This window comes from Larimichthys crocea, chromosome XXIV (assembly GCF_000972845.2).
Source record: "Larimichthys crocea isolate SSNF chromosome XXIV, L_crocea_2.0, whole genome shotgun sequence".
In the NCBI taxonomy this organism is placed as follows: domain Eukaryota; kingdom Metazoa; phylum Chordata; class Actinopteri; family Sciaenidae; genus Larimichthys; species Larimichthys crocea.
In genome coordinates this window covers 16057609-16127702 of record NC_040034.1, presented here as the reverse complement: position 1 = coordinate 16127702, position 70094 = coordinate 16057609, and the positions used below count along the sequence as shown (strand labels likewise).

General features: G+C 37.7%; 7 protein-coding genes across 8 annotated transcripts in view; 4 read left to right on the top strand and 3 right to left on the bottom strand.

The window, feature by feature from the left end:
• Positions 1–8307, top strand: part of LOC109140224 (mesothelin-like protein) — a 17955-nt gene extending 9648 nt beyond the window's left edge. For both annotated transcript variants that reach the window (XM_027274602.1, XM_027274603.1), the window contains 19 exons: positions 487–613; positions 1198–1410; positions 1575–1745; positions 2446–2595; positions 2891–2940; positions 3044–3176; positions 3359–3441; positions 3554–3680; positions 3834–4024; positions 4677–4767; positions 4907–5027; positions 5124–5305; positions 5411–5566; positions 5679–5812; positions 5913–6040; positions 6128–6222; positions 6914–7103; positions 7629–7682; positions 7819–8307. In XM_027274602.1, coding sequence (XP_027130403.1) covers positions 487–613; positions 1198–1410; positions 1575–1745; positions 2446–2595; positions 2891–2940; positions 3044–3176; positions 3359–3441; positions 3554–3680; positions 3834–4024; positions 4677–4767; positions 4907–5027; positions 5124–5305; positions 5411–5566; positions 5679–5812; positions 5913–6040; positions 6128–6222; positions 6914–7103; positions 7629–7682; positions 7819–7922 — 2500 coding nt within the window. In that variant the 3' untranslated portion in view covers positions 7923–8307. The remainder of the gene's footprint in view (positions 1–486; positions 614–1197; positions 1411–1574; positions 1746–2445; positions 2596–2890; positions 2941–3043; positions 3177–3358; positions 3442–3553; positions 3681–3833; positions 4025–4676; positions 4768–4906; positions 5028–5123; positions 5306–5410; positions 5567–5678; positions 5813–5912; positions 6041–6127; positions 6223–6913; positions 7104–7628; positions 7683–7818) is intronic.
• Positions 8308–8765: 458 nt separating this feature from the next.
• On the bottom strand, positions 8766–21505 carry LOC104939929 (calpain-1 catalytic subunit). The gene is made up of 22 exons (XM_010756471.3): positions 21313–21505; positions 20256–20510; positions 19827–19896; positions 19550–19668; positions 19311–19444; positions 19039–19213; positions 18321–18395; positions 18057–18142; positions 16930–17004; positions 16401–16561; positions 15733–15899; positions 15386–15397; positions 15075–15283; positions 14801–14843; positions 14594–14662; positions 13609–13666; positions 13419–13480; positions 13142–13210; positions 12946–13024; positions 11095–11211; positions 10307–10359; positions 8766–9784 (listed from the first exon to the last, which is right to left on the bottom strand). The coding sequence occupies exons 2-22, from the start codon at positions 20490–20492 to the stop codon at positions 9758–9760; spliced, it is 2097 nt and encodes a 698-aa protein (XP_010754773.3). The 5' UTR covers positions 20493–20510; positions 21313–21505; the 3' UTR covers positions 8766–9757.
• A 1007-nt stretch (positions 21506–22512) lies between these two features.
• LOC104939931 (calpain-1 catalytic subunit) lies at positions 22513–36231 on the bottom strand. The gene is made up of 22 exons (XM_027275281.1): positions 36198–36231; positions 34556–34810; positions 33863–33932; positions 33658–33776; positions 32646–32779; positions 32364–32538; positions 31416–31490; positions 31144–31229; positions 30615–30689; positions 29915–30075; positions 28660–28817; positions 27389–27400; positions 27066–27274; positions 26894–26951; positions 26698–26763; positions 25919–25976; positions 25733–25794; positions 25491–25559; positions 25289–25367; positions 24875–24988; positions 24656–24708; positions 22513–23201 (listed from the first exon to the last, which is right to left on the bottom strand). Exons 2-22 carry the CDS (start codon positions 34790–34792, stop codon positions 23175–23177), a joined length of 2097 nt encoding a protein of 698 aa, XP_027131082.1. The 5' UTR covers positions 34793–34810; positions 36198–36231; the 3' UTR covers positions 22513–23174.
• A 2544-nt stretch (positions 36232–38775) lies between these two features.
• On the bottom strand, positions 38776–39855 carry LOC113744604 (calpain-1 catalytic subunit-like). Its single transcript, XM_027275074.1, has 3 exons — positions 39605–39855; positions 38919–38984; positions 38776–38811 (listed from the first exon to the last, which is right to left on the bottom strand). The coding sequence occupies exons 1-3, from the start codon at positions 39839–39841 to the stop codon at positions 38776–38778; spliced, it is 339 nt and encodes a 112-aa protein (XP_027130875.1). The 5' UTR covers positions 39842–39855.
• A 3151-nt stretch (positions 39856–43006) lies between these two features.
• Positions 43007–45885, top strand: cd93 (CD93 molecule). Its single transcript, XM_010747929.3, has one exon. It carries the CDS (start codon positions 43143–43145, stop codon positions 44841–44843), a length of 1701 nt encoding a protein of 566 aa, XP_010746231.2. The 5' UTR covers positions 43007–43142; the 3' UTR covers positions 44844–45885.
• A 74-nt stretch (positions 45886–45959) lies between these two features.
• LOC104932649 (endosialin) lies at positions 45960–47623 on the top strand. Its single transcript, XM_027275269.1, has one exon. The coding sequence runs from the start codon at positions 46116–46118 to the stop codon at positions 47238–47240; it is 1125 nt and encodes a 374-aa protein (XP_027131070.1). The 5' UTR covers positions 45960–46115; the 3' UTR covers positions 47241–47623.
• Positions 47624–50779: 3156 nt separating this feature from the next.
• gnmt (glycine N-methyltransferase) lies at positions 50780–58557 on the top strand. The gene is made up of 6 exons (XM_010747928.3): positions 50780–51106; positions 53504–53631; positions 53796–53909; positions 54070–54212; positions 55644–55765; positions 56399–58557. Exons 1-6 carry the CDS (start codon positions 50898–50900, stop codon positions 56568–56570), a joined length of 888 nt encoding a protein of 295 aa, XP_010746230.1. The 5' UTR covers positions 50780–50897; the 3' UTR covers positions 56571–58557.
• Positions 58558–70094: the final 11537 nt, after the last annotated feature.

The following is a 70094-nucleotide window of genomic DNA, read 5'->3' as shown; positions in this document are numbered from 1 at the left end:
CATAGACATATAGACATAGATGCCTCACTGAGCAGGTTGGTCCGTTGCTGCGTCGTTAGCGTGTCCGGCCTATTGGATGTGGCAGATCTGCCTGTAAACTAATACAAGCAGGGCCGGTTTTAGCTATGGGCAATGTGGGCGACCGGGCAGTGCGCAGTCTCCGTAAGGGCTTTAAGTTAATGCCTCTTATACACCCGTTCACACAAACACACTAATATATCTGGGAAACAAAGCTCTACTTTGCCACATCCAAAATGGCGGCCGCCACCGGAAGTAAACAAAACGCTTTAATTGCGTTAATTTTTTTTAACGCGTTAATTCTTTAAAATTAATCGACAAAATTAACGCGTTAATTTTGACAGCACTAATATATATATATATATATAATTTAGTTAGTAAATGTTCATCATGCTGTTCATAAAGATTTCTGTTGAAGAGACCATTTCTGCTGGTATTTTAGTGTTATATGAATTTGTTCTCATCTAGGCTTCCAGGCTCTTTCCTTTGCTCTTCTGAGGTCCCAAGTGTGGCATATTCTTCTGTGAATGAAAATGATACCATCCTCATCTTGAATGAGCTAAAGAAATTCTGCAATGGAACAGCAGACCCTGAGGTACGAGCTCCAGATGCTGTTACAGAGAAACATTTTTATCGCTTTTTTATGGATGAAAACACAAAAACAAAAATGCACTCTTCACTGAATTTGGCCTTTTAACTGTGGGTTTTTAAATTGTTAAAAAGATCATTTTTGTTGCATATTCTTAATCCTTTCAGTCATGGCATTAAAGTTACTGTTATTTGCTGTAGACTGTTTCATTGAATTTTGTGACAGGCTTGGTTTAAGTTTTGGGGCTCTGTGAAGTGTTCAGTTTTGAATTACATGGTCTGCCGAGGCAGCTTTACAGTGTCTTAGTGGAGACTGTAAGTAAGTAAGTAAGAATTAGACGTGATTTTTCCCATCTTTCAACCAGTTTATTGTAGAATCTGATCCATTCTGTCATGACCCTAAATGGAAATAAATTTAGTTAAAGATAGGTGAAATGAGGTAAAGATTTATAACAACTAGTAAGGTTTTGTGGTTGTACAAAAAAAATGAAAAACAAAAAAACAATATAAAAAAAACTATTGTGCACCTGAATCTCTTCTAAAATGTCCATAGTTGATTTTTTTTATAAGAAGGTCTATTTTATTCTATAGGTATCTGCTGCTCTGGCATCCAACATCAAGACAATTACACCAGAGACGTTTGTGACCCTGGGCAGTGCCAGCGCTGGTCTGACCAGCAGCCAGATCACTTCAGCTCGCCCATCTGTGCTGGTTTCTTCTTTGTCCATACTAGGTTCAGTCAGCACCTGGAGCCCAGAGCAGGCCAACACCATCATCCAAATCATTATTGCCTCAGGCTTCCAGGTAAAGGCTTTACTGTCCACTTAACATGGCTGATAATCATCTAATGATAAACATTTCGCTTCCCAACAGTGTTCCATATTTGATTGAGTATGGTTTTATTTAATATAAATATCATTGAAGTACACTGTATAAGACTTTTTGATGAATGCAAATGTGCTAAACAGATCAACAGCGCATCCTCCCTGGAATCCGTGGGCACACTTGTTGCTGGAGTTCCTTCAGAGACAATAAAACAAATGCCGACTTCTGCGCTTCTCAACGCCTCCCAGAGCAGCACCTTTGTTTCCAACATGCTGCAAGCCCCAACCGTCGTCCAACAAACCTTTGTCAATAAGGTACAAAATTAACTTGCGATTCTACCACAACATTACAGCCACAATGCTCAAGTCAACATCTTTAGGGACATTGTGAGGTGTTATTAAAAAACATCTGTCTTGGGGTATTATGGATAAACAACAACAAACAAAACAACATGATATTAGCATTTAAACCTGTGTCACCAGGGGACATTGCTGATCCAAGATTAAAATGAAAAGACATACTAGCATACCTTGTGTACTGTATTATTATGCGGAGTACATACAGGTAAACAGGGGTGTAATCTTCACTTCTTAAAATCCTGTTTATGCTGATGCCACCAAGCTCTACAAATGCCTTTCAGGGTGAACTCCACTATTCTCTGTAAATGTGTAATTTTAATATTGTACTAAAAAAAGACACAATTAAACATCAGTTAAAGCTAGGAAAAAGTATATTAGGGATACTTAAATTGTATTTCAGCAGTTAAACTTTGCAGATTTGAATTAATTTATGTTTTGTTTGTTTTTTAGAGTTAAAGATACTTTAAAGAATACATCATTTAGTCTCTATTTATTTATTTACAGTTTTTCAGTTGGCACTACATTGCGACGACTTATATTACATACATTGTTAGAATTTCACAGAATAGAATACACATTTTCTATGTATTCACTTACACAGATATGTTAAGATGACTTCTTATCTTGATTTAAACTCTCTTTCATTCCTTGATAGATTATTTCTGTGAGCTCAAGTCCAGCTGCAGTGGTTCTGAATGTCCCTGATGCTATTGCAACTGAGATCCCACCATCCCGACTGGTATTCACTGAGACTGACACTGTGGACTTCACTGTGATTAATAAAAAGAAATTCACAGGAGATCAGGTTAGTATGTGGCTAAACACATAGAATAGTTATTTGAGAATTTTTGAAGTCAAGTCACAGACAGTGCCAGAAATGACATTCAGTGTTAGTATATTTATTGTACCTTTATGTTAAAGTCTAATCCAGGGTCAATATGATGTCAATATTATTCAAAACACACACAGCCAACAGGAACTGTTCTCAAGGTTGTCTGTTTTTACCTAAGGTTCTCAGTCTGGCCTGTTTTGAAATATCAACACTTATCAGTCACACCAAAATTTAGTTGTAGCTTATATTGCTTTGTCTGTTCTTCTAGGCCACCATGTTTTTTGAGAAACTGACTGACACAGACTTTGACATCGAGCAGTAAGTGAAAAAGGCCCAAAACTATTTTTTTATTATTCTTTAACTTTATAAGTTTTTTGACAGCCTATTAAATTTCTTTGTGGTTTTTCCTTATCCCCCACAGGCTTTCTCCTTCTGTGCTGCAAGGCTTCACTTGCACATCAGTCCGGAAAATGTCAAAAAAGAGGATCAGGAGTTGCATTCGTGCCAGCAGGCCAAGGAGACGCAGGACCAAGGTGGTGCTGAAGGAAACACAGGTATATTTAAATTAAATCTACCTAAAACTAAACTTAATTAGATTAATATTTATGTGAAGCTGATAAGTAGGATAAGTTGAATAAATAATACCAGAGTCATAAATGTAATAACTGAATGACGATGATGTGTCAAGGACTCCTTACTTATACATTTAGTGTCTTTGCACTATAATTTTCTCCAGCTGACTTGCATGTACAACCTGCTCAATGGAAACCTCACCCAGAACTTCACAGATTATCCCTCAGACATGCTTCTCTACTTCAAGTGAGTCTGTCTCTGAGCATTTATTGTACTGACCCCTTATATGCCACTGGCATAAAAAAAACATTTAGTTGCCTTATTTATTTTCTTTTTTTCTTTTTAATGTCTATTACAGCAAAAAAGATGTCAAAAGAGCCAATTGCAGATCCTACTTTACCGCAGTGGGTGCTGCAGACTTCTCTGTGGCCTCCAGCATTTTGAAAAAGGACTCACTTTTACTTAGTGAAGCCAGATCCTGCTTGGTAAGTGCTATTGAAATTAGTTTGTTGAATCATCACTATATAGCATTAGTGAGAAATATGTAGATGCACATATAGCATTTTATATAGGTGTATCTAAAAGTTTCATTACGTGGTGCAGTTTTAAACTAAATACTGTGTTTTGCGTTTGTTTAGGGAATAAGTGGTGTGAATCTGAGCAGAAACAATTTGGATGTGCTGGGGAACATGGCCTGCACTCTGGACAGCTCTTACATCCAGAGCTCTGATCCTGTCATTTTGGAAAAACTCAAAGCCTGCAAGGGCTTCTCTGACAGCCAGGTGGCTGCCATGGAGACGCTGCTGCTGTCTGGGAAAACAAAATACGGGTATGGAAATATGATCAAATTAAGAGACAATCGGGCTGCAACTTAAAGGATAACACTGGTGTTATATATACAGTATATTCTTCTTATTGTCATGAAAAGACTAAAACCAGCAATGAACTGATCCTGCTAACACGTACTATCAATGTATTTAAAATCTGATCTTAATTCCTAAATCTCAATTTTCTGTTACACTGTTTGCAACTTTATTACCACAAACACACCCTAGGCACAACATCTTGCTGCAGTAAACACTACATTTGATACCCACAACTAAATGCTAAAAATAGTAACCCCTGCAAATGCATTTTTCTACTGTTCAAACAACATTTGTTTGCTAAACTACAGCGCACAGCCCTTTTCAGAAATTAAATATATTATTTCAGAACTGAAACTATATATATGTGACCCATTTTTAAGAATTACTTCCTCAGCAGGAATAAAGAAGACGAGCACCACAGATAGATCTAGGGTGCTGAGAGGCAGACAGACGCAGTGTTTTGTTTGTTTTTTCATAGGATTATTAGGAACAAGAAAAAAATAACACCAGCCTTATCCTTTAACTGCATCAGATACAACACTGTATTATTGACAAATCATTACTACTGTTATCTAGAGCCAAAGAGACTGAATGAATATATTATTCTGCTTTCAGGACTTCCACCACCTGGAACACGCAAACACTGGAAGACCTTGGGATCCTACCTTTATATTTCACAAGAAACATCTGGGGGAAGTTCAAAACTGTATGTGTTTTACTTTTCCAATTTTAAAAGTCCAATAATATTCATTTAATGTCATGATTTTAAAGTACCTTGTAAGAGACACATCATATCTATTTCCCACGTTGTGTTGAAAAGCCATTTCTACTATGTTTGTTTGCAGTCAACAAAGAGAAAGTTCCTTAAGAGCTTCATGTCCCAAATGAGGAAAAGAAAGACGAACAAGAAAAAGCTCAAGAGGCTCTTTAAACAACTCGGTGCTTCCAAGACAAAACGAGGAGCAGGTAAAAAAGAAAGAGGCAGAGAGTCATAGGAATGATATAAAGTGATCAACGTGTGTGTTTAACTTGAATTATTATTTTATTTTCATTATTTTCAAGGATGCACTGTGGGTAATATCACCCAGGTGACAGTTAGTGACGCTTCCTTCCCCTTCGGCTACGACCAGACACAATTTGATCTCTGCCTGGATACACCTGTACTGAAGGACAATCTCTATTCCATCTGTGAGAAAGTAGATGACGATGACTTTCAGAAAATCATTCTTAAGAAACTCAACCAGGTAATTTTAGCATTATTAGGAAAATATGGTGGTATCATTTTGTTTTACATTAAATAACTTATATTTGAATACACTTATGTTACTCTACATTCTGTGTTCTACCAGGCGTATCCATCGGGTGTTTCTGATGAGAACGTTCAGCTACTCGGTTCAGTGTCTCGTGTGGCGTCTCTTGATGACATCTCAAGGTGGAACATCACCAAAATTGACACCCTGGCAGCACTCATGAAATCTGAAGATGGATCATGGGAGGCAGAAAAGGTAAAAAACAGAAGAATAACAAAACATCAGATTTTGAATCTTAAAATATGTTATACATATTATTATGAAAGATACTTTGCTGAGTTAAAGAGTTTTCTTACTTGTTGTTCAGAGCAAAGTAATCATCACCAAGTATCTGAATACTTCTGGGAACTCCCTGGGCAGCACTGAGCTGAACATTATTGACTCCGACCTGTGCTCATTAGACACAAGTACACTGAAGAACATCACCCCAGACAGCATGAGGTGGGTGGTAGCATGTAGCTCAAGTATGCCTAATCATGACCACTGTGAGAGATGATGTGGACTTGACACTGTATGTTACTTTTGTCTTGCACCTTGTCAGCAATGCCAAACCTCTGAATGTGGCGTCATGTTCATCTGAGAAGAAGAAAATCTTGTATGAGATCAGTAACACTTCCTTCAGCTCACAAAGTTCCACTGCCTATTACAATTTAATGAAGACCTACCTCGGTAAGCACACATATTGCCTATCCGGATGTTTCTCTTTGTTTCATAAAACTCCTCTCTAATTTCCTGGTTTCCTTTATATTCTGATAGGTGGAGCTCCTCGGTCAGACGTACTAACTCTGTCAACCCAAAACATCAACATGGACATAGACACTTTCCAGAGTCTGGATCCTAACGTGATCGCTGTAAGGATACTTGATACTAATACTTGATAACACAAACGGATTTTTATCAACTGTTTAGTTGTTATATAAGTTGAATATACTGCAGCTTAATGAGGCAGATGTTGTAATGGTTTCAAGAGTGTTGAACGGATAAAAAAACAAAGGATTAGTAGATAATACTAGATAAGTTTGACATTTAAGGAAATACGTATCATTGCTTTCTTGCCAATGTAGAAGAGAAGATCTATACTTAATATACCTTCAACATAAGGCTACACAGCCAAGCCTAAGATAGCCACCACTAAAGTTCACTAATTAACATGTTTTATATCTTTTATTTCATCTGTACAAAACTCTTTAGGCTAAACAGCTTTTGGCTGTAACCTTAATATTGAACAGACTTGTGGTATCGATCTTCTGTCTATTTATCTATTCTGTAGTGCTTGTGATAAGCAGAAACCTATCACTGGCAGGTAATTAATTTGAGATGGTTAGTGACAAATATGAAGAATATGTGGTCAGTTTATATTTGTCACAAAGTTTGGCTTCTGTCTTCAAAATGAACACAGGCTGCAAGAGAAATCCCAAAATACAGTATGTGATCTTATGTAATTTGTCATGATGTCTGGTTAGCTGTAAGTGTTTAAGTCTGTACCAGAAGCGTCTCTAGGAAAAGAATCAGTATGCTCACTGTTTCATTTGAAATGTTCAGGATTTGACAGTTACTGATGTACGAGGCCTCCTGGGTGACCAGCTACAAGATCTGAAGCTGTTTGAGAATGATACCATAATTCAAGACTGGACAAACAGGCAGGTTCAGTCAGACCTGGACACCCTCGGTCTGGGCCTTGTCACCAACAGAACCGACTCAACAACTGTGCCACCTACCTCACCAATGCAGGGTAAGAATACATTCAGTTGGTATTTATAGCAAAACTGTTAGATGGAGGAAAAAGCTCTACAACTGTCTGCTTTATATCAAACTTTCTGTTTTAAAAAACAATTTGTGAACACCTGCAAAATCCCCTAAAGTTTGGCCAAAATACTTACTTACAGTACACTTATCAATACTAGAAACCAAGTAAAAAGGACTAAACAAATAGCATGATAATAAATTGTAGCTCACAAGAACCTATTAGCTCCCACTCTGAACAAAAAGTGTCTCCTTTGTTCTGTTATTCTGTTCTGTCTTTGCTCGCGGAGTGTTAAGGTCCTCGGGTTGCACCATGTGCTTTTTCCACAAGAGGGCACAAGTGTGCCACAATCTTTGTCTGAATATTTTGCCAAATATCATGGCAATGTCATGACCATACACCTTATACGTCAATTCATTGTTAATTTTAGTATATTTGCATCCAGTTAATGCTTTACAGCAGATGAAGTAACTGCTGGGTGTTGACTGATTTTACTATGAATGTCATCCACAGGAAACACCAGCAGCTTAAATACGACCGCGATCACTACAGTGATGATAACACAGGGTGAGCAACTACAACTAATTTACAATAAAAAATCTGATGTTTTTTCTTTAAGTTTTTAAACCATGTGAATAATGACAAGAACTGTTGGAAAATAATACGTCAGTCTAAATGTATGTTTTTTTGCTTTGATTTCTAGTTAACGCCACAAGTGGATGCATAGGGCTTGCAAAACACCCATCAGTCATATTCCTGACTGTCCTGCTGACAACTGTGCTGCAAATATTACTACAACCAGCCTAAAGACATTTACAACTTTAGCAACCTAATCAATAATCAGCAATTATTCCCTTCTTAGAAATTTGATTTATTCATATTGCTATTTATTCACAGCTTAAAAATGCATAATTGCAACAGAATCTTAATATCTGCTTGACTGTAGAGAACTATATGTCATTTAACAATCACAAGAACCAAAATAATTTTTTTAACTTTTTAAGTGGTGATCTGGGATTTTATCTGGAATTTCTACATATAGGTATTTTGAAATTAAGTACTGATAATAATAACATTTATGTTCATCATTTTTTGAAGCAAAAGGCTACAACATAAATGCCTCAAATTCATTGTATTATCTATGTATGATCAATTATGTTATAATTTAAACTGTATTGCTATTCCTTAAATTAATAAACGCATACTAATACATATCTGATGCTTGTGTTTCTTTCCCTTGGAGCAGATTAAATCTACTTCAGTCAAATCGAACACCACACTCTTGAATAGTGTGCATTGAAAAACGCTGTCTTGTTTGTTAAATTTGGAATTGTACCAAATAGGTGTGAGAGTGTCTGACTAATAATAATAATAATATTAATAATAATAATAATAATAATAATAATAATAATAATAATAATAATAATAATAATAATATGAAGCACAAACAACTGATCAAAAGAGAATTCTTTAACACTTAAATTTGTATTATTGACTATTATGTAGAAAATGGACAACACATTTCCAAAGCCATGATTTGTGTGTAGCTGTTTAATAAGCCCATTTCACAAGATAAATGTACACCTTCCAGCATATCTGCAAAGCATTTCTATAGGATAAAAGAAAAAAATCATATACAGTACACCAAAAGAGTTTGGATAATGCTTTTATTTGTATTATTCCCACCAAAAAAGAAAATGTAGTAACCCATTTAAAAAGTAACAGTATCCCATCAGAGAGATGCTTAACGTGACTGAGAATCCAGCCATGCTAGCAGCTGTGTGAGGTCACTCTTACACAGTGGTGCTCTGGTGTTAACATTTGTCAGCATGCTAAGAAAGTACTAGACAAAGTGTAATTTTGACAATGACTTGATTATGGCACTATACGAAAAGTTTAAAGAACAAAGTGATTACAATTTATCCACACGGGGTCATGAATGTGTGCACCACTCATGCTAACGTGGTTAAAAAACACTGTTCCCATCTAACAATAAATGCAATAACCCACATAAAATAAATGGAGAACATAAGAGAGCTTAACACTGAGGCTTAAAAATGTATAGTACTTTGGCTTTGTATTATAGGATGGGTGGCATTTTCACATTACTGCATTTCACATTATATTACCTAGGAAACAAATCATTAATGTTTTGTGTTCATGACCTAATTCAGTTTTCAATACCGTGCTCTCAATCTACTAATTCAGTTCTAACTAAAAAAAAGATCCAGCAGTGATAAACATGCCATTTTTAACAAATATAACATGTTTGACCTGAGTTACTGTAGAATGACAAAGCAGTCATGAGAAACAGTCCTAAAGTGTGTGTTTTTTAAACTATTTTTTTATCAGTGATACATTTAAGCCATTGTTCTAACAAGAGAGGAGTTAATTAGCTATAGCTAACACCATTAACACCAATCTTAAAATGAATAAACCAACACCTGTATAATTGATATTGCTTGGACTGCTCCAAAGAAAAAAAATGAAGTGAGGACACAGTTTTTGTAACATCTCTAACTAAAAGTCAAAAGTAAAAGCCCTGTAGTTTTATACCACATAACGCTCATTTGCAGAAATCGTTTTCTTTTTCACATCATCTGCTGATGTAAGTCCAAATGCAGTCCGTCTTCTCTTTCAGATTAGGTGTACATAGAAATGTACATCCACTGCAAATTAGAGAAGGGTAGATTGTTAATTCAATTCAATTCAATTTTATTTATGTAGTTTCCATAATCATAACACAAGTTATCTCATGAGACTTTCCATACAGAGCAGGTCTAGACTTTAATAATAATATTACCGACAGAGACCCAACAATTCCACCATGGGCAAGCACTTGGCAATGGTGGTGAGGAAAAACTTCCTTTTAACAGGCAGAAACCTCGAGCAGAACCAATCCCATTAGTGGACAGATCCACTAATTAATTAAATTTAGGTCCTTTAGGTTAACAGCATGATCATTTCATCAGAGAAAACTGTAAATGTTATATGAACATGCCACACCTTCTACAACAACTGACACACTTGGGAAAAAGAAACTAAATACTAAATAGAAAATAGAAAGCGACGTTTTTGCATCACTGTACAATTGCCAATCAGTTATTTCCTTTCATCTGTTTCAACAGGTGGGCAGGTTATGAATGAATACACATTTGAACATTTTAACACCTCTGATAAAGTTTTATTACCTCTTGTTCACGTAGTGTCATGATCGTTCCATCAGACAACTGTCTGAAGATTTCTGTTGGGAAAGACAAATACTTAGTCCAAAAACTGTGAAAGCACAACATGGGTCTGCCACATGTAATGACTCTCACCCCACTCAAGACCTCATACATGGAACAATGGTATGCTGCCAATTACTGCCAGTTACTGTAGGACACCCAATGGTACACTGGCATAATGAAACCTTTCTTTGATTTCCATTGCTAACCCAGAATTTAAATTTGACCATGTAATTTAATAATGGACACAAGATGAAAAATCAGGATGGTAATGGAGATTACAATTCATCCTGAGGGAAGTGTGTGCATCAAAATTTTGCTGAAAACCACAAATTTATTTATTTTTTGCTACATCTGCTTCTCCCTAACTACTGACTCACAATTATCATGGCAACACCTGCTGCTGTGTTCCCTTCTCCTCACACCTTTACACCCAGAGCCTGACAGTCTTGCATATTAATTTCTCTGTTGTTCTTTTCCTGCCCACTAGCAGTCGCCGTTTCCTGCTCAATGCCTGACACAGTCACCTCACTACCATGCTGCATCTCATTACCTGCCTAAATACAGAAGGAAACACTGTTTTACTTATAGAGTTCCCACAAGTCTGTGTTTGGGTTCAAGTTAGACAGAAAACAGACAAAACTCAAAGCACAAGAACAAAAATTCTAGAAAAGTATTTATTATAAAGTATAGCATTAATTTCACCTTAAGCATTATTTGTCTACTGTTATCAGCTGTCTAGATTTACTTACTGTTCATGTATTCGAAGCGAAGCATTAGATTGATGAAGTTCTCCAGTGTTATGACTCCAGAGGAAGAACCATAGCGCAGGGCCATCAGATTCAGCATTTCATCACTGATCGTTTTTCCTGACCAACACATAGGGTCAAAAGTTTAGATGTTATTTATTTTAGGAATGCAACTAACTATTGTTTTCATTATCAACTTATCTGCAGATTATTTTTTATTTCTTTCAGAACTGTCATGATTTACTGTGACGACAATAGCACAGTCCCATTGTTAATGTTGCCCCACTGCTTTTCCTACTATAACATGTCATGTCTGCTGTGATAAAAAGGTTTACTGTGCTCCTCCTATTCGCATTTGGATAAATTAAAGCACAAAGTGCCTGGAATCTGTTCAGGAAATTAAGCATTCATCATCACTGTGTCAATAATCCAGTGGTTCTCAAACTTTATTTGACATGCCCCCATTTAGAAGCCGAAACAATTCACGCCCCCTCAAAACATTTGTATCAATCATGTGATCAAAATCCTCTGCCACAAACCTAGGTGTTACCTACTCTCACTTAAGGAACTTTGCAAAAATATATCCTGTTATTTAGTTTCATTAGATGAAAATGGTTGTGCCTTCCTGATTAGATGACTGTAATTCTAATTGTAACATCTATTATACATTTTTTTAAAGAAAGTAGCTTTCTGAATACATCTGCATAGTCATATTGGTACACAATCAGTGCACAGTCCACATAAAAAAAGGTGTATTTTCATTCTAGCTGAAAAAAAACTCCTAAAATATCAGTCTGGCTCTAGTTTAATACGGCCCCCTACTGTAGGTACACTATTGTCTTAAACATTACTTAACCATTCCTGGAACATGTTTAATCTTGTGTACTGCAACAAAAGTTTTTTTTTTCATACACAAAAAAGTGATTCATCAGGTGACCTTTTCCTTAAGAAGGACACTAAATGCACAACTTTTACTTATTACATTTTTGTTTTGGTACTTTAGAATACCAAGTAATACTTCCACAGCTGAGGTACACATTGTATATCTGGCATTTTGATCATAGTATTGCTTTTTCATGGTCTGGTTGTATCCTTTCCTCTATTGTTTCCTGTTTCATCTCTCTGAGTGTTAGTGCCCTGTTTTTCTATCTGTTTGTGTTTGTGTCTGTCTGGGCATAGCTTCCAATCAGCCACCTCTGTGCTGCAACCTGCATACTTGTATCTTATCCATGAATCAGGACGCTGCAGTATATCTGCACTAAAGTCTCTTCTACGGTATGTTGTTTTACTTGTCTTTACTATTTACTCGTCAGCAAACCTCCAGCTAAGTTTAGTCTGCCTGCCAGCCTCTGTCTCTAGATATACTCACTTGCCTTCAACCCACCATTTATTTGAATGAACACTTTTCAACCTTTGTTTTGGGCTCTGTTTTTGGGTCCTGGTCTGACAAACCCGAATGTCAACATCAAAAATGTTGTAAACAAACAATTACAAAGAAGGTTTGGCAAGGTTTTGCATTTCCTGTTCTGTCTACACCAGTCGTTAGCTTTAAAAGGGGTAAATCCCAGGATGGTTCAGTTATGTCTGGACCACAAAGAAGTGGAGCAGACTGTAGATCACTCACCAGAAAGGAAAATGAGGGAGTTGAATACTGTTATAAAACTATGAATTTGTGGGATTTGTGTTTGTGCATGCAATGTAAATAAGTATATGGATTTAGGTCATTTACCTCATGCAAGTTTGTGCAAGTCCTCATCTTTATCTTGCACACTAGGTATTCTGTGTCTGCATACATGTTTTTCTGAAAACTAATAAAAAAGTAGTAATAATAAAAATAATTGGTTGATGGTCTACCTGAGGCCATGATTGCATTTCTGAGCTCCATCAGTGACAGTGTTCCTGTTTGTGAAATGTCGGTGAGGAAGAAAATGTCCTGGTTGGAGAGAAAAAAACAGGAAAATCTTTGTGATCTAAAGCAGGGTGAACTCTAAACCCTTTACCACCAGTTGATTTACTGTGAAATTTGTAACCTTTTCTTTGTTCCTTTTACCTTGTATATGACGATCTTCTTCCAGAGACGAACAAATTCCTCACTATTTAGTTTGCCAGTGATTGACGTCTAACCCAACATTAAGGTATTAAAGCAGCTTATGTTGCAGCATGTCTCTGAACTGTTCATTCATTTGTGAAAAAACATCTAAAAGGGCAAGCAGGTTTTGGCATGTACTCTACTTATGTGGTTCAAAGATAGAGATTTCCCTCTAAATGCAAATTCAGCAGCAACATATATAGTTCACTGGTTCACATGACATGACATGGGAGGATACATCCATCAGAGCAACCATGCTGCGACAGGCATCAATGGTGAAGCCTCCAGATTTCAAGTTTCCTAAATTAAAACAGAACAGAACATTTGGCCTAAACCCAGCAACATAACAGTGCTACACAAGATTAATATATTATATATGTATTCTTTGGATCATATCCTCAAGCCTGTTGGAGTTCTTTGGTCCAAACCTTTTAGGATGTTATCATTTAGAAGACTCTGGAGCTGCTCAGCATCTACCTCTTCATACTGGGAAAGAAATTAAAGCAAGGAAGGTATGTTTAGCTCATTATCATAATCATGGTTACACAGTGGCCAATAATAGCATCCTATACCTTATGGGTTTCACATATGTCACCAAGTGTAGTTAAAAGACTATAAAACATGTTTCTAATATGATTCTATAAAATAATATTTAAAATTATGTTACAATGGAGCAGTAACAGTGAAGAAGAAAAGACATAAAACAGCAGCAAAAAGAGCAATACAATTCAATACTCGAAATACAACATAGACATGAATGTTTATTAAAAAGACATGTAAAGTCCAGTCATTTTATACGCTGGATTGGGATTCTGGAATCTGTACAGCATGTACTTTGCTTAGCATAGCTCAAAAACTGGTTTGCCTGGTTCTGTCCTGCATCTCTAACACTCACTAGCACGTTATGTCTTGTTCTGTGCCAGATTTCTTGGTTCAGACAAGTATCTACCTTGATTGTATGCTGGTGGAGGCTACAACAAGGTGTATCTGTATGTTTTCCAAAATGTTGAAGTATTGCTTTAATGTCAGACTCAGATATTTTTGTCTGTTAAGATAACTGTGTCAATTCGGACTATTATAGAGCTATAAATTCTTGCCATGACTTTGTATAGAGACATGTTGGTCTCAGTCCAGTCATAGTTTACAATGTTCACAACTTGTGTGATGTCCCAACATCTAGAAACAAGAAGGTAAACAAAGGTGGCTTAACTATGTTCATGGGGGAACACTATGAGCTTCCACTGAGCAACATTGTGGAACACAAAAAAAAAAAGTTGATGTTCCACTATGCTAGTTTAAGTGATCACTCGCCTGATGTCCACTTTTCTTCCAGATGCACTACATTAATTAGGTTATGTGTATTATAAAGTTAATAATGTGTAGTCTGAATCCAGTATAAGACACACAAATTACCTTGTCGGAGAATTGACGGAAGAAGGTTCTCTTGTTCTCATCATCCCCTCCTTCTCCACTTGGTGTGTGCTGCAAAAGATTGATTACTTTTTTCTCCAGATGAATTGATACATTGGGCAATATGCATGTGTCATGCTATCAATGCAACCAAAAGAGCAAATATGTACTACAATAACAAAATTAACAGTATTTTAAAGTCTTGCACACCTGTTCCCCTTCCCTATGTTCGTGACCACCACCAGAATTCTCACTGCAGAAAGACAAGAGACATGAGAACATTACTTGTGTACAGTAACATACATGATTACTTTTGTCAGTAATGAGCAGCATAAGGGCTTATGATATAAATCTTTTTGGGGGTCCCTTAACCGTTGTTCACTGTCTTACCAGGAGTTTGATGTACAGTATTCCACTTTGTTTTCTGTGTTGAGTGGACAGACTGGTTCAGGACGTGCTAATTAGTTAGCTGCGAGTTACTTACTGGATGTGGGTCTCTGACTTGGAGAGGATGGTCAGGATGAAGGAGGCTGTCTCATTGGGATTGAAGGTGGACGGCACAATCAGGTATTCACCAGGCTCCAGTGTTATGAACTCCATCACCTCACGTGAGTTCAGGTAGGTTTTGGTTTGGGCCACAGGTGCATGGCTGCTGAAGAAAGAGGCTGGGAACTTCCCCCTATGTCCCGCGTACTGTAATACCAATAATACATAGAAATTAAAGTTTTATGCATTTCATATCAATCTGTATGGCAGAACAGTGTAGTTGAGTAGTCGGCTAAAAATGTTACTTACTTGTCCAGTCAGCTTGAAAGAAATTGAAGGAGAATGAGTTGATGTTAGGGGAAAAAACAGAATTATAAGTGAAATCATGACAATATGAAAGCATGTAAATAATGCAAATAAAAAAATATGAAATTTAATGATCACTTATATGTATGCTTTAAAATGTGTTTAGGTGCTTATGAAAAAGAAAGCACATACTACCGGTGACATTAGCCAAAAAATGTAAATATATTCATCCACCATGATGACACAGAATGGTTGAGTTGAGCACTCAGTCATTTTTTTTATTTTCATTTCATTTTACTAGTCCTCACAGTCCTCACACTGTGACATAAACAATAACATTTAACATTTACCTCAAACACAGAGAATCCAATGTGAAGATTTTGGACCAGGCGTCTGTTCCTCTTGTCAGGCTTTTGCATGAGAGACACCAGCATGTTTTTTTCCCCTTGTTTTGAGGAACATTCATCGAGTAATTTTTCAATCCTGATGCGATACTGTGGATTAGTCCAGAAGCTCTCTGGAAGTCAAAGAAGCAAAGACTTTTAAACATATTAACATTTTTTTTCTGCTTGCAGCCAGTTCATCCATTCTTGGCAAATTCTTTCTCGTTATGGAGACTTGTGTGTGCACTGGAATAATTCTAGACATTCAAAGAGATGTCATCAAATAATAAACAGATCATTTTTTTAAAACCAATTTTAAATGAGTCCATTAAATTATATCATTTCATTTGCAAATGAATAGTCCCATTTTCTTATTCCGTCGTAAATTAAATGAATAATTAATCTTAAATGGAATTACAACATTAATCTTTAACAGGCTTTCAAATTTAAAAGTGTGTTTTGGGAACGCTTGTTTTGAGCATTATTAAATTGATATATCTATAAAGCTATTATGAATTGATTAAATTAGCATTCCAATTATGCATGAATAAAGTAACAAAGAGAAGGGAAAAAAAGCATTAAACACTAAAAAACTTTTATCCTCCAGACTACATATATTGCTTATATACTATTACCTCTATTATTCATGCATCCTCCAGCAGTGGTCCCTGCAACCCATCTGCCCTCATAGAAGGAGGTCTTCCAATGGCACGAAGAGCTTCCATCAAGGAAGTCAGGACACAGGCAGCAGATGTCAAGGTCCGAGTAGAACCTACAGAAGTCCTCCAGGGTCATCCTGTCGACATCAGAGATAAATTTAGGTAACACATTCACTTGATCTATCCAAGAAAAAATTGTTATTCTGTATTAATCAGTTGAGGTAAGACATGCAAGCGCGATCTAGTCTACGTATGTACCTGATAAAATACATTGAACTTTTCAGATACAAACTAGCCTTTAATCATTTTAAATATACATATTATATAATCAGTTTTAGGTTTTAATGCATTTTTACACAACTAATTATTGCTTAAATAAAAAAAGAGTAAAAATAAATTTTTGTTTTCAAGTTGCTACGCTGCATTTGTTTTAGTTTGTTAAAACATTTTGCATTTGGTAATTTTAGAAATGAGATTTGTCAAATTATGATTTCTCTATGCTTACCAAAACTCCCCATTGTCACACACAGAAAGGCACAACTCACGATCTTGGCGACTCACAGTTTGCCACAAAGATGACCTTTAGATACAATTTGTCAATAAAGGAAGAGGAGAGACAGTATTGTTAGAAAATTGTGATTTTTAAACTATATTTTAGCTCAACGTGTTTTTATTTTTGCATGCTAAGCACACTAAGGAAGTTGTGAATAGAGATATCCCTAGCTGTCTTACTCTCTTGACTTTTTCACAAACTGGTTTTCAGTCAAAGCAAGTGAGGTTTTGTAAAATAAGCAAATACCACATGTTGACATTTTATTAAGGGAATATTTGTTCTGCTTTTATCTGACCTTTTTACCAAACAACAGAAGTTATGTCGAGACTCATCTGGTACAAACTTGATGACTGTATGAGACACCAGCATGAGCTAAATATGCCAATATAATATATATATAATAATATAATTTTTCTTGTCTGCTGGTTATTTGGATTTAGGTTTAGGTAAGTAATTATTTAGTTCAGATTAGAAAACTAAGACACTTTAGTGAGCTAAAGTGAAAAGCAAGGGGCAACTTTCTTGGCTGTGAAGCCAACATAGAAGTGCCCAAAGCTGCAGTTCCTCGAACAGCCACTTGAGGTAGTTCCAGAACATTATTGTCATAGGCCCCCATAATAAAATGCCTTACTTTACAGCACAAATAAACATGTTTACAGCCTGGTACAAAATAAAGTTTGCAGTACAGACCAAACAGTTTTGGTCTGTACTGCAAACTTCTGTTTATGATAACTGTTCTGAGGCTGCAGAGCAGGCTTACTTAGCCTACATTTAGGACCGGTCAAACCTTGCTGTTGTTTCATTCTTAACTAGCAAAACTAGTGCTGTTATAATAACAAGCAGGTTATGACTCTAAGAAAACAATAGAAAGGCTTGTCATGACTCATTCCCAAATGTCAACAAACCCCTCATACTGGATTTACAAAGACATACCACTGTAGAGATTAAGAAGCTGACACACTTTTTTAACAAAGCATTATTCAAAAAAAAAAAAAAAACTGCCTGTCATTAGAAATAAATGTCTCCTTTCCCCTGAGGCAGCAAATCAAGTCACAAAGTCACAGTCATGGCCTTCTAACCGATCACTCCAGTTTCCATTCCACTCTCCTTGGCCCCATGGGTTCCACAAACGCACCAGGCTTACTGCTTGCCCTCCGCTCATCACCTGACCAACAGTTACCAGAGAAAACACAATTTTTATTTAGGCCTATTTAAGGCCTCTATTATCCTGAAACTTGTTTTTTGAAAGCTTAAAAACCCTGACTACTAATACAACTTTAAACATCACTGAATTAATTAATATTGTATGTTGCAGTGACCTGATGACACATGTAATCCTTCACCTGTTTCACACCCGTGACAGCGTAGGCATGGCCTTCAACCAATCCATTTGGTAGTACAGTGTTGGCAGATGTCTCCTAAAGGTGAAAATCATGTGAAAACTGTGACAGCTGCATCGACCGCGCCCTCTCACCACATTATTTCAGCGTTTAACATTTAACTTGCCTCAAGCACTTAACCTTTACATTTAGGGAGAGGCTGTTTTTTTCTCACTGTTCATGAAAGGAGCATGTAATTTCCTGAACTCATGCATGAGTTGCGACCTTTTAAGAGTCTATGGAGTCACTTAGGGGTAAAAGATTGAAAGATTATGATTAATAAGCCACCAGTGGACTAATATCCTTTGCAAACAGACGTCAGAAAGTAAACTAATTGTTTTAACCATACCTTTTATCCTCAGTATTTCCACTGTTTTGTCTTCCAAAAATCCGAAAAATGTCAACAGGGTTAAAGTGGGCCAGGAGAGGAGAGACAAGTGAAGTGAATGCCAAGGGGTCAGGGGTTAATGGTCCTTGGTCCTTGTTTATTTCAGTTTTGCTGTGTTTTAATGTTTTGCATGTAGTTTGTTTTCTTCCTATGACCCCTGAATTTGTACACAGATTTACTGATCGGCAGTGATCAAGAAGATGAGCATCAGGTCTTTTGGACAAGACAGACACTCCAAAGAGTTTCAGCAGAAGGCAAAAAGAACTAGCTTTTGTGTGGTATATTGGTGCTTACCCCCTTTGGTGTACCACAACCCATCAGTGACTTGGATTGGCCAGCTCTGTACATCATTTCCCACAGGTGTGGAGGAGGTTCTGACAGCTGGACACATATGTGAACACCACCAGTGAAGTCCACCAAAGCCTCAGCAGGAGTTCCAGCAATCATGTCTGAGTATGAACCACACACCCTGACACAAATGGGAAATCACTTACACAGATGCAAAAATAAAGACAGACCTCACTCTGATATAATGCTTTTTATGACTGAGAACAGTTTTTCCATACTTGGCATAGGCTTTCTCCAGCAAAGCAGGCCAGAACTCATTTGGGTCTTTGGAGTGAACGAAGAGTAGTCTGTCATTGATTGTTGGTAGTTTGTCATCAATGACAACATCCACCCACCTTCCAAATCTCCAGAACTAAGTTTTTGAGAAATAAGAGAAAAGGAAGGGTTTATAGCAAAATATGTACCTTTTTTTAGAAGAGCAGACTTTTAGACAAATATTCAGTGAGTGTTGTTTTACCCGGAAGTGGAACAGCCCACAGTACTGCTCATCAAAGTCTTGGTCTTGAGGAACAACTTGCTGAAGGATGTGGTCCTGGAATGTCAGAGCTCCGATAGACGCAAGAAACCAACAGTTTCCTGAGTAAATAAAAAGGTCTTTAAGTTACCAGAAAGGTGTACTAAGCAGACAAAGGTGTGAGTGGTATCTTCTGACATATAGCTCTCTGTTTTCTGCCCATTGTCTGCACTCAGATCTGGAAAACCAATTTATGTATTATGAATGAAGGTTTTCCTACCAATAATGCCTTGACCAAAGTCAAACCTGGACATCCCATCAACAGAAAAACATGGATTGGGAGCAATTTTCTGAAACAGAAGAATTGTTCATAACACAGAATTTGTTATGGTGTTTGGTTTTGTATTAGCCTAACTGGTAGATAACACTATATCAATACACTATATAATGGCTTGCTTAGCTCTGTCAGGTTTGTCTTTGACCTTTTGATGTTTAAAAATACATACATAAAAGCAATATTTTTATATTAATAGACCAAATAGATCAGTGATGTTAGGAGAAAGAGCTGGCAATATTATTTAGCATTCAGTGATCTGAAGTAACAATCTCACTTTATAGAAACTCTACTGAAGACTAGGACAACTCACACATTTGTTTAACTATGAACATTTAGTGTGATATGGGATCACATCTGCACCAAGACACTCACCGGTGGTCTCTTCCATACCACTCTTGTCACGTCTTCAGGATCCAATACATCTTTACCGATGGACACCCTGTCAGGGGGGAACACATCGTCGATGTACCTTACCCGGTTGATGATACAATACTGTTTCAACATCTGGAAGTCTTGGTTGAAAAGCTTCTCAGGGTTGGCAACAGTCCCAAAACCATCTTTCTTGTGCCGTGCATTAATGATGTTCATACACACACCTGGTGGAGGCATCGTTGCAGTGTTTGAGCTCTATTAAGAAAAGAAAATCTTAAATATTTGCTTTTTTTCCTCTGGCAGTTTCTAAAAAGCAGAATTGGACTGTGTAAAGAGAGAAAAATAAGGTCTCTGCATAAGTCAGCTGTGGTTACTGTGAGCAATTTCAGTGGATTCTGGATTGGATTCTGTTTAGCATGGGACACTGGTATTAGAAAATTAGTATTGGTATTAGTGCAGTTGGATTTTGATATCACCTTTTCTTCTTCTTCTGTATGTATACTGATCTACCTCTGTACATCTACCACTTTCACCACACATACACTCACACACACACACATACACACACCAAGCCTGCTCAGCATCTGTAGTTTTATGTAAACATTACTTTGTAACATTACTTTATACTATAAACTTATCACTTGAACGCCACAAAATAATTCATTATGTAGGAAACCACAGTATCATATTGTTGCTCTTGTCCACACAGTGCCAGACTGTCTAACTTTGGCTACCATGGTAGATTCACATGAATGACTGAGGAGGTAAAAGAGGAGGTGAGATCCATCCACTGAGTGTTCATGGCAGGTAAGGTAAAATACATGGTAAATGGACTATACTTATGGGATTTTTCTGGACCACAAATAACAAAATAAAATTTGTTAATCACAGCAGTAATGTAACCATGCACAGTAATTTTTTTTTTTTAATCTCAAATGTAACATTGATTACACCAGAATAGAAACTGAACCAGCAACTATTACAATACTACAAGTTAAACTATAAGACAGTGTGTCTGTTTTGAAATGTTACTTGCAAATGAAGAGTTTTATCTTACCTAACCAGCACAGGAAAGTTGAATATGAGTGGCTCAGTAAGTATGAAAGTAGAAGTTTTTTTGTCTATAATACGCCTGAGGCTACTCCTGTCAGCATGGGATGTTCCTTTATGAAAGTCCTTCGTGCACTGTCAGACCAATAGAGAGAAAGATTGTGCAAGAACAGGGTGTATCCATAAATATTACACTCTAATTAGACTTCTTTGAAAAAAACAAACAAAACAGACTGTGTGTGCTGACCTGACCTGTTCAAATGGTGTATTGTCACAAGGCTAATGCACACTGACAGACAAACAGTCACATGCACATTCAGGTGTATAGTATTTGGTCTTTGCAGGATGAAACCCTAACACAGGAAGAACATGCAAACTCTTTCACACTGATATACAGTGCAAACCAGCATGGTATAAGTGATAAAAAAAAAGTTTGCTCCGCAATGTGTGATGCAGTTTAAGCAACATGTTGGAACTTGATTGTTGTCAGTTAAGCACATAATAGCTGGATTCGGTGGAATCAAAACATTTGAGAACACAAACAATAAAGTTGCATGTCAAACCTTTTATCTGATGATCTGTAATTATAATTTTTTCCAAGTACAAGATCACTTTCTGTTCTTGCATTATAATTGTTGGTGTGTGTATTAATAGTGCCATTACTGCAGTTTCTAAAATAGCATGTTAGTATGTCTTATGAACAGATACAAAAAAAGGAAGTTAATCTTATCCTGTACTAACTAGAATACGATTACGACAGGAACTGTTGCAGTCTGTAGACTTTGTGAGCATGTCAACAGTGTGAAACAACCTTAGGGCACACCAATTACTGTACTGTACAGTATATATATACCAGTGTGTCACATTTTAATGGGTGGTGTGATAGTCAGATCCTCAGGTTGCGCATTGTACAGTTTTCAACCACTAGAGGGCAGAAGTGTGGCACTAATCTGTGTCCAGAACACTTTGCAAGCACTTGGATAGCAACAACACTCATCCCAACCACCTGAAAATGGAGCATAATTAAAGCTACATTAGAATTAACATTCAACCATCATTTGCAACATCTAACAGTTTTAAATGGGAACCTCATACCTCTCAAGTTGCTCTTTGATGAAATGAAATCTTTTCACGTAGTGTAATTTCATACAGTTTAACATAACATGAAAAGACTACAACTTGCTTTTGTTGTTGCGTTCTGAGCAACAAACATCAGTAAACAATTCCATGGAGCAAGAAATTATTAATAATTATTTTACAGTACCTATAACAGCCAAATCAAACACTGCACCATAAATAAGGTGAACCTTAGTTTGGATTTCCAAAGAAGAGCCTTTAGTAAATATGTGATTAAAGGTCATAATGTTTAACCGTTAACTATTATAAATGATAATAATGAAAGTAATAAGTGCTCATGCCACAAACAGTACAAACTGTAACTCTTTACTGACCCACACATTCATCCAACATTACAGTACATCTTTAAAAAGTGTAAAATCGAACTACATGTTTTTGTAGTTCAAATTAGCCCATGTCATACAGAAATCGGAAATGTTTTTACAAAATGTCTTAATAGATCTACTAATAATACAAACATGCAGTAACTTAGTCATTAGTCATTGATCATTTGAATATGCAATATGATTCAACCTCAAGTCTAATAAAGTCTCCAAAAGTGTTTCCCATTAATGTCTAATGCAATGCATAAAAAATACAAAGCTTATTTGTAGAGGAACACATCTTTTACTTATCATGCTGATGTAATGTAATGCAAAATGCAAAATGCAAATAAAAAATAAAGATGGTTTTGGAATGTGTACTCCTGTACTTTCGATCAGATGAATTGTGCAGTCCATCTTCCTTGTTGGTTTAAGTGTACATGGAAACATAAATCCACTGAAAATAAAGAATGACACAGATTATAATGCAACAAATACACAACAATTCATCTTTTATCACATTAAACATATAGATAAGCTCAATCATGTAATTTTTATCTACAGCAAGATATTTTTTTCTTTCTTCTGACTTCTACATTAAAGGGTACCTACACAACAATTCACCCCGAACTACTAAAACTCTCTGTCCGATCTGGTGAAGCTTTCATTAGAAGCACATTTACAGTATGTCCTCTTGAGAGAGTCCCTGTGTGGGTATCTGTGCTGCAGATGAGCTAGCGCTACAATGTGAGACTCTCTAGTGTCTGTGTCTATGAGGGAGTGTCATCATTACATAACCAAAGCCCTGACCCTGTTTTTGTGAACTTTCTGTTGTTCACATGCTTAGTGCTTTATGAATAGAAGTATATCAGGTATCCACCATATATAACCATGTTTGTAAGTAGCTCATTGTAAAGGGCTTTAGCCTGGAGGGGGTATTAAGTGTAAGTTTATCTGTACCAGCAAAGGCATACATGTTTGGTAGTTGAGGAGTAGGATCATGGGAAGGACACATGAGATTATGTGACTTGCCAAGGTTATAGAAGAACAATATGTCTTTAAGGTACCATATTTTACACTTTTCTGGTGTAACATTTGAAGATTCACTATCCATACAGTATATTCTCTCTGGAGCTATAGCAAAAACAAGGTATTTTGCTAATGTGTTTTACTAATTGTTGATTAATGAGCCTTTCCACAGCTTTCTTGGTTGCCTATAGTGGACTGATTTCTATGGAAAACAGCTGAAGACGAATTTTCATATAAAATCGGAATACTGTTTATGTGCGCTCCCAACTACCTTCCCTGCAGTGTCAGCAGTGTGCAACACTAGCTAATGTAACAGTACAAAGCAAAGATGAATAACTAACAATTGGTTTAGGCAGGGGTCAACTAACTGTGGCCAAGGCTAAACTGGGTGTGTGTTTTTTCAGCATTCAGTATTCCACTTCTTCACATTTTTGTTTAATGGCAGCTCACAACAGCCGTTTAAGGTGCATAACGCCACTTTTTGTGCTTGAGTGTGAGCCAGAGTTCACTCTCTAATTTATTAAAATTGGGGATTCAGTGTTCATTTCTGCATTCAGTCTAATGTATGTCATTTTTTGTCAATGCCCAGTACAAGTGCAAGCAACAGGAGCATTGCAGAGAGCTTTAAGATGCCAGGTAAAGAAGAGTGGAACAGCCTGAATGAAATCATCCTTTCCTGTTTTGTTTTTAGTTCATTGCTACCAGAGGTTCTTTCTTGAGAATAATTAAAAAACTGTGTACAAAGAAAATGTGTTTCTTTGGAAATTCACTCCCAGTTTACAAGTCAAATCAAAGGCAAGAACTGACAAGTTGAAACTTGTCAGAATTAACTTGAATTTTTGAATTTGAACCATAAACTGCCAAGAAAATATGTTTTATTACCTCAGACTCAAGAAGACTCATGCTCTTTCCGTCAGACAGTTGTTTGAAGATTTCTGTTAAGCAACACAAAAATTAATGTTAAGCCATCAGCATTATAATTGTATAACTAGACTAGACTCATTGCCTTCCAATATGAGGATATGCATAAGAAGTGGTAGAGAGTCATTTCTTATATGGTGTTAGCTATTGTCATAATTTGTCCCATCTTATTTTACGTACTATACATGCAGTCCAAGCGAAGGATGAGACTGATGAAGCTCTCCAGCGTCACCTGTCCAGCGGAGGCATAACGCAGAGCCATCAGATTGAGCATGTCATCGCTGACCTTCGCTCCTGTTCAACACACACACACACAGCAGGTGTTAGGATAAGTTTTGGAACTGAGTTTATTCTTCTGTCTTGGTGTGATATCATGTTTTGCACAAGCCAAATTTCAACAAACACAGGCACACACCCATCTGAAACTTTTGTTTTTGTATTCATCATTAATTAAGTTGGCTGACTGTGTAGAGGTAGAGCTGAAAGAACAAGACACCCCCTCTGTCTCACACCTGTTTCTTTGTTGGAAAATGTATATGTGCACACTGATTACATACATTAACTTGACTGACTTGTAAAGTGCTTTAATGGTACCTGAAGCTATGAACGCATTCCTCAGCTCACTCAGTGACAGCGTTCCTGTTCGTGAAACATCAGTGCGGAAGAAAATGTCCTGGTAAAAGAGAAGATAGATAGATAGATAGATAGATAGATAGATAGATAGATAGATGTAATGAAATATTTAAAAAAAAAAACCTTAATCTGACTTGTTCAAACTGGAGTTAATTGCTTTTACCCTGTAGTTGACGACCTTGTTCCACAGACGAACAAATTCTTGACCGTTTAGTTTGCCAGTAATTGATGTCTTTAAGTCAATGTTAAGGTTACAAAGCTATACACAGATTTCAAATCAAGTAATGTGTATTATATAAATAGAAAAAAGGACAGGCAGGTTTGACACAAAGCATATGAGCTTATTATTTACAGTGTGTATTATACTTAATGATAATGAATGTCACATGCACCACAACAGGATACGTCCATCAGAGCAACCATGCTGCGACAGGCATCAAGGCTGAAGCCTCCAGATTTCAAGTCTCCTAAAAGCAACGACAACAAAGTCAGGAGAGACATTTGAACTAAACACAGATATTATGATTATTACAATGTATTCTAATGTTTATTGAACTGTTTGTTGTGCTGTGTTTTGTGTACAGTCCAAACCTTTCAGGATTTCATTATTCAGAAGAATCTGGAGCTGCGCTGCATCCACCTCTTCATACTGAAAATGAAACAGAGATAAGATATAATGGACGGTGGTAAACTTTCTCTTTAGCTTTCATCAGTGGGTTTTTTGTCAACCACATCTCGTTTCGCATTGCATTTGTGTTTCTGCCCACCAGATGACTGTAATTTGCTCCCATTTTATCTCTCTGTTGGTCTCCACCAACTTCTGAGTGAAAGATCTGTTTATTTAGCTGCTAAATGATAACCAACCTGCTGCTTTTTCTGTGTGCTGTTTGGTGATGGGCAGGGAGCGCACAGTGGGTCGAACAGGTCTTTTATTCTGACTTAAAAAATGTGTGACATTTAATGAGGTCGATAAGAGAGAATCAGACAAGCTGTGTCTATTAAACCAAAACAATGAGCTGAAAAACATTAAAATGCTCCTGTGCAATTCTGTTTATGCATTTACACTGTGCCATTATATCTCCTACCGTAAAATCTCACCCATCATTTTGTGGCAATATTTATGTCCTTGTATATATTTTATGTTTTGTATTATATTATAACAATAACTTGTTGATTCAATAACCTGTGTAATATCTCTGTGAAATGATCCACCACACATATCTGTATACTGAAAAGGTGTATATAAGCTTTATTTTGTTTTTTCCATATGTTTTTCCTATATTTTTCTTATCCACCTTGCCTTACTGTGAGCTGCTGTAACAAGTGAATTTCCTGTGTGTGGGATCAATAAAGTCTATCTTGAATTTTACCTTGTCCGAGTGCTGACGGAAAAAGTTTCTCTTTTTTACATCTTCGTTTGCATCTCCATTTGTTTCCTTTAGGAAATAAAAGGAGAATTTTTAAAACATTTCTCACACACATGCAATAAAACATAGAAGAACATGTAACATGATATCTAATAATATTAACACCCAAAATACTGCAGTATTATTAAATCATGCAAACCTTTCTGCCAACGTTTTCAATTGGCTCATGGTTGTGGCTATGGCCTCCAGAGTTTTCACTGTGGGAAAATACCAAATAAATTCAAATCAGATCAGTGTGTAATAATTTAAAAAATGAATGAATAATTCTGAATAACGGTGAGACAAGCAGTGAAATGAGAGAGTGAGCATACTAGGTGTGGGTTTCTGCTTTGGAGAGGATGGTCAGGATGAAGGAGGCTGTCTCATTGGCATTGAAGGTGGACGGCACGATCAGGTATTCACCAGGCTTTAGTAAAAAGAACTCCATCACCTCACGTGCATTCATGTAGGTTTTGGTTTGGGCGACAGGTGCATGGCTGGTGAAGAAAGAGGCTGGGAACTTCCCGGTCAGCTCCTTGTACTAAAATAATAAAAAAATATTTCAGTTCTCTGCAGTTTATTAACCACAGCAGCAGTGTGCACAGTGAATAAAGTTTATTGTGAATAAGGATTAGGAGAAAAAACTGTCACTTACTTGTTTGGTCACCTTGAAGGAAATCAGTGGAAGATGAGTTCATGTTGGGAATAAAAAGCAAGCAGTTAATAATGTTATCATGGTATTATTTATCAATCATCAGTTCAGGCAGCAGTGAGAAAGTGCACAGGAGTCCAAGACAGTTCTCAAGAAGTTGTCTAATCTCTATGCCCTCAGAACAGTTTCGTAAGTACTCAATGTCCCTTAATGATCATTGATCTCGAAACAAGGAAATATGTTTACTCTTAGTGGCCTGACATTGTTAGACTTCTATGTCATGTACTGAACCTATCAGTTGTCTCTGGGGAGTGAGACAGCCCTGTTCTCTCGGTTACCATAGTAATGATCAGAATGGGGCCTGCTTTCCTAAACACAAACATAGAGCTGCTCTTTATCGTTTCAGACATCAGTGTTCAATGCATACATGCAGATTGCTTGCACTTTGACCATACACTTAACTGTGTTTACTTGGGATTTACTGCAATGAGTCTATGTCATAATGGCAATGCCAGACACAGTGTCAGTGGCATTGGATCTGGCATCACATAAATTACTTTTGGATATGCAATGTCAGCTGCAAAAAAGTAAGAAGTGGAACATACCAATTTTAAGATTAAAATATTTGTATAGGTCAACTTGAATATCTGAGAATATTTGGAACAAAACTTTGAAATGAATATTTGATAGTGGTTTGATAATATTTATGATCTGCATTTTGTAAGCGCTATCCATTTAGTGTATTTACATCCTATAATTTCCTCTTAGTGTTGTATTTTGTATTGTTAGTGGCCATTTCACTGCTAGATTCAAATTGCCTCCACAAGCAAGAGGGATTACAAAAAAAAACTGTACATGTTTCACCTTTTTATCTCATTCACATCAGTCTCACTGTTGGCTGTTCCCAATCTGTACACACACACTGTAACAGAGCTGTATCAAGTTACAGCCAAAGGAAAATACATCATTATTTACTTGCTGCTTCACAATAAAAGGATTCAACTGGCATTCAACTTAAGTTGGCTTTTATTGTGACTGCCTGACTTCACATGACCTAAACTTTTAAATGAGCTTCTAAGCATAACTGGTGGTAACGAATTATTAGCATATGTCTGCACTCTGTGGGATAAAGGGACACAGTATCCAGTAGTGAGACTGAGACTGTTTTCACTTCATCTGACAACTTCAGCTACCTTCCATGTCTACTGTATGTATGACAGATCTAGAATAGTTCCAACACCGTAACTGAAACAATGAGTAATGGGTAATATTACCTCAAATACAGAGAATCCAATGTGGAGATTTTGGACCAGGCGTCTGTTCCTCTTGTCAGGCTTTTGCATGAGAGACACCAGCATGTTTTTTGTACCGATTTTCTCGGGATAATCACCGTCAACCTTGACACGATACTGCGGATTAGTCCAGAAACTGTCTGGAAGACAAAGAAAGGAACGTGATTTGTTGTGATTAAAGTAAAATCTTGTTGTGTATTATTGATGAACTAGTAAATGACATTGGAAACCAGGTTAGAAGTTGGAAAACAAGAGAACATTTGTAACATAATAAAGTCAAGTACTTCTATGAGCTAGGGCTGTGTATTAAAGTTATACTAGCATTGTGATTAATCTTTTGACTGTCCTGCTTCAACATGTTTATTACTGCTGTGAGCACTCAATGCAAGATAAGGAACTGTGTAAAACTGTGCTACAAGACCTCTCTTATCTTATCTAATCTTAAGAAATTTGTAGGGATTTTCTTTTGTGACTGCATTTTTCGAAGCAACAAATTCACACAAATTTGACACATTTGTGTGTCATCAGTCTTCCAGACATCAACCTCTAATAAGCACTTAGCACTGATTATTACAATTTATACCATGTTGTTTGGTAAAAAAACAAAAAATAATTTAGTTCAGTAATTGTTTGAGAATTACCCGACTGTGGAGCTGGCTCATTTTAATACACACTATGATTACAAAGACTGTAAATAGTAGCCATTATAACCTACTGCCCCGCTGGACCTACAGTACTGTTGTGTGATGCTCCATTTTTAATTCTAAAAGATGTTTCTTTAGTGCTTACAGAACAAAAGCTGAAGCTACAACAATACAAACAAAGTTGTTAAGTTGCAAACTTGTTCCAATTTTGCATTTGTCAATAAATTATACTATATCTCATAAGTTAACAAGGGAACTTGGGTTTGGGATAACAGCACTTGCCCAAAACACATTTCTTTCATTATATTATATATATTTGTCATAATTGTAGGTTCTTAGCTTCCTCCCACAGTCCAAAGACATGTACTTTAAAAGGTACTAAACTGCCTGTAGATGTGAATATGAGTGTGAATGGTTGTTTGTCTCTATGTGTCCTTTGATGAACTGGCGACTTGTCCAGGGTGCCCTACTGTAAATCAGCTGGAATAGGCTCCACCCCCCCATGGCCTTGATGATAATCAGCAGATATACATTTCAACACATTTGCTTCTACGGTATGACAAATATTATAAGATCTTATTAAATTGAAGTACCTCTATTATTCATGCATCCTCCAGCAGTGGTTCCCGCAACCCATCTGCCGTCATAGAAGGAGGACTTCCAATGACAAGAAGAGCTTCCATCAAGGAAGCTGGGACACAGGCAGCAGATGTCGAGGTCTGAGTAGAATTTACAGAAGTCTTCCAGGGTCATCCTGTCGATATCAGAGATTTATTTGGGGTTTATTTTATTTTATTTTATTGAACCATAAATTTGAGAATTATATTACAAAATTCATAATATATTCCTCCTGTATCAGTTGGGCTAATAGGTGCAGATGAAATCTGTAATATTCATAAACCCAGCAAACGTATCTGAACCTGTCCTAATTAAACCAGAGAAAAGCTACTTCTTGAACAAGTAGCTTTTGTCCGTGTATAGCTTTGTAACCTTGTGTATTTGAGAGTTCCTATGAAGGAGTGACAAGTAAACCGGTTCTGCAAGGTGTAAATAACTCTTCCTACTCACTCACTTCCTAGAACACATAATGACTGCTGTCTGGCATGTTGTCACTAAAAACATGAATATATTCTAAACACAGAAGTTTGTTTAACACATAACGTGTTTTCCTAAATATACAAACTGTAATATGCTGTACTATGTTTTATATGAAAAGGGAACATCAGTAGAAGTTTTCTATTTGTTAACCCCTCAAAGCATTTTTCAGTGTTTTCTGTTCTACTCTTTTCTTACCAAAACTCTCCATCATCAGCCACTGAAAGGCACATTTCACGATCTTCAGCACTCACGGTTTTCCACAGAGATGACCTTAAAGACAGGATTTAAGCAAGACAGGAGACAGCTCCTTTGATTTAGTGTTTTTGAGAGGCAAGTTACAACACATGCCCTGAGGGTTATAGAGAGGGCCTCTCAACTCTCAATATGCAAATTCAGTGCAGTTATGAGCAGACCTAAAGGTGTAAAATTACAATGCATTCCTAAAACCAGTTTAGATTAGCTAGAGGGAGACTTTTGAGAGGTTAAGCTATGTATTAGGCCCACAGTAAATACCACTGAGGGAATTGTATTTCAAATAAAAGCAAAAGACACTTGGCTGTTTGCAACCTGGCTTTTACTCATGAAAAGTGGTGACATGCATCCTTAAATGAAGATGCATTATTGTCACACATGCAAACACGCAATGTTTCTTATTATGTCTGTAGAAAATAATCTCAATGTTTCTGCAGAAGCAAATCAGAGTGTGCGTGGGAGACGTTCTCACTGATCACTCCAGTCTCCAGTCCACTCCCCTTTTCCCCAGGGGTTCCACAGACGCACCAGGTTTATGGGTTTTCCTTGGCTCTTCATCTAATGGATAGGAATATTGTTACGTACCACAAATGTAAAATGCAATAAATGATTTAATAAATTATTTGTAACGCTTAAGTTTAAAAAGTCTAATAGTCTAATGTAATCTTTATGATCACTAACAGATAAGTGTTAAAAAAGAAGTCGTTCCAGTTTCAAATGCAACGTGGAGGTGTCATTTTTCACCTGTTTCACCCCTGTAACAGTATAGGCATGGCCTTGGACCAATCCATTCGGCAGCACAGTGTTTTCAGATGTTTCCTACAAAGCAAAGACATTTTTCATTGTTAAAATGAAACAATGAGAAATTCAAAAATTAAAGAAGGTATGCAGTCAATATGTTGTAGACACAAATTGTGTAAAGACCTACTCAAAAAGAACTACTGTGACAGCAGCCTGCAAATCATTTTATTGTGTCTCTAACATTGAGGTTAAGCATGTTGTAGTAATATTGAATTTGTTGAGCAGTGTCAATAATAATGTATGCGGGCGACGGGCCAGAGTCAGGCACACTCAAAATTTCAGTTACTATTGCCATCTCCTTTAATAAATTTAAGTTAGTTAGTTCGGCGTGCAGCTCCCATCTTTGTTGTCATAACATGTCTAAAAAAGGTTTTCTCTGAGTTTGTTTCTGCCTCACTGCAAACTGCTCAGCAGTGTTTTCCCACCTGGCCTGACTTGTTTAGTCCTTTAACTTTACAAAGAATGATGTCACCCACATAAAAATCTCTTATCAGTTCTGGAAAAAATATAAAATGTGACCCTCACTTTGCAGGGCTCAAGAGTCCGGCAAGTAGCAGATTTCATTGTCACCATTTAACAGATGACAGTGGTAGTGATCTTTTAACTGTTTTCAAGATGTTTTCAACCGTTTTGTTACTCTTCCATTCAAATTATTTGACTGTCAGAACTGTTAGTCATATACTTTAACAATTTGTGCAGGAATTTTATTTCTCTCCATTTCAAGAGATCAGACTTGCTCTGTTTGGATGCAACTAATCTGAGTAGCATCAATTTTATTGTCTTTTTTCTCCAGTTGAAGTTTAGCTTGTTGCTCACCATCTCTCTGAATGCTATTTAACTGTATGTGCTCTTCACAATAAAGATTAAAATGTGTGATGTATTTGTTCTTACCCCTTCATGTGTACCACAGCCCATTAATGACTTGGATTGGCCAGCTCTACACATCAGCTCCCACAAGTTTTGAGGAGGGGATCCCAGCTGGACACACATGTGAACACCACCAGTGAAGTCCATCAAAGCTTCGGCAGGAGTTCCAGCACTCATGTCGGTATAGGAACCGCACACCCTGACACAAGAGGACATGACATTTTTATAGATACTCCACAAATGAGGCACAATACTAAAAAACACACACATTTATGTCTGAGAAACAATGCACTTTTCTTTCCATACTTGGCATAGGCTTTCTCCATCAAAGCAGGCCAGAACTCATTTGGGTCTTTGGAGTGAACGAAGATTAGTCTGCCATTGATTGTTGGTAGCTTGTCATCAATGACAACATCCACCCACCTTCCAAATCTCCAGAACTGAATGGTTGTAAAAGAAGTGAATATATGAGTATAAAGGTCATGACTTAAGTTCTCTTTCTGTTTGTGGATGTTTGTCAGTAATCAATAATAAATCTTTTACAATAACAAATACATTTCTTATTCATTGTTATTCATAATAAATAATAATCACTATTAATTAATATTAAATAACTTCTGCAAATCACTTTCAACAAAAATGTAAAGTGCCGTCCACAAGAATTCCAGAAACTTCCTGTGACTGTGCAGTTGAATTTCAAAGTCGCGGCTGTTTACGTAACACTGTAACAACACACCCCTTCACTCCAGACAGGCCATTATATTTAATATTGTTTCAAGTATTTTGGAGTCAGTGACTGGTCAGACACTCCCCAGTGTAAACATAAAAATGACCCCTTACTTTGTGAGTTAGATAGTTGTTTTGGATTTGATGTATTTACATAGGCCTACCTGTACATCTGTAAGTCAGACCTTAAAACTCATTCTTGAGCTTCATCCTTGAGTTCATTCTTGACCTCGAAAGCAGCAGTTGACAAAACAATTTCCCCTATAGCTGCTTTGGAGCTGTGAATGTCTGAAATCCCATGACAACTTACTAAGGCCCATGTGCTAATTAAGACCATACAATATAATCATGATCAAAAGCTCAAGAACAGCTACTAAATAGACTGAAAGATTTTTTGTTTTGTTTTGTTAGCTAATTTTGTTTCATTGTCATTGTATAATGGTCCAATTACCTATGGAGTGCACTCTCTAGATCATTTTGAAATACAATCCAAATTATTTTATAAATTAGGATGATGGCATTGAACTGCAAATATATTACATAAGTATGACTTTAGTCAGTATGAAGCAATAATAACCAGTTCTGCATTTACCCTGAAGTGGAACAGCCCACAGTAGCTGTCATCAAATGCTTGCTCGAGAGGAACAACTTGCCCGAGGACTTCAGTCTGAAAGGTCAGAGCTCCAATAGACGCAAGAAACCAGCAGTCTCCTGCATGAAACATGTTGGTTCAGTTTTTGGACAAAAAGGCAGAAAAGTAAAAAAGAAAAGAAAAGAAAAAAAAGAAATTTCCCTACCAACTATTCCTTGTCCAAAGTCAAACCTGGAGATCCCATCAAGAACAAAGTCAGGATTAGGAGCAATTTTCTGAAAGAAAGATGTTAGAAAGTAAAAACAACTTGCTGCGGAAGCCCAGGGTTCAAAAGTTGTTATTAGATCAAATTGGATTACACTTCTTCACTTCTTCATATGCTGGCCGATTTTGTTTTGTTTTTATATTGTTGTTTCACTTTTATTATTTGGGGATTTTGGAGGAGGAAAATATAATAATTCTGAGGAAGGTAATGGCTTTTAATAAAGTGAAATATAAGTTTAAATCCTACTCACCTGTTTAAATCCTACATTGTCACATTTTTTACTATTTTTTCTCATCAAAAAACTGGCCTCAAGCAGCAGTCATTTAAAAAACAAACAAAAAAACCTAGATGCACCAGACCTTTTATTTAAACTGTGGAAGGCCTTAAGAAGTTATTTAAACACAGACCAAATATGCAAATTTCACTTGTCAGTCGCCTGTCAGTCAAGTTGAGTCTGAACACAGACGCTCATTGTGAGTTCAAAGTGCTGGGGGAAGATTCTTGGTTTTTATCTCAGCTGAATCTGTGTAGCTTTCTGCTGGTTATACACAACAACTGACATGCTTATTTACAAGATAACATCTAATATAATACAGGATCTCTTCTGTGGTTTTACCCTTCCGAAACACTCACCCGTGGTCTCAGCCACTCCACACGTTTCAGGTCAGCAGGACTCAGTAGACCTTGGCCGATGGATCTAACATCAGGTGGGAACATGTCGTCTATGTACCTTACTCCTTTGATGAGACAGTACTGTTTCAGCTCCATGTAGTTCTGGTTGAGAAACTTCTCAGGGTTGGTGATGCTACCATAACCCTCTTGCTTCTGACGAGCCTCCAGGATGTTCATACATGCACCAGGTACAGGCATTGTTGCAGTGTTTGGTGCCTGTTAAGAAAAAATGAGATCAAGAGCTATTTTAACATTTACAATGTTGCATATAAAATTGAGACGTGCAGATGAATGGGGAAATTAAAAGAAAAATCAACCCACAGTAAAAGTCAGGTTTTGGTCAGCCACAAGCTGCCAGAACAGCTTCAGCGCATCGTAACATAGATTCTGGAAGTCTGGAACATTGTTCTACCAATATATATTCCCTCATTTGCTGTCTGACATGATCCCATAGCTGTTCAGTCAGTTTGACATAAATAATGTTTATTAAATTTAAGAATACTAAAGAGCCACATTATGAGTAACTTTACTGAGAGCTGTGAGCAGACATTTCATCAACTCCACACCTACCTAACACTCAGGGTAAGAGTAGCAATTAATCAAGTGATCATATGATTAATATGCTCAGAGCATAACCAGTTACATTGCGTTGCAAAAACATTTGTTTGTTTGTGCTAAATCCCTAACATCTACAGCAATATTTAGAGGTTATAATACATGAATGGGAACACATGACATGAAATTGGATGAAAAAATTATACAATTGAATGAAAAAAAAATGTGAAATAGAAAAAATTACCTACACAAACAAACAAACACAGCTGAAAGTAGCACACTGACAGGTGCAGACAATGACTTCAAATCCAGCTTTATTATTGTTGTTTGGACCCTTAAAAACATAAAAAACTAGAAGCAGATGAAAAATGATGTAATGTACCTTGCAAAAGAAAACTGCAAATAAGAGTAAAACTACCTCATTTTGAAATATATAACATATTTCTTCACGTAACAGATCATTTATTATGAAAACATAATATTTCTCCAGCCACATTGGATCTTTTTTCTGCCTTTTATTGTTCAACAAGTTTTCACTTTTGACATGATGTCATCCTGTGTCCCTTTGCACTACAGAAGACTTCACATTAGATATTTCTCTCCACTCATTGATGTTTTTCTTTTCTAATTTGTGACCCATTTGACCAAACCTTTACAAAAGTCTACAAACCTGGCAAAAATAAATAAATAATAGAAAAAACGAATTATTCCTGTAATTTAAACGGCATTATTAATAATATATTTGACCTAAATAAACTATTGACCTCCTAAATATCATATTTGAGACGTCAGAAATCTTTATCTTTATCTTTATTACATACAGTAAAGTACAAGACGTACAGCATTTAACCCAAAGACCACACCATCACATACATACATTCATACACATACGCATATTCAGTCTGTTGGAATGTGTACTATAACATGCTGCCTGGTTTCCTGTAGCGTAAAGTATTTGGTTGTGAATTTTGTCAAATATGCAGCAAGCTTCTATATTGTGAACTCTCAGTCAGTTGATTTAAAAAGAAAGTGTTAGTCATGATCTTACCTCTGTGGCTTGTGAGAGAGAAAAGGTGAGTGGGTGGGTGGATATGCAGGTAAGTGCGGAGAGACTTCGCCTCTTTTATAACCCCTGTAAACACCTGAGGCTACCAGCATTGGAAAGGTGTTTCTTTGCCAGATAAGTAGTTTATCTCCTGAATAAACTCTGCCTGCGGTTATGTGATACTATTAAATGATCCTGCCGTAGACTGCTATAGGCAAACAAAGATTCAAAGTTTCACTTTCAGTAGAGAGACCCTGCAGCTTCCAGTAGTTAATGTTTATGTTTTCTCTTGAAACACGCTTGACCTTGTTTGTTTAGGAATTTATTGTGCATTTATTATATGCACGTTATATTTAGAGCACTAGAGTGTCAATGATTAGTCAAGACATAACACTGTCACATTAACAGCATTAGCTTACACTGCCATCTGGCTGTGAATCCTGTTAAACTAAGAGTACATTTTGGCTGCCAGTGCTTAAAAAAAAGTTTGAGACTGTGATTAAAGTTTGCACCCTGTGATTAAGAAGCTGTGTTTTCATTAAAACCAAATTTAGCCATTAAGTTAATATGTAGCCTGGGTCTGCGTTTATCTCGGTAGGTGGAGCGACCGCCCCATATGCGAAGGCCCAGGCTCGAATCCTGACCTGTGTGACCCTTTCCCGCATGTCATTCCCCATCTCTCTTCCCACATTTCCTGTCAATCTTCAGCTGTGTCTATCAATTAAAGCAAAGGACAAAAACATAAAAATAAAATAAAAAATACAAATAAAAAAAAGTTAATATGTAGCCAAAAGCTATCCAATTTGACCTGTTAATTACTTCACTGGTACAAAGGAATAAACATTGATGGTTATCATGTATAATATATCATCTTCCAAAAATGTGTGTGTGTGCCAGGGGTCATAAATCCAAAATAAGAGCAGTGAGTACACAGAATAATCAGGAACAACCTGAACATGAAATCAGTTTACAACTTAAGGGTAGAAAGTTTTCCATTCAAGAGTTACCACATTCAAAAAAGTGTGAGTATCAATTTAAAATCCACATTTACATTAAAATGTAAATATACTGTCACACCTGTTCACTTTAATTACATCTGCTCTGCAACTGAGTCCTGCCTCGAGCCCATCCTGACATTTGAAGGAGATCAAGTTTTGAGGCTTGTTGGGAAAATAACATGCTCCATGCCCTACATATATACATACTGTTTCTTAATTTAACTTTAACTCTCTTTCTCCATCTCTCTCTCTCTCTGTCCATCAACAGAAGTTATAATGCATGGCCATTATGCAAATATTTGAACAGGAGACGTACGCTTCTTAAATATATTCTGCAAACAATAGACAACAATAGAATTTGTTGTTTTATGGTGTCGTTAAGCCATGTCGTGCCTCCCCCTCACTTTATGAAGGATGAGATGTGAGACACAACACTCATGTGATCAGAAAACAGGTTTTACGGCCTGCATCCGTTTCCAGATCCTGGAGACAAATGTTAAAAGTCAAGTCTAGCTCCTGCAGTACAAATCGCTTCATTGGTCACCTTTTCAGCATAATTTCTTCAGTAGAGTGCACACAGACCCAAACTGGAATTTGCTGATATCATATATGAATTGCTTCCAGTGGAGACACTGCTTACTGATGTACTGATGGGCCAAGCCTTTATTAATATGTCTTTACGGCCAGGTTAGCATCCAGGGCCACAATTGGTTTGCCTCCTTCTGACAGGGCTTTCTACTAATCTACTGATTATGTGATGTTCCTCAAGGTTCCATTTTTAGGGCAACTCTTTATGTGCACTGTATTTAATCCTTTTATACCTCCTTTATCTTCGGCAAACACAGTATCTCTTTCACTGTTTTGCCAATGACAAACAAATATACATCCTATTGAATCTGGGGAATTTCAGCTCCATCAAATCCATCTTTAATTGCCTCCAGAATCTGAAATGCTGGATAGAAAAAAAAATGTTTGTGATGCATTAATACAAAACCTGGAAAAATTGTCTCCACGTATGTCCTTGAAATTGATGATTGCTTGTGACTAATGACTCTCATATGGCTCATATGTTCCCATATGTTTCCCTACCTGCCATCGTTTAACTACTTATAGCTGCTAGTGCAGCAACAAAGACATGAATCCTGGCCTGCTGCTAACCTGGTTCATGTTCATCTGTGTTTTCGGACAAGAAGGCAGAAAGGTAAAAAAATAAAAATAAAAAAATAAAAAGGAAAGAAAAGAAATAATATAATCATGATCAAAAGCTCAAGAACAGCTACTAAATAGACTGAAAGATTTTTTGTTTTGTTTTGTTAGCTAATTTTGTTTCATTGTCATTGTATAATGGTCCAATTACTTATAGAGTGCACTCTACATAGATCATTTTGAAATACAATCCAAATTATTTTATAAATTAGGATGATGGCATTGAACTGCAAATATATTACATAAGTATGACTTTAGTCAGTATGAAGCAATAATAACCAGTTCTGCATTAACCCTGAAGTGGAACAGCCCACAGTAGCTGTCATCAAATGCTTGCTCGAGAGGAAAAACTTGCCCGAGGACTTCAGTCTGAAAGGTCAGAGCTCCAATAGACGCAAGAAACCAGCAGTCTCCTGCGTGAAACATGTTGGTTCAGTTTTCGGACAAAAAGGCAGAAAAGTAAAAAAAAAAAAAAAAAAGAAAAGAAAAAAAAAAAAAGAAAAAAAGAAATTTCCCTAACAGTTTCCTTTCCAAAGTCAAACCTGGAGATCCCATCAAGAACAAAGTCAGGATTAGGAGCAATTTTCTGAAAGAAAGATGTTAGAAAGTAAAAACAACTTGCTGCGGAAGCCCAGGGTTCAAATGTTGTTATTAGATCAAATTGGATTACACTTCACTTCTTCATATGCTGGCCAATTTTGTTTTGTTTTTATATTGTTGTTTCACTTTTATAATTTGGGGATTTTGGAGGAGGAAAATATAATAATTCTGAGGAAGGTAATGGCTTTTAATAAAGTGAAATATAAGTTTAAATCCTACTCACCTGTTTAAATCCTACATTGTCACATTTTTTACTATTTTTTCTCATCAAAAAACTGGCCTCAAGCAGCAGTCATTTAAAAAACAAACAAAAAAACCTACATGCACCAGACCTTTTATTTAAACTGTGGAAGGCCTTAAGAAGTTATTTAAACACAGACCAAATATGCAAATTTCACTTGTCAGTCGCCTGTCAGTCAAGTTGAGTCTGAACACAGACGCTCATTGTGAGTTCAAAGTGCTGGGGGAAGATTCTTGGTTTTTATCTCAGCTGAATCTGTGTAGCTTTCTGCTGGTTATACACAACAACTGACATGCTTATTTACAAGATAACATCTAATATATTACAGGATCTCTTCTGTGGTTTTACCCTTCCGAAACACTCACCCGTGGTCTCAGCCACTCCACACGTTTCAGGTCAGCAGGACTCAGTAGACCTTGGCCGATGGATCTAACGTCAGGTGGGAACATGTCGTCTATGTACCTTACTCCTTTGATGAGACAGTACTGTTTCAGCTCCATGTAGTTCTGATTGAGAAACTTCTCAGGGTTGGTGATGCTCCCATAACCCTCTTGCTTCTGACGAGCCTCCAGGATGTTCATACATGCACCAGGTACAGGCATTGTTGCAGTGTTTGGTGCCTGTTAAGAAAAAATGAGATCAAGAGCTATTTTAACATTTACAATGTTGCAGATAAAATTGAGACGTGCAGATGAATGGGGAAATTAAAAGAAAAATCAACCCACAGTAAAAGTCAGGTTTTGGTCAGCCACAAGCTGCCAGAACAGCTTCAGCGCATCTTAACACAGATTCTTGAAGTCTGGAACATTGTTCTCCCAATATATATTCCCTCATTTGCTGTCTGACATGATCCCATAGCTGTTCAGTCAGTTTGACATAAATAATGTTTATTAAATTTAAGAATACTAAAGAGCCACATTATGAGTAACTTTACTGAGAGCTGTGAGCAGACATTTCATCAACTCCACGCCTACCTAACACTCAGGGTAAGAGTAGAAATTAATTAAGTGATCATATGATTAATATGCTCAGAGCATAACCAGTTACATTGCGTGGCAAAAACATTTGTTTGTTTGTGCTAAATCCCTAACATCTACAGCAATATTTAGAGGTTATAATACATGAATGGGAACACATGACATGAAATTAGATGAAAAAATAGGACATGAATCCTGGCCTGCTGCTAACCTGGAAACATGTTCACCTGTGTTTATTGGAACCTGTGACCAAACTATAGGTATTGCGTATGGGATTCAAAGCCACAACCTCTGGGATGTGTGGTTGCTGATAACAAAACTAAAGTTCTACAGCTATTCTAGCAGCACTTCGAGGTAGTGCAGTGCTCTGAGTTAAAGGCTAATCAGCTCACATGTGCTAACATGCTTATGTTAATCATGTATATTTACATAATAATAAGAAGTAAAAGAAGTGAATACGTTTATATGAAAAGTATTCTTCAGGCAGTGTCCTTATTTAGGATCCTAGTGGTCTACTAAATGCTTTTCCTGAGCCTCATTGCTGATGCTAATCTTATTTATTGCTGTGATATACAGTAGTATGTTGGGGCGCAAGTTAGACTGTAATTCCATGTGAATCACTTGACTTCATCTGAAAATTCCTAAAAAACTGACACATTGTGTGGTTTTAACCTGATAGTAAAACCATAGAAATGGAAGAATCGGTCTTTAGGGATTTCTTTGAAGTGGTCTCCATTTAACTGCTTATGTGAGCTCAGTGGGTGGAGGGGTGTCTTATTCTATTTCCTGCGATTGTGGTTGGGGCACTTCCTTTGTTTAAACAAATACAGGAAATGTTGTCTGGACTCACATGAATGTCCTTGGCACTCATCATCCTGTACAGTCAGGCTACTTAAACGCACACAGGTGATAAACAAGTGTGCCCAGATCTACTTTGCAACAATAACAACCATGATTACACTGCTTTGTTAAATACTCGATTCTTTATTACAACATTCTACAGTCTGTTATTTCTCTATGAATAACAGACCGTTGCTATGGACACAGTTCTGATCACAGACTCTGGAGGACCACAGTCGACACAATAAAATAATTTTAAAGCAGACTTGTAATCAGGTGAATGGTGTCTCTGTCATTCCCAGTCACCTATGCCTTTTCTCGCACTATGTGACTCACCACAGACTATTTCATTGATTCACTGAAACTGGAACATATTTTATGGAGAACATGTTTTTTGGTTTCCGCGCTGATGCACATCAACTCTCTGTGATTTACAGAGTTTACTGATGGATGTTGAAGTAAACTGCTGCGAACTATACAGTATCTGCTGTAAAGCAAGTAAAAGTGCTCAACAAGCAGAATGTACTCATAATCATAGACATATATACATAGACGCCGCATTGAGCGCTGAATCGTACGTCGACGTACATCATCACAGTAACAGTGTTACACACATTAGTAGCTGTAAACACTCAGCATTAGAAAAATACATACGTTGGTTTGGTGCTTACATAAGGAGTAAACATTTATAATCATCACTTTAAAAGTTACATACGTTGTTTTTGGTGCCTGTTTGTTTCCCAGATATATTAGTGTGTGTGTGAATGGGTGTATAAGAGGCATTAACTTAAAGAACTTTGTAGAAAGGCGCTTTATGAAGTTCAGTCCATTTCCTTGTATTAGTTTACTGGCAGATCTGCCTTATCCAATATGGCGGACCCGTTGACGTATCGCGACCAACGACCAACCCGCTCAATGCGGCGTCTATGTATATATGTCTATGGTCATAATACCAGCGCTGTTTTGGGGTGCATGTTATCGCCAAGGTGGCACTGCTGTGCTTGCTAATGAAGTAGCCATCGTGTTTGCTAGCTTATTCGTTGTCACAATGTTTTGTGATACATAACAGCTAACTCAGAGTTCAAAGTACTGGGGGTTATTAGTGTGCGAACCAGAACTGGACAAGTGGGCAATGTCATTTGGTCATTTCAGTGATTTACCGTCTCCGGGTGGAGCTGTTTTGTTTGTTTCGTGCAGCACTTAAACCAGCTAAGCCACAGTGCCAATGTAACTAGGCTTAGCAGCCTCTATGGTCATAATGTGGTGAAAAGACTAAAGGTGACACTGACGGAAGCTAAGAGGAGAAAATGAGTGACTGAGTAAGGAGCTGCCAGATATTGGGGGGAGTTTGTGGAATAAAATGCTGAAAAACAGACACCAAGCTGGGCTCCTTGCTGTTGGATTATTGGCTGCCAATACATTTTTTTTGCTTTGTGTTTTCCATATATTCCATAATACAAAGCAGGTTCAGTACCACTCTTTCAAAAGCAATTTTAAATCTTGTTTGTAAGAGAGTCTGTTTTTGGGCACTGCACATGAAGGAGAAGGAAATAATAGTTTCAAGTTTTACTGACGATCACGCAGTCAGAGGTACAATTGAAAACATATAAAGTATATTACATCATTAGACACAATATAGTAGTAATAATATGCCATTTGATGATTAAATGTATTCATTGCAACTATAAACATTTTTTTAAAATATAGTTTTTGTTTTTTAAAATAATTTGTTAGTTGACTGCAGTCCCTGTGGGAGCCGGATGGCAAAGGTCACAAGTACATCCTGTAGCAGCTATTGTGTGTCCATTCACAGCATCCATTTGAAATGTCAAAGTGCTTCTGAGACTCTGACCCCTGCATGTTCATGTATTGTAAGACACCACAATTAAGGGAGTCAGCTTAAATGCCTAAAGGCCTAGTTGGGCCGGAGACATCTGGAGAAGCAGTCAAAACAGTGCAGAGCCTGCCATTGTTTTCTATAGCAAAAACGGAACTGGTCAGCAGGGGAGAAAAAAAGAACCCATAACTGCTGCTAAACATGGTTTCCGTCTTTAGTTTGTGTCCCAAACAGGATACAGGAGCATGAATGTTAGTTTCAGACCCTGACCACTTGTTTTTGGATACGAATGGACAACCACGCATTGGTCACATTTTATCCCAAACCTCACAGGGAACTTCTGGGTCATCTAATTTGTTGATCTCCATGGCAGTTATGTTGTTTTTGGTACTGCTGCTCGCCAACAGCTTTGAGGGTATCTCTGGAGCTGGACAGGAGACGCTCTGCACCTCTAATGCCTGCTACACCCTGAATATGGTCAATGGGAGCTTTGAGACGGCCAATCAAAACTGTACGTATAATGGAGGTTATCTGATGACAGTCAGAGACAGAGAAGAAGAGGATGTGCTGCGTTTGCTTCTCTCACAGATCAAAAGACAGCATCGGGAAAAGGGGTTTAAATTTTGGATTGGATTAAAACGGCACAGTGGCGACTGTCTGTCATCTGATCAAGAGACCAAGAGTCTCAGGGGATTTAAGTGGGTATCTGGGGAGGAAGATTCCCACTACTCCAACTGGGAAAAAGAACCTGCCAACACATGCATGGAGAGGTGCGTGATGGTTCGAGATAAACAACTTAAATGGACAGCTGGAAGTTGCAAAAGCAGTATTTTTTATGCATGTAAGTTTTACTTTAAGGGAATGTGCAAACCTTTAGCTCTGTCGGGGCCAGGAGAAATCACCTACACACTGCCCTTCTCACAAGAGCCACAAAGACTTGAAATGCAGTCGTTGCCTTTAGGGACATATGCTGACATTTCATGTAGTGACACACAGCATGATACTTTATGCATGTTTATGGATGGCGTCTATCATTGGAAGGACCCTGGTCCATTTTGCAAGCAAAATTGTATGATCAACAACGGCGGATGTGAACATTTGTGCCATTCAGGTACAGATCAGGTCCACTGCTCTTGTAAAGAAGGTTACTCCCTGGATAAGAATGGATTCACTTGCAGGACAAAAGAGTTGTGTCCAAATGGCTTTCAACTGGATGCAGACCAGCGCACCTGCTCTGACATTGATGAGTGCCAGTCACAAATCTGTGAGCATTTATGCATAAATACTCATGGTAATTACACATGCGTGTGTAAAGATGGCTACCAGATGGTGGGCGGTAAGTGCAGTGACATAGACGAGTGCACACAACGGAAATGTGAGCATGGTTGCTCGAACAGCATCGGATCCTACTCTTGTTACTGCAGGCAGGGCTTCACTTTATCTGAAGATGGCCACTCATGTGTCGACACAAATGAATGCGTCAGCAATCGCTGTCAGTTTAAATGCATCAATACTAACGGCAGCTTCTTGTGCACCTGTCCACAAGGTTTCCATGTGGAGACTGATGGATTGACTTGCACTCCAGAAGTGACAGAAACATCAGTTCCTTCATCAGAGTCTTTGACCAGAACCACAGTTGAGCTCCAACACCAGTCTCCTCACACTGATGCACCACCTCCTGAGCTGGTGAACATCACACAAAGCAACACATCCTCGGTGGCGAGTTTTGCCAAGACATTTAATTCCAGGGTGATAATCTGTGTCCTCGGGTCAGTCATCCCTCTGCTGATTTTGGTAGCAGTGACTCTGGCTATTATGATTTTTCGATGCAGTCGCACCAAAAAAGAAGCCAAGAAAAACACCACTACAGATGGCTACTGTTGGGTGTCCTCTGGTTTGGATCCACGATTAGAAAAACTGTATGAGTCCATTTTGACTGATGATCTATGACCTGATAGTGAGGGAGAAGACTGTCTTCATGGATTGTTATGTTAATTTATGTTATTTATGTTATTGCAAGCTCTCGAGGCTAGACTATGAGTTGTTGTAAATGATTACATATCAAATCACAAATCAGAAAAAAAAGTCTTTATTGTTGTTATTGTAAGTTGATTTGATTAGATTTGATGTTGTTCACAGTTAGAAAGACAATATTGTATATAGAGTAGAAACACAGTGGGTAAAATATTAATAATATGGTGAATTTGTCAAGAAGTAACACAGTGCTGTGGAGGTGTTGGTGCAAAAGGGCAGTTATGGAGAGGATGTGGGGGGCTGAGGGTGTAGAAATGTGAGTTTGAACTGGATTCCAGATGATTTCAAAAGGTTTTGATTTGGGTTTAACAGAAAGAAAGTTGTACCAGGAAGTAATGTTGAAAGTGAGCATTTTAATAGTAGTAACATTTTCTGTTATTTTGCCAGTAGGCATGTTTGAGTAATGTACAGTATGTACCACACCACCACTGTCAGTTCACTAAACCTGTGATCAGCTCCTGGCAAAGAACATATCATTCTTACTGCTTCATTTAGACTTAAAGATTATATATTGTGTTCCAATATCACATGGCAATAATGAAGGAGAATTTAGATAGTTTACTTAAAACTGCAGTAATGTGCTGTGTATTTTTTCGGCCATTTAGGGGCAGCAACACCTTTCACATCATCACATTTTTGCATGGTTGTTTGATCCATTGTTATTTTAAAAACATAAAATGTCACGTCACCAGATCATGTCATGTAGCGAAGTTAAAAGTACAATATGTACATTTAAGATGTTGTAAAGTACTTCAGAATTGTATTAAATTATTATTATAAAGAAGTTGAGCACAGGGATGTATTTGGACACAAATCAACTGACAACAACTGTTTACTTTATAAAAGGAGTTTGCACGTCTGATGCTGGTGTAAATATATTGTAATGATAAACACATGTACATCAGAGCATCAAAGCAATATGTTAAAGTCATGCTATGAGACAAAAACAAAATAAACTGTTTGTTCTAAAATATGAGTAGACTTTTTGCTCCTGTGTTTCTATTTTAATGATCGCTGCTTGTGCAAGCCTTGGAAAATTTCAGTAGTTAAAGTTTATCTCGTTTCCTTCCCGTGTTTAAGTCTGTCATTGTCCTGAAGGGTGTTGCTTCCTGAGTCCATATCCACAGGTTCTTAATCCTCCACAATTTTACCCAGCCAGCATTATAAGGTGATCTGCTGCATACCATCATGACCATGTTTGTGCCAGTGAAGGTAAAGGCATTCATTACTTTGATGCAAGCTATTTTTTTATTGTCCACCAAGGCAGGATTTTGCATGAAGCAAGATAGCACCTGTAGACCTTTTTGTACTGGGAGTGATTGCATAACTTTAAATCAAGAGAGACTGGATTTTAAAACAGCAAAGGAAGCATGCCGTAACAAGAATGGAGAACTGGTGACATTTCAGTTGGAGACAGATGAAAACATCCTTCATATTTTAAGTCAAGACCTATATGGAGACTTCTGGATTGGATTGCATTTACCAGATGGTGCCTGCAGCAACCTTTCAGCTCCACTAAGAGGCTATGAGTGGATCTCTGGCAGTATGCACAGGAGCTTTATTCCATCCTTCAGCACATGGAAAGACAGTGTTAAAGTCTGCTCTCCACGCTGTGTGTCACTTTCAAATGATCACAAGTTGACAGAGAGGCTGTGCTCGGACAAAACCGATGGGTTTCTGTGCAAAACTAAGCACCAAGATGCATGCCAGGCACAAGAAATATCAAATTCATTTTTTTTCCAAAGCTCTAAAGGCTGTTCAAGTGGCCCTTGTGAGCATACATGCACAGATGTAAAAGGAGGCTATGAATGCTCTTGTTTCAAAGGATATATGCCAGATAGCAAGGCCCCTAAGCAGTGCAAATTACACTGTGCACAACAGAAATGCCCTGTAGTAAACACTTATGAATGTCCTGTAGGCTTTATTCGTGAGGAAAATATGTGTATTGATGTGAATGAATGTGAAATGGATTATTGTGATCATAAGTGTATAAACACCTTTGGAAGTTTTGTGTGCTCCTGCAAAGAAGGATTTGTACTTAAACGTGAAGTGAAATGCACTGAAGCAGTGGACAGTAATGGTTTTGTCTTCACAACTCCTGCCGCAGTAGGTTTTGTTAAACCAACCCCCAATAATACAGTGAAGGGTTCTTTTGCTTCTGCCGGTGGTTTTCTCTGGATGTGGATTTTCATTGCTGTGGCCGTGGTAGTGCTTATATTTGTGATAAGGTTTTGTGTCGTTAAGCATCAGAAAAACAGAGAACAAAACTCCATTCAACAGTCTTCTTTTCCTGTAGACAATATTGAGTGTTAAATTCAGTCTGGAAAAAATAGCCCCACTGATCCCTTTAGTTTGAGTGACGTTTATCAGATGCCTGCAGTGGGTAACTTCTCAGAATAAACTGTGTTTTGAATCCCTGTTTTATGAATTTGGGTAATGCATTATAAATAACATCACTTATTATGAATACATGTAAGATGCAGGGGGGCTATTTTATAGTAGTTAGGTAGAAGTCAGTTCAATTTGGCTGAATTACTTGTATATAAATATAAGCAGTATTATGCAATTGCAGCATTAATACTTTAATGTTGCACTGTAGGAGTCCCAGATAGAGCTGAGAATTCATTTTGAAATACTGCTTGATTGCGGATCATCTGAACTGTTTTTATTTAATGTTTCATAATGCAAAATATTAATCTGAAACGCAATTATCAAATAAAGCTGCCCGATAAACAGTCAGGAGCTGTCGACCGCAGTCAAGCATAAAGTAAAATGGAGTTGAGTAGAGAACAGCTCCAGCTCCTTAATATGTTATACATTTGTACATATGCATTTAAATGTTTGTAAAATGTGAAAATTATAAGTCCATGAGAGAAATGGTATTGATGTGGGTGATTCCATTTTGTGGTCATAAGATGTCATGAAATTAAAAATGTGAATTCATTCAATTTAATGTTGTCATCATTCTTATCCTTACAGCACCATCTGCTGTTCGTTTCAACACATTGTTGCACCATTTACACACTTGGCTTTCGGACTTCCTAACAAATCTTTTTATTTTGAAATCCGTTGTTAGAGCAAATAGTTTATATATTTAGACATGTATGATTCTTTCTAGTGCAAACCTTGATGATTATTTGTTAAATGGAGACATTTAACAGAACATTTTTGTAAAAAACATTTATTTCCATTTCCTTTGTTCAGTTGTTTGCCTTTTTCATTATCTGCCTAATCCCTTGTGTTTATAACATTTACATTTAGTTATTTACTAGACGCTTTTATGCAACGCGACTTACAAAAATTGGAAACAATCATGGTAAAGTGCGACTAGGACTTGTTTGTGCAGCAATAAGTACTGCGACAGTTCTAGAGATTTAGAGATTTAGCATGTCCAGTTTTGGTAGTGCTAGTGCAGGAGGTTATATTTTATATTTACACACATGACTGTTATATTTGTTATAACATAAAGCATCAGTTTTATGCAAGTGTTGCAGTGCTGATGATGATTTAAAACTTATGATATTCTTGCAGCAATTGGACATATAACTGGACTTCTACCACAACTATGACTTCTTCAGAGAGTTCTACAGAGAGTTTACATATATACGTCTTAACACCTCTTTCTTTTTGTCTGTTATTCTTGCTTCCTGTTCGACTGTCTTTGTTTCTCTTTCACTTCCTGTTGAATATCCACAATGAGCTGATCACTGTGGAGTTTTACAGAGCTGTTTGACGATATTATATTATATTTTAGTCTTATTATAGTCTTTTTCTCTACATTTCTCTACATTAAGTAGATCCTTCCTCCTTTGCATCTGATGCTCCCTAAGATTCCTCCTCTCCTCACTGGTTGTAGGGACACATAAAAACACAGACAGACCCAGCACAAGTCACCAGAAGGCAGTCGACAAAGTCACTGGTTACAGTATCCTAGCACATTATCTGTATATCCTGTTACTATTGGGACATATTTTTAATATCTGGCAGCAGTTACTACTTACTGAAAATGCCTTATAGCTAAGTATCTACTCCTTAACAAGTACTCCAGAAACAAGTACTGAACATCTGCCTATTGTGACAACTTGCAGGGCTTAACCTGATTTTCCCAACCAAACCAGCTCTGAGATGACCCAGAAAGAGGAGAAACTTTGACCATCATTGAGTGCTGCTTTTATCTCATTCGGTCCTTGAGTTTATATGAGTCTGTTTCCGCTTCTGTCCAAGTAAATTAGCACACCAGATAAGACTGCTATTAACCAGTAATTCCAGCATGTAACCAGCAAGAAAACTCCCCAACTGTGATTGGACAAACACCTCATAAAACATGTGGGTGAACATGAAAGGTAACAGAAATCTCATCATGAAAATAAAATAATGAAAATCTTGTAAAGTGCTCGAGAAATTAGAACATGATAGAATAATTCATCTTTCATAAACATTATGATCTTATAATGAATAAAATGACTACAAATACATAAAGGCGTGGACCAAATCATTGTGAATATTACGAAAGTTACATATTTTTATTCTGTTGCCACTGTACTCCAACACGATGACTTTGCAATTTAGCAGCATTTTTTTTTTCCTGCAATATAACAATGACTCAGCTTTGATTTAAGGACTTGCTTTAGGCTCCAAAGCCCAACAATGGGTCAGGGTGGAAAGGGTCAAATGAATAATGAATTGCAGCTCTTAGTCCTTAGTTTTCAAAGATCAAAACATATTGATCTTAAATGTAAGATAAAGACGATTAAACTTTATAGATCGTTAAAAAATTTTAAGGGTTAGGGTTAGGGTTAAATATAAATTAAATACACGTTCACTTCAGGTTAGGTAATAACGCTTGCAAAATTGCAGTGTTAACTGCCATGCATAATTAGTATGATAAAGCATTTTGGTTTGAAGGCAAGGCAAAGCAAGGTCTTTGCATTACAAGTTAAACCTGATCATAAATCAACATCCATCCACACACTGTATTCTTTAAGGCTTCTGTGTGGCCTCATTCCACCTTTGTTGATACCATCCTGTGTGTGACTAAGAGAGTTCATATTGTAAAATAGGAGTGTAGTGTTGATAAGACCGGGTGGTACAAACCCAGCCTGGATTTCACCGGTTATGGCTGACAAAACCTCACCTCTGCCTGTAATGGTCTTTTGTGGACTCGGTTGGCCAATCACAACAGGAGGAGTTCACTTTTTTGTGAGGGAACAAACAGGGGATAAAAAGGGGGGGCTGGTTGCCTTGTATGAGTGGAGACAATGTTGTTTTGTCTACATTTATGTTCTTGTTTTTATTGTGAACATTTTTTTTCTGTTTTCATTCTGACATGTTATCTAACACACCTGCATCATGACATATGCAGCCTGTGTAATAAAGTTAATAATTAGTAGTGTGTAATACATTTATTGTTATTATTGGGGGGTGTTTTATAAGCATGTGTGCACGCTGTATGATGAAACGATACATGATGAAACCTTTTGAGGGGAGAGGCCTGAGATAGGAGGGCTTTTTGCCCTGAGTTCAGACTCACAGACATCACCTTCCTCTATGATTCTGCCTCATCAGCAAGTCTGTCCTCCTTCTCACCTCCACCTTTTTCTAAACATCTATAATAAGCTAAACTATCTGACTGACGGAGCCTGTTTGTGGCTTTCTCCACGATGCAACACAGTGTGAATCTGATCCTGTGAGGTCACGCTCAGGTAAAAATGTTTTAAAGTGTTTAACGTCACGGACGTCTGCCAACGTAAACAGGAAGTGAAAGCCGTCTCCCCTTGCGTCGTCCAATCAGAAAGTAGGCGTCAGTACACCGCAGCGTGTGATTGGTTCAAAGTTTGTCCCCCCTTCGCTGCTCGTATAAATAACAACAAGCGACACTCGGGCTAGCATGTGGAGCAGGGACCTGTTAGAGAAGTAGCTCGTCTTCACCGATATTTTTAAGGCAACAGCATTGCAGGTACAAGCAGCAGCATGTCGGTGGACAGCGTGTTTAGGACCCGCTCTCTCGGTGTGGCCGCCGAGGGTCTTCCCGATCAGTATGCCGACGGCAAAGCAGCGAAGGTCTGGGAGCTGTACATCGGAGACACGCAGAGTAGGACGCAGGAATACAAAAGCTGGGTGCTGTCTTTGCTCAGAGAGCAAGGGGTGAAGAAAGTGCTAGATGTAGCCTGCGGAACAGGGTAAATATCATGCAGGTTGTTGGAGCTCTCAGCTCATGTGAAGGTCCCACAAATGCCCCTTAAATCTTTGCTCAATTTAATGAATACACTCGCGTATCAGCAAATCAAACACTCCTAATCCAAACCTTTATGCCTTTCCTATAATTGCACAACTCAGTGTTTAATTCGGCATTGATTGTGCAATCCAATCTGCATTATTTCAATAAAATCTATTTCTTTATTTGTTGCAGGTAGTAAGATGAGATAAATATATATATATTCAGAAGCTGCAATGCCAAATCAAGACACACTTCTATTAAATGTGTACCCAATTGAAGTCTGCACCCAGTGCTATGTTTGTTGTGCAAGATGTGAAGTATTACATGTTGCACATGAATGCTCTCCCAACTTTGTGAATGGGTGTGGCCATGTTGAAAGTGCACTATGCTTATGCACCTTCATAACAGGGTCTAATTTTGTAAGATGTAAATCTAGCTTTTTGTTATTTATGTTTCATAGAGCTGTGGAGATTTAACCTGTGTAAAATCATCATTTTATTTTGTTGTGCACAGGTTCAGATAATGCCTGATGCAAAAAGTCAGTTTTGTTCTATGGTAAGTACATTTGAGCTCAGGAAGTTAGTTTGACTTTCCTGAAATTTCAGCCCGCTGACCCGTTTAACTCCAGACAAAAATCCGGATTAGACAAGAGAGAGCGATGAATGAATTGTGCCGAGTTGCACCAGCCACTGTGCCAGCAGCAGTCAGTGACTGGGACCACAAGCTCAGACATGTTGATTAAAAGTGTTTTTGTGGTACAGCTAAGAAGGCTTATATGGCCTAAACAAGTCAACTGTAAGTCAGCAACTGTAATGTCTGTGCTGTGGAGTGTGTAGGGGGTCAGTGGTTGATAAACTGGATCTGGGTCGCTGCAGGGAGTTTTGACTGGTTCCCTGCAGTCTGTTTGCCCCTGCTGATAGTGTATCTGTGCTCTGAGAGAGCATCAAGGCCATTGACAAGAAGACATACATACATTAACCTGTCTACCCTACTGTTCACCCCAAATTGGTCTTGATTTATTTAATCATTTGGCATGTTGGCATGTTGATTTACAGCCAACATTTCATTACAGCCACTTCTGATTAGCTGGCAACTATTGAATAGTTAATAATCTTTATCATAACCTCATTTTCAAAAGGAAACATTGTTAAGCTTCTTTATCTCTCAGAGCACTGACTGCTGGTATATGTTCATCCAGTATGGAGAGAATCAGCACACAGACTCTGATCCCATTACATAGTGTGTGTAGCACGGCCATCTGGGGTGATGTAAACACGCCGCTCGTATTGGAATGAGGTTACAAATGGCCTCACTATTTTTGGCTGTCTAAATGTGCATGTGATGCCAGGATTTCCAGTTGTTCTGTCTTTAGATTTAAAGGCAACTTGTACAAGAGCAGGCTAAGCCGCAGAGCTTTTCTTCGATTAAGGATTTAATCATCATTATAACATTCATATGATTTACCTTTGTTTGAACCTTTTTAGAGGATTTATTTTTTCTTACTGCCTTTTGTTTTCCCTACCGATTTAGTGAATCAAAGCTTTTGAAAAATGTTGCCTTAACCTCAATTACAGGATTTAATTTGAGCTGCAATTGTTCTCTGTTGGTTCGTTTGATCTCACTGCATACAGACTGTTATCAAATTTCTTTTTTATTAAAAAAAAAAAAAAAAAAAATAAATATATATATATATAGTATATATATATATAGATATATAATATATATATATATATATATATATATATAGCTCAAAATCACAATCTGAACATTCAACACCGCCTGTCCTTACACCCTCAGTTACCCTCTTAACGGGTAATGAAGAGCGACATCCCTCTGGACAGATATGCACTAGCTTTTTGTCATTTCTTCCATTGTTGTTTGCAGTTGTAGATTATCTTGAAGTTACACAGATGTTGTTAATGATTGCACTGTGCCTCTTTTTTCACATCATCGGGCAAAAGTGATCTGGCTGTTTTTTTTTTTTTTTTTTTTTTTTTTTTTTTTACATGCACCACGCATAAATTAGAATTTTCCCATTGTTGAACATTAACTCACAACTAGTTACTATTTGGAAAGAGAAACAGAAGAGGGTTTTTGGGCCTGTGTTCATGCCAGACTTTAAGCATGTGGAGGTACTACCTATCAAATCTCTAACATCTCTTTATAGCTGTTAAATCTGACTCACTCTGAACAAGCTGCACTGCTGGTTGAAGATGAGGATGGGTAGATGACAGTAATGTTGGTATAAGCGTAAAAGCACACATAAAGATCATCTGTTGAGACATAAAGCCATCAAGGGTTAGTGCTTGTATTTAAAGAGAATTTAAAGAGCATGTTTTTTTGCTTTTTCTTTTTGCAGAGTTGACTCCATTATGCTGGTGGAGGAGGGGTTTAATATGGTGAGTGTGGACGCCAGCGACAAAATGCTCAAATATGCACTGAAATCAAGATGGGAGAGGAGAAAAGAACCAGCATTTGACCAGTGGGGTACGTCATCTTTCATTCTGTTAAGATTAAATCATCAAATTAAAATGCTCACAGCCGAGTGTGATATTTTAAGTCTGTGTATTTTCACACTGAACTCCTGCAGAGTTCATCAGGTGACGTCCTCATGTTTTTTATGTCTTACAATTTTTCCTGTTCATCCTCAGTGATTGAAGAGGCCAACTGGTTGACGCTATCAGACGATATTCAGAAACCAGGGGCTGGATTTGATGCTGTTATCTGCCTTGGCAACTCATTTGCCCATTTACCAGACTTTAAAGGTATGTTAGAGACAAAGGGACAGATCCATTTCTTCCATTTTTTTCCTATTTTTATATTGTTCTTGAATTTTGTCAGTAAGATTACAAACTTTTCTCTAGATTCTGAATCACAATAATCAACCAAGATAGATCTCCGTTAATGATGTTGTCTTGCTCTTAGGGGACCAGAGTGACCAAAAGTTGGCCCTTCAGAACATTGCCAGTATGGTCAGACCGGGTGGCATCCTCATTATTGACCACCGTAATTACGACTACATCCTGGAGACCGGCCGGGCGCCACAAGGCAAAAATATCTACTATAAGGTAATTAACTTAATAACGGTAATTAACGTTTAATTGGATAATTATGTAAAACATCCAACTTCAATCCATGTATCCAAATTTCTTCTGCAATCTTTCTAATCCATGTTACATATTATAACGCTTGCAATACATCTACACACGCGTGTATAGCCCGAGTAAAACATGTTGTGTTGTGTTGTGTTGTGTTGGTGGGAAGCCAGAGTGGGATCGCACGCAGTGAAGCTTCTTCCTGTCAAATGAAAAGAATCAGTTGGTGGCTCCATGTGTTTCCAGGAAAATCACATGGCTGTCCACATGATCCTCAGGCCAACGGTGCGAGTGAGCAGCAACAAAGACTGCATTTGTTTATTTCAGTGTAGTACCTGTTACGTAAAGAACTGATTGATTGTGCATGTTTTTAGAGGGTGTCCTAGTGCCTCAACAGTAAAACACCAAGAATCTACTGGTACATTTAACTGTTCTTTCTCAACCATTGTGACCATGTTGTTGTTCTTTTCCAACACACTTAATTTTGGAGTGATTCCCCAAGAAAAGTAAAATGCATTACAAGCTAAGTCAAAGTAGGACAAAAGCATCAGCCTGAATGGTTCATAAAAAGATGATTTTCTTTTGTCCAACTTTCTGCATTATATCTGGCTCTACGTTAGGCGTTGGACAGACAGTATTGTTCATGAGTGGTTTATTTACACCATCCCTAGCAGCAGCTGAGTTTAAGACCTAAATCTCTATTCAGAGCCTGCAGGATATTATGAGATTTACAATGAAATTGGCCCCAGAGAAACAGAAGGAAATGTGCGTGGAATCGTCGACTTTTTTTCGCAAATACAGAGAAAAACAGATGATGTGAACAGCACTGAGGGGAAAAAGACCATTTGTGAAGATGGGAAAATAATTTCATGTATACATATCCTACTTAAAATAATGTGTAGCGTCTACATCACTGCTAAATGACTATCTTTTCTAATGTAATGTAGTACCATGAAAGCATATGTTTGATATCCCACATATAAAGTTGAATTAAACAGCCAATCCTGTATCTTTTTTTATTCTAATCTAAAAACTAAAAGATGTAATGAAGAAATATAAAGACATGACAGAAGGTGCCAATAGCAATGAGCCATATTTGATTTATTATTCATTTTCCTCCAGACAAGTTCTATATTCTTTAATCCAGCCAAAGTAAGAACTATCCAGCTGGAAGGCCTAAATATGAATACTAAGTCAACAGTCGCATGCGACAGCAAAATCCACTTATGATGCCTTTTTAGTCCCACAGTCTGCTCTCGTGGTCCAACTGTGTACTCAGCAACAGTAAGAGCAACTTACTGGTTCTCGCTTCTCATCAGGCATCAAGCGTTTTTTTATTTTTTTTTATTTGTGCTTATTACTTATCAACGTGCTTGTCATAAATGTGTGTGTGTTGTGTTGCAGAGTGATCTAACTCAGGACATCTCCACCTCAGTGCTGTGGGTCAACAGCAAGCCCCATATGATCACTCTGGACTACACCATCCATGTGCCCCAAGCCGCCATCCACAATCTTCCTGAGGTCAGGTAGGTTAGTGCCCTGAAAATGTAGCACAGAACAGTCATGGCAGCATGAAAGTGCTGTCCTGTCATGGTAGGAGACCCCTCACTGTAATACTATGGTTCAAACCACAGCTGTTTAAACTAAAATCCTTGATAAAATATACATTTTCTTATTTTTGATATCTTGATTGAATACATGTACAATACACTTTTTTGGCTAATTCAGTGAAATAAATACTTGAAAAATTATAAGTATTATTAAGTATTTCATCAAGTTCAGTCAAAAGTTATATTAAGTATTATTAAGTATTTCATCAAGTTCAGTCAAAAGTTATATGAAAATCTGACATACATCAAAGTTTCCTAACTTCAACCATGTCAACTGAGTCTCAACCATTAAACATGCACTGACAACAATGTGTCAGTCTTTCCACAACCCTTTAAATGCTTTAAAGGGTTTGTCTTTAGTGTTTGCGGAGCGGTTTGCACATTTGTCACAGTCTGGGCTGTTGTGAAGACTCTTTGTATAATGCTTTTGAGATCCCTCACGGTCAAGGTCAATAGACACCAGACGTGTTAGACACAATAAAAAGTACCTTTTTATTTAGTGTTTGGAGGAATTCTTATGTGTGCGTACTCTTTTTTTGTCCTCCCCAGTAAATTCCGTCTGTCCTACTACCCTCATCGTCTGGAGAATTTCAAAGCTTTGCTGAACGAGGCCTTCAACGGCAAATTGGAGCACAGCGTCTACGGAGATTTCAACACCTATGTCCCCGGCCAGACCAAAGCCCCGTGCTACTTCATCCACGTCTGTAAGAAGACAGCCTGAGAGCCCTACCCACCTACTTACTACACACACATTGCTAGGAAAACAATAGCTCTTTGTCCTGTTTAAGTCCCAACATGCTCCTCCAGATATGGGCAAAATTATCTCTATCTGAAACATGTTTTCAAAATATTTCATCTTAGATTTCTTGTAAAGGAAGTAACCCTCTTTTTTTAGGAATGCTGGAAAGTACACAAAACTTTTTAGATTTAGATTCACTTTATCAAATGATGATCACATGAGCACTAAAGTCACCCCGTTAGTGTTAATACATGAGCATACAGGGTGGCAATGCCAGTTGATAGGTGGCATTATTATGAACATTTTGTCATTTTTTTTATGGCCTGGAAAGTTGAAATTCATACAATTTACGTCATTTTCTCTGATCATTTTAAGATTATGTATGCTATAAAAGCAACAGAGTCACTCTTACTTCACTAGGAACAATTGGTTGACACTGATCTGGACTTAAAAAACAGTGTGTTCCTTAAATTCCCAAATAGTAACAGTCTTAAACGGTCAAACTGAGTTTGAAAAATATATTCCAAATGTGCTGGACCACTGTTTAGCCCACATCTGGTATCTTCACAATGTGCCGTGTGTTGTTTTTGTATTTTCCTTGTCTCTGCTTCCCACCTCTCTGAACTTCGATATCCAAAATCAACAATCAAATGGTGCTGCACATTAGTGTTGTTGTTCATGATGGAATACTTGACATTAATAACCAGTAGAGTGCTAAGATATATATCATATATAAGTTTACCACAAGAGTCTTAAAAACACAGATGAAGCATCCGTGTTTTGTGAATACGGTCACGGTTCTTTTCTTTGTATCTTTGAGCTGAAAAAGGAGAAAAACAGCTGATCTAATTTCTTTGAGTTCAGGCACAGCATGGTGGCAGTTTGAATATTTCAATTCATTAGCCTTATTTTTATGCGAGCCCCCACATATCTAACTTCATTTTGTTCGATTATCTTGCACAGTCACTGGCATCACTTAAACCAGACCTGAGAACAGGTAGTGAAGATTGTGAATCACGGTGACGACCTTAACAGGTCTAGTTAACCTGTTTGGAGCAGCGTACTGACTGTCAGTCCAGTCAAGGTTCCTCCACCCTGAAGTGCCCTTGACTATCATAAGCTCCAGAACAGAATGACCTCTGAAAAACAAATCAAGAGATTTTACACTTGAGAATGTCTCAAGGCTTTTTTTGTGTTTTTCTTTAACTGATATCAAGTTTTTCTTATTTTGTAGTAGAATTAATTTTGTTCTTTACTGGAGCCAAAAACAGCCTTTACATTTGTACTAGTAATTACCCGCTAACGAACCTGCAACAGGGGTCGAGTGTCAGCCATTAAAGGTGACAATAAAAAGTCCCATTAAAGATTAATCCCAAACGACTAACCCGTGACTCTAAGCTTTTAAACACTTTATAAAATTGTATCAACCAAAGATTATTAAACAAGTTTTTTTTATTTGCTAAATTTCTTTGCCAAAAGCGGGAAAAACTTGAATGCTATCAATTATGCTGCACAGTCCATGTCTCAAACAATGAAGTTTAGCCAAACAACGAGAGGAACATGGTGTAACAATCATTTATTTTGACGTATTATCCAGGGTCAAAATTGTTTTGCTTTGATACCAAATGAGAAAGGAGCTCTACCGGAGAGAAATCAAATATTATTGCTACCGCTGCTGTTTGCCGAAGCAGGACCGCATGGAGCATTCAGACGTTGTGCCAGTGCCTCATGTAGAACAAAATGTACGGTACACATTAGTTTGTGATCAGCAATAGGTTCAGAATGTGGTAAGAATGGCTGTATGTTTGAGTGGGTTTGAAAGTTTATGTAGATATAAAACTATTTTAGAAAAGTCTTATGTTGCCAATTCTTAACAAAAAAAAGTGTCAAATTTTTTCATAACATGACAATGATTACTGGATAACTGGATTCTTTTGCATGAAATAAAAAACATATTTGAAATAGCTAACCTGATTGTCGCATTTTTGTTTTTAGTGATGTGTTTCTGTGACATACAAGACAAAAAAAAACAAACATTTGTTCCGACATAGATGAGAATAACAATTGTTCTCTATTTTCTCTAATTGATTGCCCTATTATATTATCAGAACTTTTAATGGATGGATTTAGTATACTGTAATTAATAGTAATAACCTGGCTGATTGAAATTGTCTTAGACCAGTGTTTCTCAATCCTGGTTTCAAATGCAGGGCAGTGGTCCCCGAAGACCAGGATTGAGAAACACTGTCTTAGACAATGCATCAAATTCAAAACAAGTGAGTGTGTCGTCTGTGAGTTTGCAGATATGTACTGTGCCAGCCTCCGATTCTGATTTAAATGCTTTGGTTACATGTAAAGACCCCTCACTGGATCAAACTGTGTTCATCTAATGAAATGATTTAGATTCATTTAAAAGGAATGAATTCATCCAGATATTAAAACAGCCGCTATCTCCACAAATGTGGCAAAAGTTCTCTAAATGTTGTCGGGGTATCGACAGTATTAACTGATACAGTAGGTTAGTCGTTGTAATTGGTCACAATTCTAAAATTAAAGCCTGAAGAAACGTGTCTCTAATCTTACGCCTGAGCTCTGATTGCTTGACCGTATGTCATGCAGTACAAGAAAATGATCACTCAGAATACTTTATGCACAGAAAAACAGTAGGACAGGATGGATGGTACCAATAAAACCACCACACCTTGTATCACAATCACCTTGTACCTCTTTTCACTGTAACCAGCTCACAGTAACATTCAAGGACTGCAATTCTATAGTCCAGCAGATTTGTGCAAATAAAACTATTATATATTATCTACTTTACATTTGCAATACACACAGATCTTTTGATGTTCATCACATCTGAGTCCAACAGTTAATTGGAAAGGAAGTTTAATCCATGGTCACTAAGGCTAACTGTGGATCAGTCAAGATATTTGTGCTTTTGAAATCAGTATGAGAACAAAAAATACCAGAATTTCACTGTGTTTTGAGAATCACAATTGTGGAGAAGCAACTGATGAAAACTGTATATCAGAGTGAACAATTTCTAGACATTTTATGGCAGTAAATGCTGTGTTATACCATCAAAACGAGATCCTAATACCCACATAAAGAGGCTTCATCATCCCCAATGTGTAGAATACAGGTTTGACACAAGAGGGCAGTGTTACATTACATGTAACTCTTCCCACACAAGGTCCAAACTCTGATAACTTCTGCTTTTTGTCTTTTTTCTGCATGATACATTTTTTATCATCATACCATTGTGATACTTTAACTTAATCTAAACAGGTCTGAAATGTCTCATTTGATATTAATGACACTTGTCTGGTCTCACTTTTGTTTAATGGGATTGCTAAACTGTTTGATATCTTACTTTAAAGACCCAAGACCTTCACATTTAGTTTACTTCATCTCTGCTTTTTTGTGGAAGATTGAAACCTATAAAAACAACTGTTCTTTTTTTTTCTTTTACCTCTAGCTCTCTTTCTAGACGCTGCGGTAGCACATAAAAATTCAAAGAACACCAGAAAGTTCTTAGCCCCAATAAAACACACAGCTTCTTCGCCATCTGACATTTTGTCAGTGAGTGACACTTCCTGCCTTGTCTGTCTGACCTCTGAACATGAACTTGATCACCATCATCTCGCACGGCTTCCCTTGAGTGGAGCGTCTGGAGCTCATCTCATCTCATGTCTCCGAGGTATGCTATCAGACTCTGTGGTAGACGGCCGTGCAAGGAGCTGATACACAAACCAGATGTGAGAACCGTTTGCCAGATTTGGCTGCTCTGCTTTGCTTCGCTCCAGTTAGGGGAGTCAAAGTGGTCAACCATGACTGGCTTTACTGGGGAGGATCGCATTCACAGCACGTCATTGGCCAAATCAAACAAAAACAGAGCGAGCTGAGAGAGACAGATTGGCTGGAAAGAAGGAGATGGGTAATTATGATTAATAATGATTATAGAAAAGAGCCTTTAAAGGAGAAAAGAAGAAAGGATGTGAAATTAACTATTTATACGATATGTTCTAATTACTGGATCATTTATTAAGTTTGGGTTTGAAAAGAAAATCCTATCTGTGATGTTTGGAGTAGCAGAAGTGTATCTCTAGGCACTTAGCCACATTGAATTCACTATTCAAATCTAGATTTTCTCGCCCCAGCATTTGACTAGACGGTGGTACAACACATCCCTCCAGAGACCTACAGAGTTCGTGACATGACTGGCTGTTGTTTCATTGCTGTATCTACACACCCAGTTATCCAGCTGTTACATATTTTGTCTCTCTAAATTCTCTGTATACGGTGGGATATTTCCAGGAAAAAAGGAAAGTGAAGCAACAGCAGTTTGTTTGGAGTTAATCTTCTGTAACGTGCATCTTGTAAAACTCACGAAGGTCTGGAGAAATTCAAGCACATTTTTTAGTTAAAAGGACACAGTGTTCTGTTGTTATACTTCAAATACTTGAAATGAAACTATGAACTTGTTTGTGTCCAACAAGACTAAAAAATCCGTGCAATTTCTCGTCATGTTGGAACTCTCTTTCCTTTCTTTGTTCAATGAAAACGACCACGTTGATGTTTAACTGTTTAAAGCTGCACCGATCTTTACTCAAACCTTTACTCACCAGTGTGTGTAATATGAAAGGGGTTATACATAATGACAAACCCACACTTTTTCTTGACAGTTCCTGTCAATTTTATAGGCTGTTTTAGCTTCTTTTGTTGTTTTGGTCTTACGGTCCTCAACTTTTGGTTCACTCTCACCCAGACTAGCGGGAAAAAAGCTCTGATAAACCCACTGAATGTTACCTGCCCAACACCAAACAACAGACCGACAACTAGGCAACTAGCTGTTGAACACAGCAAAGCATTTAGCAGCCAAAGACCCAGAGGAACACCAAAGCTGATCTAAACTGCCTTGTGGCCACAATTTGACTGCAAATAAGATGCTAATGTAGCTCTGTGTCAGTTGGGTGTGTAAATAGACAAACTATTTGCACATACATGACTTGTGTAAAGTGGTAATTTGTCAGTGCCAGCCACCACTGTGGCCAAGTGGCTATAAAATACATTCAGTTTTTGTGTGCATTAAACAAACAAGATATAATGTGTAAAAACTCCAATATGTAAGATGTATCTATGTTTCCACTAGTGTATTATCACCTAAAAATAATAATAATTTTTCACGAGTTTTAGAATCAGGCCTTTATATATACAGAGGGAGGGGGTCCTCTTTCACATAGTCCGCCATTTTGCACCACTATGTTTCGACAGTCGCCCAGAAAAGATAACCCAAACACTGATAGGGCCTTTTGAGTTTTGCGTGCAAGTTCATCTACATGCTTGGAAGGAGCAAGTAAGGTGAGGGGTATTCAGATAGTTGCAACCTCACCACAAGATGCCACTAAATACTACACACTTGAAGTTTTAAGGTGGCCGCGAAAGGCCTTATCTAGAGCCAGCGTTTGGTTTGTCTGTACTGGCAATGGTAGAAACTACAATGTGGCGGACTCTAGAAATAAAGAAATAAAAGAAGAAAGATGTTTTTGATTGACTTTCTTAAAATAGGAAAGGACTTTGGGAGAAAGGAAGGCGAGAATCATCAAAATCATCCAACAAAAACTTCAACAGAAAAAGCGTGGAGGGCTCAGAAAACATGTAAAGAGGTGAAACTGTTAAAGCGCGAGTGGAAAAAGATACACGAGGAATCCAGAGGTGCTGAAAGAGAAAAAGCGGGAGGGGAGGGGGAAAAAAAGTCAGACAGCATCTAACTGGCTTCAGTTGCTTCCACTGTGAGCTGCCAGATGATGATTTTCCAGATGTTAGAGGTAGGGGAAGAAAGGGGAGGGGATGTGGAGCAAAAGAAAAACTCAAATCCTGAGTTTTCTTTTTCTTTTTTTAACTTAGCTCCTTTTTATTTGTCTTCCTCTGAGTTTCTAAAGCTGGTCGGCGCTCAGGCTAAGTGGCTGCACACACTTCAACAAGGTGAGGGCCTCTGAGTGCTTTGATAGCCTCTATTAGCCTCACAGCGATCGCAGAAACAATAGATGGAGGAGGAAAAAAAACTGTCAAGCTTGTTGGCTCGCTATAAACTCTACTGAACTGCTTTCTTTCTCCTCCACCTCTCCCCTCTTTTTAATTCTTCCTCCCACATCACTGATAGTTTTCTTTCCAGGGCGCATGAGAAATTATGTTTTTATGTGCGTGCGTGTGTCATGTGATTCTTTAATACCAAGAGCCTGGCTCTCATTTTTCAATCCCCCTGTGTGTGTGTGTGTGTGTGTGTGTGTGTGTGTGTGTGTGTTGAAGCAGAGGAGCAAGACTAAGGAGTCCCAGCTGTCTCTTTCCCAGCTGCCACTGCTCGACTCCTGGTGAGAAAAGTGGACACAATGAAAGAACAGATAGTTTGAACATGTGTTTTGTTGTTTATTCACCTCTGTAAGGTTCTTTCTTATATGTTTGTGCAGTTCCTGTTGTGGAATGTACCAGTTAGTGTGCTTTATACCACTTTACTGCATTGCAGATCAGAGGCAAATATTAGAGAGGCAATATACTTCTGACAGCTTTAGTTACTTTTCAGATTACAGTCGTTCATACCCTTCCTGTCCAGTGAAAACCCACCAAATCTCCAAATTTGGTGATTTTTAATTTAGATTTTCCCAGATGATAAAGTGTTCCTCCCACTTCTTAAAATAAGATAAAATAAATAAGATTAGATTAGTGAGAAAATGCATCGTCATAAAAAGAAGTTCAAATGACCTCAACCTTTGACATATACAGCTGTAAATGCAACAAACATGAATATGAATCCAAAACATCATAGTAAAACAATGACAGTGAAAACTTTACTGGAGTACCTTTACTTTTGATACTTTGCTACATACAAGATTTTGAATGACTTTTACTCGTGGTGGAGTATTTCCGCAGTGCAGAATTAGTACTTTTACTTCAATAAATGATCAGAGTACATCTTCCACCACTGGCGTCATGTGTACATAATGTCTGTGTGTTTGCATAACGCAGCTTTCTTGAGATCCTTCTTCGGGATGGGCCAAGTTGAGGGTCTGTAAGCATTTATAGAGTCGTTATAATAAAAGAGCGGGTCACACCAAAAACTCAACAGCAGCTCTGGGATTTTCCAGCCCTCCACTCAGCCTGTGCCAAGACACTGTTTGGACAGAGAAGGCTGGAGATATTGAATGCCTTGTCTAGTGTTACGCAGGGGAATAGCCTAATCCAGACTGGGCCCATTCTTTCCCACATGAATGGTGTGTGTTTGTCTGTACTCGCAGTGTGTTTGTGTAAATGTGTGTGTTTGTGTGTGTGTGTGTGTTCATCGAGAGGGGTTGGTAAGAGAATGAAGAAACAGACAACATCCTCCTGCTGCGCAGAGAGGGCCTGAAGAACAATAAAGCCTGGCGAGTAAAGGAAGCACTCTGGCTTGAGGCCCGCGACTGGACAACGCTCAGCTTGTTTTGGGTCCTGAAACAAATAAATGACAGAGTTCCTCTCAGTTTCACAAGCTCCTGCACACACACACACACAAAGATACGGAAATGAATATGGTATGTTCATAACAAACAGATTGCATGAGGACAAAAAAGCTGCTATCAATCAGCAAGTCAAGACTTGGGAGTATGCAGAGACAGATTTGTAAGTGCAGTAAAAGTTTAGAGCTCTATTACAGAATGACTCTTCACTTCCAGGCCAAAACTTATGAGTATTATTCACTAGAAAAGTGGTAAAAACAAAGACAATAGGCCTTCAAGCACTTTCTCTTGTGTTTGTTTGCTTGTTTGTTATGGTAATAAAAAAAAAGAACATGTCTGGTCATGTGTAGTAAAAGAACTGTCTATTCCTTGAGGCCAATGGCAATTACACCTGTACGTCGTGGGAAAGTACAGATTCATACTTTTTTTAAGTTCACCCGCTCATATGTATGAGTTACAGGTCAGAGCAATAATTCCTTGTGTCCTAAAAGAAATCCAGTGTAAGTGATGGGGGACAAGATCCACGACTGTGTCTTGTAAATGCAGCTTAACTTTTAAAGTAATAATCTGCAGCAGTAAATGAGCTATGCTCTTAGAAAGTTATTATACAATAAGTAAGAATGGACACTGGGGAAAACAATTGTGGGATCCTTTGAATTTTAATTTTCTTTCTTTGGCAGATGAATGAAAAAAATACTTACTTACTTGTCTATCCTCATATGTCAATCATTTTTACTGTGTGGTAAAATTCAGAAAACGTAGTAGGAGCCTTAAAGCAGGAAACATACATTCTACTGTAATAAATTAGGAAAATGGTTATTATGGTACTCTTTTTTTGATTTTTATTAACTGGGCTACAGCAGTATTCAGTATTTTTCCTCCAGAAGAGTAACCGCTTGAATTCTGATGACTTCATTAGCCACAGAGATGTTATTTTAGTTGTGTGTGCTTTGGTTGAGGTGATGAAAAGGTGCAGCCATTGTCCACGCGCTTGAAACAGTTTAAGATTTTTAAATCTAGCTGTGACACACCACTCGTTTCTGTCATCGTACAAACTGCAGTTTGTAATCTGACCTGATGAAACATTTGTGTGTGTGTCAGCCAAACCTCCCTACTGTAGCTTGTGTGACCACATCTCCAGTGTAGCTCAATAAAGTGTGCTGTGGTTTTACTGTATATGTTACACACAAGTGACACACGCACACACACGCAGTCTTTGTATGTGCATGCATTTCCACACATCAGTGGAAACACATTAATACACACAAATACAAACCCAACATATGGTGAGTGTGTTTAATCCAGAGGTTTGTCAACTGTTCTTCAGAGACATGCAGTCATGGAGTCATGACAGTTATGACTCTCTGGCCTCTTAGTGTGGTTTGTTTTCCTTCAGTTAGACTCTAAAAATTTTTGGTGCGTGAGCTCTTCGTCTCTTTCTGTCTCTGTCTACTTCTTTGACCAACTTCCCATTCATACCCTAGGCTCAGTTTTCCTCCCAGCGGTCCTCCAGGTTCATTTCAGAGAGTGTTGCCAGCTTGCCACAGGTTCGACAGAAATAAACAGTCAGGCTCTCCAAGTTAAACAGCGACCTTGTCATACCATCTGAAAGCCCCTCTGCTTCCTCTGTGCCGCCCACTGCTCAAAGAATGTGTCTTCAGTTCTCTGAGAAATGGCACCCGTCTGCGCACACAACCAAACAAACCTGCACGCATATAGAAATGAACATACAGATGCCATTTTCCCATGCAAACGTATGCGTGGAAGGTGCAACCCTTATGTTCACAAAGGAGACACACAAACACACACACACACACACACAGGAGAGCTCTCACAGCGGTGATTTCCGTGACAGTCCTGAGTACACTGCGTCTATTGTTCGGAGGCTTTGTGGGTCCCAAAGAGAGTGGTGAAGTGTTCGCCCAAAGAGACGGAGATGTGGTGGGGGTGCAGGGTGGATATCCATTTCTACACACCAGTGAAACTACACTCATTCCCCTAACTGCTGCCACATGTTGAGGTCTCCTAATGGCATACAGTACAGCACAACCTGCCACACACACACACACAGATACACACACGTATGGACATCGTTACGTAAAATTTTCATAGAGAGAAGTTTTCCCTCTTGGCAGGTCACTCCTGCAGAAGCTCAAGGTTTCTGCAGGTTTTAAATGTTAAGGAAGGATTTAGGTAAAGGCTACACTTTAAGCCATTAAACATTAGAGTGAGTCAAGTGGTGAACTCCCTATGAAGTAAGGACAAGTAAAACCCATGTACTCACATAAGTATTTTCCATCAGAATTTAATGTTTCACATGTATAAAGTCAACCTGACCTAATAAAGGCTGAGAAAACCTCACTAAATGTTCGACATGGAGATGGCTCATCCTTTGGGGGTCGTGAATGTGCTCAGTATGTTGCAGATCTATGGGGTGACTGACTATAGACCATGAGTATCAATGGAAAAATGTCATTAAAGTTGTGCCATTAACTTCCAACATTAAACTTTGGGTTGGTCGAGGACTATTTAGGGCTGAAACTGGTGATTGAAGAAAGCTCAAGGGCTCACCTAAATAGGAATCTCTGAGCTCTATTATTGTCCATCCATCCATCTATCCATCCATCCATCCATCCATCCATCCATCCATCCATCCATCCATCCATCCATCCATCTTTTCCATCCTTATCAGAGTCACAAGGGGCTGGAGCAGGGTACTGCGGATTTTGCTAGCCAGTGAAAGACCACTTAAATAATAATGTATGTAATGCTAGAATATATGAGAAAAAGATAAAATTTGGTCCATTTTGAATACTGACTGACTAGTTAGACGTTTGGCAGCCCACAGATTTCCTGCTAGTTGGGTACTTGTTGAATAGGTTTGGTGATTGAAATTGAACGTTTACATTTTTAAATATTTCTTAAATGATATTCCATTAATGCACAAATCAGTTTATTGATGTGAATAAGATGTTTTCAGATAACGCTGATCTACAGCAATTAAACCTCCAGACTGTAGAGGTTGGACAAGGTAGTTTTTTTTTTTTGTCGAAGTCTGTGTCCCAACCCATTTTAAGGTGAGACTGAATAACTTCCACATTAACAAAGGCTACCTTCATCTGTTGGAGGGGGAGATTGCAGACAGTAATTAATCTGTTCTTTCACTGTCAGTGAAAAGGCATTCAGATTGACTGACTGACTGATCACTAGAGAACACAACACTTTAATCAATCAGCAGATTTATCTTTATAAGCGTCCACAGATTTTTTTTATTATTGGCCTGGAAACCAAACATGGCTCATTATTTTCAATTAGTATAATAAATGACTTCATGCTGGTTAGTTATATGTAGTGTCAATTGTCATTTAGTCATCTTCTCTCTGCAATGTAGAATTTCCGAACATAAACTTAACAGACTAAATGTTTTCATCTAACTGTGTGGTTGCTATGTAGTTATACTACCAGTGGAAAGTTTTGTAGTGGAATTTTTGGTATTGTTTCAACTACCATCTTCCATAAATTTAGCATTGTGGTCAAAACTTAATCTTCTTTTGTCATAAAATTGGCCAATTTGTGTTTGTTTGGACTGTGGGAAGTTATTCTGTTTGACACTCCTTGCCAAGATGAGAAGTTCTGCTTTTATTGGAAATTAAAAGCATGATTTGTGTTCCCAGAAAGTCCAAGGAATTTAGCTTTGATTGAACCAAACTGCATTTGTATTGAGTGTGTTTGAGGATGTTGCTCCTCTTTTTTTCTTTTTTTTTTCTGCTGTACAAGAGTTTGTTGAACATTTCGTAAAGCCTCTGGAAAATCACATTAGAGCTGTTTTTAATCTGTTTCCTCTTTTCTCTAGGTAACGTTGCTTTCGAAATGCTTTTTCACTGCTAAAATTAATATGTGGGTGGTATTTTCTCTGTGGCTCAAAATCAAAACTCGTTATGAGTGGGAGAGATAATAGTGATAACACTAAATGGCATGTATTTCCTGCCCTTTAGTTCAAATGAATGCAAAGGTAGGGATTTGCGTATGAAATGACATTAAAAAAAACTGGTGCAAGTTGCTGTGAAATGGAGATTGCACATTAGTATTCTTACTGGTTCGCATATTCCTAATAGTTTTCAAGAAAGCACTCCCTGCATCAACTCTATATCATCAGAATTTATTGTGGATTAACTATAATGGTATTATTGTATGGTTCAACAATGTACTTTTGACCTATCCTGATGCAACAGATACTTGTTTGTCAGGCTTTAATTGGTTACACTGGGAACCACAATTCTTAAGTAATCACAAAAGCACAGGAGACAAAGAGGCCAACTAATAAGAATTTAGGTTGCATGCCAATTAGAGTCTGAGTTTTAAGGTTATTTGAGGCTACAAGGAGCAGTAGAAATGACTCAGAGAGCCATCTGAGTCATAGCTTTAACATGATGATTTGATGTGACTGAGAGATCTTTATTTACACTTATCTGGATACAGTCAGTTGTGGTTGGGTGAATTGTGTGTGAAATTTTTAAAGTGCATGTGAAAAAGCTCTTGGTGGACATTTGAGCTGTAAATAAAATAGTGAAAAATATGCTGAGGATCAAGATGTATAAGTATCAGTAGCATGCAAACACTGGTATTCTCTTTTTTAAACATGGATTTGCCTAACCACATTTAGCTCCAACCTTTAAAGGAATGCTGTGTGTAGTGGTCACTTTACCATAAGCTCTTAATTCTGCAGAGTTTTCTTATTTTATTTTTATGCGAGGCTTGAACAATGATTTATTTAAATATCAACCCAATCTGGAGCGGTATCCATCTTCTCATTTATCGCTTAACAAGAAAGTGGATAAGCACGAGTCCCAAAATGTTGAACTTTAAGGGTCCAGCTCGTTCAGCTGTACAGAGCTCTCACAAGCTGCCATACAATAAGGGTGCTATCGTGGATTTGTCTAATTTAAGAAACTATTTGGGTGAGAAATTCTTGACCTTGGAAATAATCTGAAAAAAAATAAATAAAAGATTTAAACTTGAGGTCCACTTACTCGAAATTCTTCATCAGCTGATGAAGTTTGCTCAGCTATCATGGAGGTTCAGATGTCTTCAAACAACCAATTATGGAACTTCAGTTACTTCATAATAAGGAAGGATTGTCTTTGATGGTTTTTCAAACATGGGATATGCTGCTGATTCTTTGCTGCAATCATTTATGCAAAAGTGAAAACACAAGATATGATGGAACAAATAATACTGGGGTCATCAATGGATGTCTTGCTAAATCTGTCTTTGCATTGGAATGACTGCAACTTGATTTGAAATGTATGAATGCTGCGGTCGTTGTTGTTTATTATGTTGGATAGTGTTTTGTCCACTAGACACTAAGTGTATCACAGGCAAATGATGTTTACAGTGTTGTATGTTGTTAAAGTGCCCTGCTGAATTCCTTCTGCCTGCACCGTCTTTCAGCTTGGTTGCACCACTTGTGCGCGCTTCAAAACACAATCACTGCGTTTTCGAGTCAACCGTGCTTTGGGTCGGAGGCAACAAGCCGAGAGACCAGGAGAGTGGCATTAATCAGACACAGATGACCTGGCTTGCCTCATGTGATAAATGCATCCAAGAAGGAAAACATGAAAAAAAGAGGTTGACATTTGAAAGTCAAGAGTGAAGAGTAAAAATGGTTGGTTGAAGCAGGGAAAGACTTAAAGGGTTAGATCAAAGCTAACATCCTCACATCAAGGGTTGCCAGGTCTTCCTCTATCACCAGTTTTTCATACTTCTGTCACTCCATCTCCTCCTCTCTGATTCCCTATCTATTTTTGTTGGTTCAAAGAGACTACGGTGCAGAGCAGGAAAGGACATGACTTGAGGTAATAGGACAGTGTGCCAGGGGTGGAGAGATGTGTAGCTTATCAGCTGATCCCAGGGGTTGTACAGTACACTTGGTGTGGAGAAAAAAACAGGGATGCGGCCGGACCGATATAGAACAAGGTTAAAGGAGGACATGTTGTGGATGCTCTCAGGC

Excerpts from the sequence above, each read along its gene's own strand:
- LOC104939931 (XM_027275281.1), bottom strand. The coding sequence starts at position 34,792 with ATGCCTGTACCTGGTGCATGTATGAACATCCTGGAGGCTCGTCAGAAG. Across the intron at positions 25,977-26,697 it reads TCCGTCAGCACTCGGACAAG|TATGAAGAGGTGGATGCAGC; the intron begins GTAAAATTCAAG and ends TTTCATTTTCAG. Across the intron at positions 25,560-25,732 it reads GCATGGTTGCTCTGATGGAC|ACATCAATTACTGGCAAACT; the intron begins GTATCCTGTTGT and ends ATTGACTTAAAG.
- LOC104932649 (XM_027275269.1), top strand. The coding sequence starts at position 46,116 with ATGACCATGTTTGTGCCAGTGAAGGTAAAGGCATTCATTACTTTGATG.
- cd93 (XM_010747929.3), top strand. The coding sequence starts at position 43,143 with ATGTTAGTTTCAGACCCTGACCACTTGTTTTTGGATACGAATGGACAA.
- LOC104939929 (XM_010756471.3), bottom strand. The coding sequence starts at position 20,492 with ATGCCTCCACCAGGTGTGTGTATGAACATCATTAATGCACGGCACAAG. Across the intron at positions 19,445-19,549 it reads GTGGGCTGTTCCACTTCCGG|TTCTGGAGATTTGGAAGGTG; the intron begins GTAAAACAACAC and ends TCAAAAACTTAG. Across the intron at positions 15,900-16,400 it reads AGGATGCATGAATAATAGAG|AGAGCTTCTGGACTAATCCA; the intron begins GTAATAGTATAT and ends TTTGACTTCCAG.
- LOC113744604 (XM_027275074.1), bottom strand. The coding sequence starts at position 39,841 with ATGCCTGTACCTGGTGCATGTATGAACATCCTGGAGGCTCGTCAGAAG. Across the intron at positions 38,985-39,604 it reads TGGAGTGGCTGAGACCACGG|AAAATTGCTCCTAATCCTGA; the intron begins GTGAGTGTTTCG and ends TCTTTCTTTCAG. Across the intron at positions 38,812-38,918 it reads TTGACTTTGGAAAGGAAACT|GAGACTGCTGGTTTCTTGCG; the intron begins GTTAGGGAAATT and ends TGTTTCACGCAG.
- gnmt (XM_010747928.3), top strand. The coding sequence starts at position 50,898 with ATGTCGGTGGACAGCGTGTTTAGGACCCGCTCTCTCGGTGTGGCCGCC. Across the intron at positions 53,632-53,795 it reads ACCAGCATTTGACCAGTGGG|TGATTGAAGAGGCCAACTGG; the intron begins GTACGTCATCTT and ends GTTCATCCTCAG. Across the intron at positions 53,910-54,069 it reads CCATTTACCAGACTTTAAAG|GGGACCAGAGTGACCAAAAG; the intron begins GTATGTTAGAGA and ends TCTTGCTCTTAG.